This window comes from Aplidium turbinatum, chromosome 10, assembly GCF_918807975.1.
Source record: "Aplidium turbinatum chromosome 10, kaAplTurb1.1, whole genome shotgun sequence".
Classification (NCBI taxonomy): domain Eukaryota; kingdom Metazoa; phylum Chordata; class Ascidiacea; order Aplousobranchia; family Polyclinidae; genus Aplidium; species Aplidium turbinatum.
This window is the reverse complement of record NC_137481.1, coordinates 2,848,399-2,920,487: the sequence shown is the minus strand read 5'-3', so window position 1 is coordinate 2,920,487 and position 72,089 is coordinate 2,848,399. Positions and strand designations below refer to the sequence as shown.

Sequence of the window (72,089 nt, the reverse complement as noted above, 5' to 3'; positions counted from 1 at the left end):
GCACTTGGTAACTGAAGCTGCTGCAAGCGTTGAAGGTTTTCACAGACGAGATGGCATGATCAGACAAAAAATTAAGTCTCGTATGCTAATGCCGTGCTTCAATACCAAAAATCAATTTAATGTCTGATGAACAATTTGCTGAAATTTGATTTATGATAAATTTAAACTTGGTCGTATAACTTACACGTAATTGAACATTTTTACATCAGCTCACTGTAGTTAAGTGCATTTTTTACAGCAGTTTTCTTCGCTAAGAAAATTGTAAAGTAAGTATATATTTTCCCAAAGTAGATTAAAGTACAAGTTTGCCCAACGTATTTTTTTCTGCTTTAGAAAAATTTTGCCCATACTTTTACTTCAACACACGAATTTTTGAAGTAATATGCCAAAATTTCACACAAATCTATCTTCACATTTTTCAAATCAAGGAAAAAATTGCTCAAATAATTTCTCAACTTTGCACCTTAGAGCGAACGCTGCATTACAGTTACCATTTTATGATATTCATATTGTTAAATGACAATGAATCTGCTTGATTTTTCACTTCTATGACACATACTAAGCACAAAGATTAACTTAATTTACAAAATCGACCAAATTTGACGTAATTTACGACTAAAATTACATTATTGCAAAAATGACCACTTTATAGTGCTTTTAGTAAAAACACTTCTCTTAAAAGTAATATAAACTTGTACCTTCTGATGATTTTGAGCCATCAACCGACTTTCTATCGTCTGTGGTTAATGAGATATTATCTTTTTTTATAAAATTGGGGTTTTTCGAATTTAGGGGGGGTGTGCCTGCACCCCCTGGGGGGCACCGACCCAAAAATGTGTTTGAAGGTGTTTTTGGGGTCAACACCGAATTTTGGTAAACTAGACTTTTTGATTTGAAAGAAAAAAAATTTTTCACTCCACCCTACTGTCTAATTTGGTTATACATGATCAAGAAACACTTTGTATTTTGCAGCACATCCCAGGGAGCTATTCATTCGTTTTTAACATTGTTTCAACATCTAGAGACGTTGAATCGATGTAAAAAATGACTGATTTGCTGTCTGGCGAGCGGTTGAATACAGAAAAGTAAGGTAGCCTGATGGTGTCACATGGTATTTGAACAACAACCTATCCAAAGGTAGCCACTTGCTTCGATAGGAGCTCGTTCCAACTTAGGCTCGTTCCAACTTCATGCACTCCAAAACAAAAAGCGATAAACTATGTCACGATTTCCATACTTACCAACAATGATCACTTTGAATGAAAAAATTTTGCAAACAATTTTGATAAAGTGTAGTGATAATAATCGCTTAGTCAAATCGTATTGGTAGGTTATAGAAGAGGTCGTTTGACGTTTGTACATTGCCAAATGGAAATCCAGTTCTGTGTGACAAACTCAAAGTCGTGGGATAACGATACGAAAAATAAATACATTTAGCAAGATATCAAATCTTGCAAAAAAATCTTTTTTAGGCTGATTGCTATTGTCGTACAAAAAAAAAACAATCACTAAAGTTTTGACTTTTTCCTTGGGCAAAATTGAAGGTTATTGATATTTTAAAAATACACGTTTGTGTCTAAACGATTGGCATGGCTTTTTTCATGTTGTCAGCTAGATTTGCAGGATAACGTTTTCTACATTTTTTTCTAATTTGTTGGACATGCATTTTGTGGCAAGCTATTTCTACGCATTAGAAGATTTCTTTCTCTTCAAATTTTGAAATAGCACTTTAGATGCAGTTTGCGGTTGACGGCCTTACTGCAAAAGCCATCTTTTGTGATTGATACACACTCAAAAACAAAAGGCGCGTAAACTACTGCTGGCCGATAGACCACGTCACAATACATCATAATGATGTTTTTCCGAACCAAAGACCCAGAAAACCAATTTTGTTGTATATTAGTTCAGACGTCTGCAGACGTTGAACCAATGACAAAAAGTGACTTGCTGATGTGAAACAAAGTGATTGCTGTTCCCAATGTGCAAACATTTTGATAAAAAGTAATCAAGTTTTTGCCACAGCTTTCTGGTCCACTTAGGCTACTCTGGTCAATCGACTCATGTTAAAAATTACTTATCGACATTACTGGGTAGTCTCACACTGAAGTTGTTTTGTGTAAAGTCTTGCTTGTGAAAAAGTCGAAGTAAAAACACAAAAAATGAAGTAAGTTATATTTACAAAGTATTATATTCTTGAATGAACCATAGTTTTAAAAAAAAATAGTTTGAACAAGTTTCATCTGATAGAAACTATAATTGATATCATCGCGTAGGATCAAATAGCTGTGAAAATCACTTAGAGCAGCAATCCTTTGTAGTGATTTTCATTTCTCCTGCAAACCAAGGTGAACCTCAATATACAAATTTTTATGCCAAACGATAAAATTCGTTTTTCCTTTTTTTCTAATTAGTTTTATGAGACAAGGAAAACGATCCGTATAAAAAATGATTCAATTCAACATATTTCCCTTATTTTGTCAGATATGCATTTTGTGTGACAATGCTTTAGAAACATTGTTGAGAACGGTATAGCGTTTGAGATGCAGTCAAAGAATGCAGCTTCGCGGTTGATGGCGTTATTACAAAACCCAATCTTTTGGCACGGAAATGTATTCGAAAACAAAAGGGCACAAAAGCGGCTGACTGATAGATTACGTTGCAATACGTTACAAAAACGAGGCATTGATTTCAGATTCTTTCAACCCAACCAACAACTTTACTCCAAATGACATAAATGTCCAAATTTATTGAGAAAAAGATATAGGCTTACACAGTTTTGTGAAAATAAGCTTTTGAAAACCAACATTTGAATAAAAAGTTTGAATTTATTGAGTTGGTCCTTATAGTGTTTCTGCTGAGATGTATCAAACTTTTGAATCCTCGTAGAGAAAAAATAATTTTGTAATCTCTCAAGCAACTGCAAAATTACCATTTAGGTAAAGATTCAGTGCTTATACAATATGTGCAATGTTTGTCAAAGCACAATAATTTAGTTGCGCGTGTTTTTCCACAAAAGCAGAGCAATTTAGATAGCCGATGTCAAGTTCTTTTCAGTATTCTTCAATCTCTCGGTTTTATAATACATTTTAGCAACATCCATGTGAATATAAGTGTACCGGTACTGCAGAAGTTTATTGGGGGGTCAAGAACTCACTCCTTGTTATTTTCCGACAAGAAATCAACAAGAAACTTACCACATCAGTCGGTTTGTTTTATGAGATAAACTGAGTTTTGTCAAGAATTTTCGTATTGCTTCTTGTTATAAGTTAGAAACAAAATGTATTCGACATAGAAAACTATGTAAAATGACATCTTTTTCAACATGGTTTATCGTATGCTCTTTGATAATTTCAAAGAAACTCAGATGCAATTAAAAGATTAATCAAAGCAACTCAAAACTCTAGTTTGCAAACAAAAGGCGGAAGCATTACGGTTGAATGCGTTCCAACAAAACCAAGTCATGAGATAGCTGCGTCGCAGTTCCACGCACGGCGGCACTCAGTAATCCTATTAATCCGTATAATTTGAAAACAAAAGGGCTAGCTAGTAGCAGGCTAAAATATGAGAGTATGTTATGAAAATCATGTCATATCCCTGATACTATATAGACAAAAGCAACGTCATTTAAATCGAAATAAATTCTTGAATAATTTTTAGGAAAAGCCAAAAAAATTTCAAAGGTGTGGAGTGCGTAGTTCTTTAGTAATATTGCTTTGAAAAGTACCAAGTCCCACCCGACCTCCCCGTCACAGGACAAACGGTTAAGTGTTAATTTCTTTGTAAGGTTCCACGTTTCTGCACCATATGTAGGGGTTGGAAGGATGCATCGATCGTAGACTTGTTTCTTGAGAGAAAGAGGCAGTTTTGACTTAAATATCGAACTTGCTATTCCGAAGGCTTGCCATCCAAGTGATATTATTCTTTTGATTTCATCTTTATTGGAGTTGGTTGTAATTTTTTGGCCAAGATATAGTGATCAACTTTTTCGATAGTCGCTCCGTCCAATGTCTGCCAGTTTGTTAAACATAACTTTCGTTTGGTTAAAGTTCATATGAAGGCCAATCTTTTTGCTTTCTGTATTGAGTTCACTTAGCATTGTTTGTAGTTGTTTAGGTTGCTCAGATATAAGGATGATGTCATCAGCAAAACGTAAATGGTTTATGTATTCACTATCAATTTTGATTCCTTTTTCTTCCCAGTTAAGTTGCTTAAAAATCTCTTCTAAGGTTGCTGTAAAAAGTTTTGGAGATATTGTGTCACCTTGACGTACCCCGTTTTGAATCTGAAATGGTTCAGAGTCTTTGTGCAGCCGAATTATAGATGTATTTTCCGCGTAAATGTTTTTGAGAAGTTGAGTGTATGATTAGTCAATTCCTTGTTTTTCCAGTGCTGCAATGACAGCTGATGTTTCAGCAGAGTCAAACGCTTTTTTATAATCTATTAGTCCAAGGCAGAGTGGGATGTTATATTTGTTTGTTTTTTTCAATTAATTGGTTGACAGTATGCAAGTGGTCCATGGTTGAAAACCCTTCCCTAAAACCTGCTTGTTCTCTCGGTTGGTGGTTGTCCAAATCTTAATAAAGTATATTAATTATTGTAATATATAGTGTATATATGTAGCCTATAGTGCAGCGCCTGGTGATTGCTCTAGGCCACCTAACAAAAGTCATGTAATTACATTGTTATAATATTACATATAATTGAAATTGGCACGATAATGACGAAGGTCTGACAATTTTGAATTTGGCAAAAGCTTACTTAGTTTCAAAGTAATTTGTCACCGAAGTTAATATAGTAACTTCCACATTTATTTTAATAATTCAGCAATGAAGTCCATTTGGTGAGCTGGACCATTTGACATAAAATAGCCCCCCCAGTAGAGTTAACTTACGTATTATGCCTCCTTTTTAAGCTCCATTATAGCATCATACACTCTCCTTCCACATCCTCCTGTGTAACTTATGTATGTCTACCACGATATTGTAGCCTATGCTTCCTTTGTTTCGGTAGCCTATTTATCAGGATGTGGGTCGGAGTCGTGAAGTCGGAAGGATTCTGATGTGTCCGGAATCGGAGTCGGCCAGTTATAAACCGAGTAGTTGGAGTTGTATAGTTTTCTGTTTCAGTTTGTTTTCATTTCTGACCATCACAACAACAAAAAATATACGCCAAAAGTGGAAGAGGTCTAGACAAAGGTAGAAGCGACAAGACTCTGACGTTATGACCTGCATGACACCAAAGCAGGACAATCAGTTTAAAATACGGCACAGTCGCAACCCTTCGCCCGACTTCAAATCCCTACTGTTTATAACTGTGGTGAGAACTTTGGTATAACGCTTTAAATGGAGTCAGTTTGACACTTGTCCTACTCAAAAGAACGCAACTGTGTCATTGGGTAAGACACTTAATGCCATGCTCCCAGTAGACCACCAACCCAGGCATCCACACGATGTGATTAGCTTTCCATTTTATCCAATTCTTCAACCACCTGGCGTAACTTGATTATGACAATAGTATATTTGTACATTTCGTTTCAGAAACCCAGTAACCTTCGATTTGACACCACACCCAAAAAATAAGCACAAACTTCCTCGCGCAGTTACTTGGAGCACCTCACCTGAGCTGAAGCTGCCATGCATGGATCTGGATAATACAATCTTCACGGTGGCAAATTGGAAGTACAAAACCACAGAATAAACTCCCGTTTTGCTTCTCATTCACATATTTCTATTCATTGCTTCCCACAAGACATCCCATCTATTTATCAAAGGCAGCCCATATTGTTTTTTCATATTTTGTTTACAATACAAGTTCCCTGTATGCAATAGCAAGTCGGTTCTGTGTGATCAAGGGCGTTGACAGGGGGGTCTAAGTGGTACTTTAGGGCCCGGGCCCGGAATATTTAAGGGGCCCGGATTTAAAAAATTCCCCGCGAGTTCAAACATTATCAAGATATTACTATAATCAGATTTAAAAGAATTGCCATGAGAGGTTAAAACAGCCCTTTCAGCCGTCAGATGGTACACTGTTAAGTAAAAGGTATATAAATTTCCACCCCTAAAGGTGGTCTCTGTTTTCCACCCTATGCCTCTGTAGGGTGGATTTTTCCACCAAACATGGTGGATATTTCCACCCTTGAGCAATGGTAGAGATTTCCACCCCCAGCAAAATCCACCCTAAAGTGTGGAAATTTCCACCCTAGTCTCTGTTTTCCACCCTAGGCCTATACATTCATAGGGTGGATTTTTCCACCACAAAAAGGGTAAAATTCCACCCTTCGTCTGAGGTGGAAATTTCCACCTCAGTAGCATTTACTCTCAGGCTGTCTAAATTTCCACCATTTAGGATGGTCCTTATTTTTACCTTATTCCTTTTTCCTTTTGCTTGAGTTGGAAATGTCCACTCTACAATTCAGACTGTTTTTTTTTATCGCATTAATTCGTGTTCCTGTATTTTTTTGTTGCACTTTCAGCCTCCCTATCCGTCAGGTTGCGTAAAAAGTGTTCCTTGCACAAGTGTTTTTCAACCTTCTTTGAGCCACGGAACACTTTATACATTAAAATAATGTTGCGGAACATCAAATCGGATTTTATAATATGGGCTAATCCATAATGCAATAAAATAAACAATACAACAACAGTTTATTCACTTACAGTTTTTCTCAATGCGATATCTTGGCCTGTTTGGATGAGCACAATTGCACAAAGTTGATATTCGGGCAGGAATTGCAGAAAGGCAAACGCAAAGCCGTTGTGATTTTAATTTTCGACCTGTGTTCCATAGAACGCTAGTTCATTTTAATAATTTCTTGCAGAACACCTGACGATCTTTTACGGAACGATATAGTGTACCGCGGAACACAATCATGTTAAAAATCACTGCCTTACACCAGCACTACCAAATTGTTATTCAAAACTGATTTATTAAAGCTTGCACAGGTGTGCTAATATCAACGGAAACCGGGAAATGTCACACAGGGAATTTAAAAGTTGTAGCGTTTCGGCGACTTCTTGGGGAAAGTTAATATAAAATATCGAATACGTGTACAAAAGCAGAAGCAGTGCAGTTTCAGGCTCCTCGTTGTGGCATAGCAGTTGCTTGTGCACGTATAGAGAAAATCCCTCGGATGTGCTCCGGATAAGGAGTTGTGACTTGTCAAGCTGAAACTGTCATCCTGTAAAACAATATGTAACATTAGCATTGATCCAACCTTATAAGAATTATAGGCCTATGATCAGGCCCGGATTTAGGGGGGGCAGAGGGGGCAGGTGCCCCGGGCCCAACGACTTTGAAGGCCCCTCCTACGTGGAAAAAATGTAATTTTATGTTATTATTCTTTCCTTCAGCGTTTGAAGTTTCTGCAAAATGTTGTGCAGTGCAGTGCTGGATTAATGCTACTGTAGACGTAGAGGTGGTTTTTCGCGCCGTAGGCGCGAAAATTTTTTTTGCGCGGGGGCCCCCGATCTAAAAGTGCCCCGGGCCCCCCATCAGCTAAATCCGGCCCTGCCTATGATACAACTGATTATACTTGGAAAAGGTAGGCTATAGTTTTATGATGCTAACGAATTCTGTTGTTGTGGCACACTACCATCTCTATGGCACACAAACAAGCTATACAGAATTATTGGCAATGTAACAATTTCGTACCAATATAAAAATGGCAGGCCAATGAAGTATTCAGCAGCAAAATGCGACCCTCGAAAAACTGTTTATGATCTGATTAATAAAATATTTATTCAATAGAATTCAAATTTCAATTTGATTTTGATCAACTCATCTGCATTTCATTTTGAATTTTATCTTCAATTAGGCAAAACAAAACGTTTTTTTTTAAGAGCTGTAACTTCAGTTCTCATTTTGTATGTGTGCAAGATAAAGCAGTTTCTCAATTGTTTAGTTTAGACTATAGTTTTGTTGTTATCCTGTATATTTTTGCCTAATCTTTAGTATTTCTTATTCAAGGTATAAGGTGTTTTAAAGGCTTGATAACGACTACTAGATGCATATTGCGTAACCGAGAACGATTGTTATGTCGTTTTTGTTTTCACAATGTTAATTTCATTTGCTCAAATAAAATTTTTTAAAACATCTAAAGCTTTAATGTGTCAAAACGAGAGCTGTGGAGTTGAGCGAAAAATATACGACTTCGACTCCTCGATTTATAACTAGCTGACTCCGGCTTCAGTGCTGTAAGGTTTTTTAGGGCCTCCAGATTGTTTTTGGAGTATTCAAAAACAATACAGTGTTATTCATAAAAAATTCATAAAAAGTATTAATAAAAAATAATAATCAGTGGTTCTATGAAACGCTGTGCATTAAGTTGTGTTGTTGTAATAAGTAATAGAAGCTTGGTCTTGTATACACTATACAGTATATCATTGCATGCAGTTTAAAATTGCAAACAAAATTTTTATTGTTTATCGTTTTGTATGCAGCCGGAGTTGCAGTCTGCCCTTTTTAAAACTCCTATTCCAGAGCCCTGATAAAAACCATGCGCATTTTCACAAACAAAAAAATGGAAAAAAATTCTCTCTCTTTTATTTGTGACGTCAGTGGACCCAGAGCCCGTGATCTCACCTCTTTTTTAACGCTCTGTCTTGGAGAGTGCCAAGAGAGAGTGCACTATTGCGAAGAAAATAGAGTTGGCATTCCGCTGATATACGGTTTAACAATTTTGACCACTAGGTGTGAGTAATGAGTTGTGAGGCATTTTGCGACGAATTTTCTTTCATTAAGCAAGCGCTTAATGTGAATGCGGGATATAAAATGAGATATAACTTTTACTAATATTGCAAGACAGTCATACACATTCTACGATGATCATCATTTTTCCCTTTTGTTTTTATTTTGATACATTCTGATAGGTGAAGTAGTGCCTCCTACTTTACATAGTGCTTACCTGCATTATGATACAGACACTGCAAGGTAACAGCATCAAACCGTTTAAGTGAAAAATGTAATTGTAATCAATTGCAGCTAGCGGTAGACTGATGACTTACAGCGCCAATTATCACAAAATGCTGCATTCCCTCTTTGAATACAAGTGGTAAGCACAGCAGAGCTCTCCAGCGATCTGCAAATACAAAATAACTATGAGCTGTGCATAATTAATAGATAAGGTAAATGTGGTGCCAAACTCAGTTACTAAGTTTCGGGAATGAGAAGATAAGGTTGCCATCGCACTATGCCTTCGGCACTAACGAAAGGAGAGTGGCCAGTTACTTTCTCTTGGCTTTGATATGTACTTAGGACAGTAGACACAACAAAACTATCGTGCAAGACATGACAAGTTGCCAGAAAATATTAAATATTCTCACGCTAAATAATTTACAATAGAATATTATCAGACAATTAAGTTGCTTCACCTATTTAATCAAATTAAATAAAGAGTTACCGGTATGGGTTCGTGGTTTAACTGCTTCTTCTGGTCAAATGACAAAACTAGAGTCCTGTTTTTTTTCGATCATTTATCGGTCATTGACCTATTTTTTAGCAAAATGTCCGAAAAAAAATACAGTCAATTCGGTCAATTGCGGCCGGATGTTGCGAGGTTGAGTTTCGCTGATGAACGTTGAAGAAACGTTTCTATGTTCTAACTTTTCTCAGATAAAACACGACAACGTTTCTCAGCGAAACTTAATGTTGTAGCTAGTCAGGAAGTGCAAATTTTGGTTTGTATCAGCTACTTGAAAGGAAATATTTTCATCAGAAAAAATGACCGAAATAAATAAAAAATGATCGAATTTTTTTAAGTCATTTCGGACAAATTACCAAACAGTCTCAGCGTAAAAACATACCCAGAATTTTATACACATTGGGCTATCTCACCAAAAGGTCCAGGACTCCAGGTGACTGTAATATCTGGCTGCTCTATTTCAATACCTTCAAACCATATATTATTTTCTGTTTTTAACTTACCACTATAAGGCCAATTATTTTAGCCAGCCAGTTCATTTAGGAAGTTATTGCTTTTTCTATTCAAAACCCAGTAACCTTCGATTTGACACCAGACCCAAAAAATAAGCACAAACTTCCTCGCGCAGTTACCTGGAGCACCTCACCTGAGCTGAAACTGCCATGCATGGATCTGGATAATACAATCTTCACGGTGGCAAATTGGAAGTACAAAACCACAGAATAAACTCCCATTTTGCTTCTCATTTACATATTTCTATTCATTGCTTCCCACAAGACATCCCATCTATTTATCAAAGGCAGCCCATATTGTTTTTTCAGATTTTGTTTACAATACAAGTTCCCTGTATGCAATAGCAAGTCGGTTCTGTGTGATCAAGGGCGTTGACAGGGGGGTCTAAGTGGTACTTTAGGGCCCGGGCCCGGAATATTTAAGGGGCCCGGATTTAAAAAATTCCCCGCGAGTTCAAGCATTATCAAGATATTACTATAATCAGATTTAAAGGAATTGCCATGAGAGGTTAAAACAGCCCTTTCAGCCGTCAGATGGTAAAGTACCGGGCCCCTCTCTGGGTACCAGGCCTACTTTAGTTTTCTGGTGGTAGAATAGCCACTTCTGCCACCAAACAGTAAAATAAGAATTGAATTAGTCTAGTATAGTGATTTCCCTAACCACGAATATTTCCCGAAACACGAATATCAAAATAAACAGGCTAATATTTGTTCAAACTCAAAACTGAAATGGCACAGGTAAGAAGATTACTATGCCTATTTCTGCACTAAAAATTGAACCAAACCTGCTTTTCAGATTGCAGCAATCAGCAAATGTTTGACCTAGGCCCAAACACCTTTCCGAAATCAAATGGAAAACTTTCTGACTGTGCCCAATGCTGTAGATTCTCTTTTGGTGAGCCTAGAATGACCAGCAGTGGCGTAGCCAAGGGGGAGGGGGGGTTACAATGCCCCCTTTGGCACGCGTGTGACGTCACGATATTGAGAATGATGCTTTCAGTCTCTTTATGCTTGAAAATGATGCTTTCAATCTAAAAATAATTTGCCTAATTTTAAACAAAACTGCATTAAAAGAGTGAGTTTTGCCAATACCAAACATTCAAACATCTCAGCCAGGAATTATAGCAACAAGAAAACATAGAGACTTAGCTTTATTTCCGAAAAATGCCGAAGAAAACATGATCTTATCCTTTTGCTATGCCACCTGACAGCACTATTTTACAGGAATATTCATACCAGGGATATCTTAACACTGCGGGATGCGAAACTCGAAATCTGCCTGTCCAACTGAAGGGCTAACTATGCTGTCTACATTGTATTGCACAACGCCATGTTACTGCATGAGAATGTGTTTTGCACTGACATTTTTTACTTGATCGTTTCATTAAAGTGGTATTTGTTATGTTTTTACAAAAGTATTAATATTTTATAAGTTTATTGCCTATTACACAAAAGAATTACATGAACGGACAAAACAAAAATAAAACAACGACTATTGCCGTATTGTGCATTAACTTGGCGAGCATGTACACAAAACAAAAATAATGCACATCAATATCATTGGACGATTAGATATTATAACTACAAACTGTAACCACAATCAAGTGATGACAAATTCAAATATTCGCAGTCTTGCGTGAACTACCACTCGTAAGCTTGCGAACTGTTCGAGCAGTCTTCGCGGGTTCTTCGCGCCTGGGAGCGTTCAAATGTTTTGGTTAATTTTTGGCGAAACAATTAAACGAAGTTTTTACAATCAATTCAGAGTTATAGTCAGAGATGGGCGTGATCTTGATCTAAGATCACTTTTTTTTGTGTGATCTTGATCTTGAAGAACAATAAGATCAAGATCACTTTAAAATTGAATTTTACTTCCTACATAGAGGCATTTTTTTAGAACTCGTACTGTACAAAGTAGGTAGTGGCAACTACTAACATTAAGCCACTGTTAATATGATATGTGCCCAGCAAAAGACGATTTAAAGTATCCATCTAATCTGGTCAGTGTTGCCATTTCAAAATTGAAAAAGTTTTCTGTGTTGGTCATAATAAAGAAGTCAACTTCCGTGTACTTTATGTTGGCGTATAATAAAAAATGATTTAATGTGAATTTTAAAGAAATGTTTGCTTTTATTGACCCAATTTTAGATGTTTCAAAAGTCTAGAATGGCGGTGTTAAAATATCTGGATTCTAGCCGACTTTGGTCATGTAAAGTGGTTTATTGCAGCAAATCAACCAGACCAAGACTTGTTTAGGGTCTGAGTATGGAGCGGTTTGTCGGACCGCAAACCTCTGAACTTTTATAATAGCAGACAACAGTATCAAAGTTGCCAGGTGGGTAAATGGTGCAACAAACATTTACATAATGCAGTGAAAGTTAAAACTACTTAGTAACACGAATAAAAACTCCCACATGAACCAGACAAAAATTTGGTAAAAAATGATGCTGTTCAAAGTTTATTTTTATTTATTTAGTATAAATAAAAGGTATAAAACTAATTGCAAATTTTGCGACTTTTCAGAACTACTGTAATTAACCTCGGCCTTGGGGGTGACGTTGCGATTCTAAGCAAACTACGTCAACAATTGATAGGCCTATAATAGCAACAGTCACTAACTTATTACAGTTCCCCAGCGATCGAGTAGTTAAAAGTAAAAGTTAGCAATACCAACTATATACCTTTACCCAGATTGCTTATAGTTATTATTTTTTGCAACATCATTGATCAAAAACTTTATTTGTTTTCAAGTACACAAAAAGTGATCTTGAAAGTGATCTTGATCTTCAAGATCACGATCTTGATCTTGATCTTCAAGATCACATAGTTTGGTGATCTTGATCTTGATCTTCAAGATCAACTATTCTTGGTGATCTTGATCTTCAAGATCACCAATACTGGTGATCTTGCCCATACTTCGAATTATAGGAAAATTTGATGAAAAGTTTAGGAACAAAGTTTTGTTTTGGAATATGATCAATCAGTCGGCTTGTTCAAGTTTTACATAATTATGTTAGCACGAGAAAGCAAGCGTATAATCTGATGAGGTCACCGAGTCAGCTTTCACCCCATTATATTCCCTCGGCGCGATTGCCATTTCTGTTATTTCCAATTGTATTTTCAACTGTAGTCCGCTGCAATTAAACTATTCTATTAAAAATCAGATTTTTAACCCTTCGGCGACAGAAGTAAAAGTCAGCGTAAGTCATAATAATTGTAGCGTCATAAATCAAAAAAAATGGAAGCTTTTTGTTACGTACGGTAGTACGTACTGCACTCAGGCAAACCAGGAAATAATAGGAGGACATTTACCCGCAGCACGGTAACAACAGTTATAGAAGATATTACCAATAAAATTGTAATAACAATTTCAGGAAAAACTTAACGTATTAAGTATACTAGCACCTCTACAAAATATAATTCATATATATTAAGAAAACAGTGCAAAACACGATTTTCAGTTCATTGTTGACCTAATAGATCTAATTATGTGGTATGTAGGCAATATTACCGAGTCATGCTTTTTAATCGTAGGCTACGTACTTTATTCAATGCAGTACATTCAGAAAAACCGAGGAAATGCTGTAATACGATACATTACGTCATGAAAACCGACACCAATGCGTTACGTGCATAGCAAAGCATTACGAGTTATTTCTAGAAAATTAGGGCAAACTGAATAGCTAAGATTCCAGTGTAATTAGGGACGGATTGAGAATGGGGCAATCGCCTCTCCTAAAACAAGAAAGAATAACTTTATTTACTATGTGTTTGCAAGATCGGATTATTGTAGACCTATACGTCACTGTGTTCTGTTGAAATCGCCCTCCCCCATAGGCTACTTGCTTGATCTGCTCCTGCGCGTAACGAAGATGTTAACACATACCAACACAATGTATTCCAATAAAATATAGATCGCATTCTGAGCGAATTCATAATGAGTGTTTTGAGTTAGATTCAAGTCCTCAACAGATATTTTTCAAATTTAAGCTTTGTTTGATAGATCCACGTATTTTATTTCACGATTTTTCAAGTTTGTGCTTGGTTTGGAATCAGTATTTTGCGCGTTTACAGCAAGCCCACACTTTTTAACAGTAAGCTTCGGTTGTGGTGTACAGACACCCCATTACTCATATTTCTGCTGCAAACATACCGTACATATATTCGATCTGTGCATACATTCTATTTGAATAGTATTCGTCCGCCCCAATAGCTCAATTGGTTAGCGCGTCACTTCTAAAACGAAAATGCTTCAAGATCAAGCGGCGCCGGTTCGACTCTCGGGGCGTGCGCTTGAGCAACGAACGACTGCTCTCCAACGAACGACTGCTCTCCATTCAGCGGCATTCAGATGGAATAAATCCCCGGCAACAAGACTTCAACGATCGGAAACTTCACTCTGTCAATCTCGGTGACCGCCCTGCGTCAAAAGCCTCTACAAATATGCTCTGCAAGACGCTTTCCCAGTCCGAGGATAAAGATTCAATCCGAAATAACCTTGTTATTCCTGCTGTTCTTTTGGGCAACGTTGTGGACAGCCAACAGATGCGTAAATGAAGCCAACAGAAGCCAATCTATGCGCAATGCGAATGTAGCCTTTCAAGAGTTATGTTACACTTCCCGTGACAGCACCGAGTATCGAACACGGGCCGGTTGAGTGTGGCACCACTCCACCAACCGCTAAGTTAATCTATGCGCAATGCGAATGTAGCATTTTAAAAGTTATGTACGTCAAATTATGTCACATCACGTTGCATTTTAATAACGTAAGGGAAATTCATTTTGGAAACCATTTGGCCTTTGACTTTGCTTGCATTGTGCTATTTTTTTCATTTTTTTCTTGCATGTTAACAGTGTTTTGATGTCGTTGCAACGTTTTCCAACGTTGATATAACAATTTGCTCAACTTCAAACTAAACTACAAAAACTGTCTCACAAAGCCAAATTGCACAGAACAATCTGAAGGGATGCTGCAGGAACATTGGTTGTTGGCTTGCAATTAACAAATTTTGAGAACAGTGATTGTACTGAACAAGTGTTGTTGACTTGCAACAGTTAGAAGGTTGGCTTGAACAAAATGAATAATTTTAATGTTTTTCTGTAGTTCAAAAAGTTTGAAAAAAATCTTGATAATATTTAGTATAAAAAATGTTTAGCAATAAATGTTAGTTGCCTATGACGGTAGCTTGTAATATTGCAACCGTGATTTAAAAATGGCGTTTTTTTTCATGTTAGGAAGACTACTGCTTAATTTGTGATGATTTTCAAAGCATGTTAAGCTGGGCTAGCATAATGACTGGAGTGGTTTGATTTTGTTTTTAGATTCATTATTGCTAAACTTTTCCTTATCTAATAAATTCTCACTCATTTGTTTGATACAAGTTAGTTTGAAATTGCCACTCTTATAGCAAACAACCCATGTTAATCCGCAGTCTTCTGTAAGCACGATGGCGACTGATGATGTTGTTTACTCGTTTACTTGTTTTAACCCATTTACGGCCGGTGTCCTTTTAAAAGGACATCGTTTTGGATACATCAGTATTGCATCATCTTATTTTGATTAAATCATTTTGGACTTGCTAGTAGCTGTTTAGGGTCTGTTTTGGAAGGTGTTGATAAATATTTGCGAACAACGTACTTTTTCTGAATTTTGTGAAAGTTTGAAAATTGTTGAAAAATGAGAAGAGCCGGATGAAGTGAAGTGATGAGGTACATGCATGTTTTATTGCCAATTGGTAATAGATATGAATTATGTCTCTTCAGAGTTTGACACTCTATAGTATTGTGCTTCCCACTACACTCTAATTTGTGTAAGGTTTTGCTTCTTTTATTTGTTTATTTTGCTTTATGTTTATTGTTGCCTTTTAAAAGGACACCGGCCACATGGCAGCATTTTTTTTGGCTGTTTGTAACACTGTCAAAGAATATTCAACATCGTGTAAAAGCAGCACATTGTGCCTATGGAAGACTTAACCATTGTGTTTTCAACAACCATGCTATATCTATCCGCACAAAATTATGATCCTCCGGGCAGTCGTTCTATCCACCCTTCTCTATGCTTGTGAAACCTGGACATTATACCGCCGTGACATCAAACGTCTTGAAAATTTTCAGCAGAGGAAACTGGATCAAATTCTAGGCACTCGTTGGGAAGATTGTCTCACCAAAGATGCAATCCTTGATCGCGCTAGGTTGCCCAGTTCAGAAGCCACCATATTGCAACACTGCCTTCGCTGGACAGGACATGTCATGAGAAGGAACAACGAGGACAACTAGAGACAGGTAAAAGCCCCCCCAGAAGACCAAAAATGAGATACAAAGATCAGCTGAAAGTCTCCCTCAACCATGCAAACATTGATCTGGATTCATGGAAAAACCTTGCTAGTGACAGATTACTCTGGAGAAAAAGATCTAAGGAAGGCAGGGAAATTTTCGAAAAAAAGAATACAAAAAGCCCAAGAAAAACGAACACTAGATCTAGAAAAGCTAAAACTACCACGTCCCTACCTCCATACAATCCATACCCTCCATACAATGTGACTTTTGCCCACTTCTTTTCCATCATAGACTGGCCTCCAAAGCCATATATGACATCACCATCCAAAGCCAAATTCGATTTGATGACGAAACCAATGCTCGGTCACGAGCTGGAGCCAACGACCGTCAGTGGCGTATAACTATGGTTTGTGCTGCCCGCAGCGGACCATGATTTTGCACCCCTGAACGCGTGAAGTAGGAACCAGCAAAATAGAATTCGCGCTAAATCCGTTTCAAAAAAGATTTTTACTATGCTTTTTCGTTTACGTTTAAAAATATTCTGCCGCCACAAGCTTCCGACGGGGGGGGGGGGGAGACTGCCTACTGGGGGGGGGTCACCCTCCACTAGCTGCGCCAATGAATACCGTGAATATAATATGTTCATACAATAACTTTGAAGCGTCCTTCAAGAAAGATCTGACAAATTTCTATCGAAACAAACACCTTCATATGTTAAGGTATCGCGAGATTTACATTTGACTATGTGGCCGGTGTCCCTTTAAAAGGCAAACAAAAAAATGCATTAAAAAAGCAAAAATCATCAAATTTTTTTAAACCAATTAAAAAGTTATGGCAATACAACTTTGTGGCTGAAATATTTCCTTAAAAGAGCAATGGGAACTTGTGGCGGCTTTTAATGGGTTAAAGAAAGCAGTTAAAATTAATCTTACTAAAATTCCAATGACTCCCGACGACTTCATAGTTTGATTTAAGCTTTTCAAGTAACATTTCAGACAGCAAAAGGTTCATTGCTACTTCTATATATGGTGCTTGTGAGAACAAAATGAACAAGAAAATTTATAAGTTCAGTCACTGTGGTTGAGCTTTGGTTTTTATTTTAGAAGCATCATCTTAAAAAATTAGTTTTTCTTAATGAGTATTCTCAATTTATATTATTAGCTTCTGTGGCTTTGACCCACTTTATGTTGCTGAAGTTTAATTTTAAACTGCTTGGAATTTAGTTTTCGTTGACTATAGTATAGTAAATTGGACATTTGTTTGAAGCGCTCCTCTCAAACCAAGTCTACATTTGATCAGGTAAGTGGTTCAATGGGCAAGCATTGTATTGGTCTCCAGTATGTGCTACTTACTCAAGTACGATAACCAGTTGAACAACTGGTGTAAATCTTTTTTATGTATATCCACTATCCAGTCTGTATCAACACTTCATTACCAGCATGGAGAGCTGCAATGTTAGCTAACCTGATGAAAGAACAAATATTATAACATTTCACGACAGAGCAGCGTAATATAAGTTGATAATGATTTTAGAGATGGTCATGTTGTGATCATGATTAGTTCATTATGGGATGCAAAACTCTGTGTTTCCAGACACACTTTAACGGTTAACCTCAATTGTACAATGTTTTATGTCTTGTCGTTTATTTGAAAATTTGCACCATGCAAATGCAAATTCTTTAGGAAATGCATTGTAGCAAAATAGATTCTTTACTACAGCAGCCTAAATGATAGATTAGCTTGTGTAGATGCCAGCATTTGATGAATGCAAATTAGCAGTGTTATCGTCACAATTTCCTGTTAGGAACCCATCATAACAATTATTGTCGTTCTAGTCAGTCGCTCACTGCGCAACACGATAATAATGGTTTCGCTACAGCAGCCTTCCATGGCGCATTCGCCTTCGCTTTGTGCTCTTCGGGTTTGTCTGGACGTCGCTACGAAGACACCAAGGAACATTGTTCATAATGACAATTGCATTTTGACAGGAACAGTGCAGTGATAATGCGATAACATCAGAAAACAATAGTGCAACACGGACTTCTCCGCAATAGTCAAAAAGACAAAATAAAGCAAAAAATGCAAAATAAAAGCTCATTTGGCTGAGGGCTGGTGACTCCCTAACACTCCACAAAATAATAATGCGACGCAAAATACTAGGAGTCGGAAAAGTATGTACATTAACGCGAGTTACGAAATATTAATTACGCACTTAATGGGTTATCAAGTGTATTCATCAGTAAAGTAACTTCATTACTCTTGTGTTGCTCGATAACTCAATTAAATTTATTTTGTAAATCACAAAAAGTGATCTTTCTAGTCTCGCGGATAAGCCAAAAACAAATGCAGTAATTCGTATCCCTCGATCTCAAATTCTATGTTCATTGGTTGATCTAGGTAACTAAAACCAATACTTAAAGAAAACATTATTCAGTATTTGATGGTGAGTTTGCGTGTTCTGCTGTTGTTTCAACTGCTTTTATTATTTTAGGTCAATTGGAAACAAACATGCCAAGAGGTAAGTTTTTGAAAAAAATGTTATTTTGAACCAGTGATATGAGGAAGTATTAAACTGCATTAAATATAACCATGCTAACAGGTTACATTGCATCAATATCTTTTTGCAAACTTTTGTTGGTTTAAATGTGTGCTATCCTTACCACAGGGTTCACATTACACACATATTTTTCTAAATGAATTTTACCTTTTAACTCCAAAAACTGGATTCTTATCAGCATCCACATACTTGTCCTCATTTTTTTTGTGCCGTTAGTTTAAACTGACGCAAGAAGATATGGGTTAAGATACAAAATATGGTTATTTAGAAATCAAAGTCAAGAAAACGACTGTTTTTGCATTGGCTTCCTATGATGAGGACAAGATGGTGTGTTCGCAACATGACATTTTCAAAGAGATTAAGAGAAGCAATATTGTGCGACATTTGGCGAGACAAGCCGGTGCATCATTACTTGGGACACTCCAAAGACATCAGTGCCTGTCGGCGGACGATTCAAGTGAAGACGCAGAACAGCCAGGACTCAGTAAGCAACCAGGTAATACAGAGGACGATCAAGGAAGTGCTTTTATCGATGAAGAAGATGCAAGGAATAAATGCTTAGAGTTGGAGAAATTTCGGTGGGTTCCAAGAGTCGGAATGAAAATTTATGAAGAAGATATTAATAATTATAACAACCTTCGGGTTGAAGGATCCACCGACTTTGACTATCTGGATCCGATTTGGGAAGACCATTTAGAGAGGCAAGAACAAATCCAACGGGAAAGGGACGGCCATCCAATTATAGCTATGGGTTCACCAAATCCACCGAAAATTATGTCATTGGGATATGAGGTAATGATTATCGTATTATTGGTGAGTTAAAGAATACATTGCTAATATGGCTATTCGTGTTGATGCATTATGGGAATCTCGTGTGTGTTCAATCACTGACCAATGTAAGCGTTGTTTCTAAATTATCAAATCGTACTACTCACAGTTCAACCGATTGCTAGAAACGTTGGATATCACACTAAAAAGGATTACATAATGAAAAAAATGTGCAGAGATTTTTAATTTTTTCTGGCGTTTTTTTAACGCAAGTCAGCCCATTGCTCAACCTAGAATTTTTTAAGTATCGCGTGTATCCGATAAAAAAAAGCGCAAACAACAATTCTCTGACTTAACCAACGAAGACATCGAAATAACAAAGGACATGATCCTCTCCAATTAAAGCTCCGGCGGACAAAAGAAGAACTCAAAACTTTTGATCATGATGAATGTCGCCAAGCATACCAGCATCCAAACGAAAATATCTCTGGATATTGGCAGCACATACATATGGAGCACAAAACGGTCCACTATCTATGCCCTGTGGGTCATGACAAAACAAAAAACATAACACGAAAGCAGAACATTCCTTTGTCATCTGACATTTACCTTCTTTCTAAACCTCTTCCTATGGTCAGAAGAAAAATGAACCAGTCGAGACTCTCTTCAACCGCCCTCTCAGTCGTCCCTGATGGTAGGGACGACTGATTATATCGGTGGGTCTCACTAGCTCAGTACTGTTGTAGAACATCTTTGAAAAAGCTTAGACAGCCAAGGGTGTAACAACCCATCTTTAACCCGTCCCTCTAACTCATTGGAAACGGCCCGATTCCGGAAGAGTGTTTGCAGCCAGAACATTTTTAACAGCCCCTCTCCGTCGTCTCACTCTTCTGGGATGACAGGATTGCGGTGGTCCATCCAAAAACTCTGGGCTCAGCGAAAGCTACCCTTTCTCTGCCCACCTCTCTCTGACATCTCCTCCAAATGAGATGTCAGACTGCAGTAGCCCTTTGCCACACAGCGGTGCCCTTCTTCAAGCGGGCATCAAGAAGCAGCACACACACAAATACATTCAAATTAAATTAACATCAATGCTCTATCAAAACGTTCCAATTCTCAAGCTTGACCAGCCATCTCCTAGTCTGCTCCAACATCAGCAAGAGGAAAGTTGAGACAGGTAGATAAGCTTGAGGCAACCAATAATCATCATTTTATATACCCACAGATTACCATATGTACTGCGGTGGTCCCTTCGGTCAGAGTAAGTCCCTTGCCTCCTTGGTAGGTATTTTCCATATAAGTATGGTTTGCCTGCTGAGTGTTTGGGTGTGTGGACGGTTCTCGGAGCAAACGCATTAATGATGAATCAGGTAACAATTCCATTTCATATGGAAAATTTTAAATCTGCAAGGTTTAGTGGTATCCATCTTGAAATTTGGGCGTTGCGCAAAAAGAAAAAGACAAAAAAAAAACCAGGAAAGCCACAAGTTTAAAATACGTCTACAGTAGCATTAATCCAGCACTGCACAGCATTTTGCAGAGACTTTAAAGGCTGAAAGGAAAAAAGTAACACAAAATCACATTTTTTCTGCGTAGTGGGGAGACTTCAAAACTCGGGGAGCCTTGGGCACCTGCACCCTCTGCCCTCCTTTAAATCCGGGACTGCGGACAGGTAGCTCCCGCTTAAGCCTACCTCGGCACCGCATGAGTTTGGACTTATTACTAGGTAGACGATTCTCTGCCATTCCACTCATACATTCAATAATTCCGCACCGACTAAATTGGGCTGAACAAGCGGGTACCCTAGCAGCAAAGCTAGCCATTTAAAGTGTTAGGCAAGCTGACAACAAGTGCATCCAGTTTTCTGCATCAAAATTATCTATCAATAAATGAATTGATTTGAGTTCTTCTCGTGACTATAGACTACTAGATTACCTCTTGATGTTAAGGATGATTAGCTTTTATTATCGACGTTTCGTCAATCAGCACCACTGACTTTATCAAGGGAGCTGAAACAAGTAGGCCTAAACACAACCTGTTCAGCAACAAATGACACAACACAAATACTTACTGACGAAATGAATAAAGTAGCAAGAATCAGAGTTAAGATAACGCAAAAAGATTATCGCTCAGTTTAATTGATATCGCAGTGATACCTAAACACAGTAGGCTACTATCCGGCAGCGTAAATTTATTAATCTCTTGCCGGATATTTCTTGTCTATCTCTGCCGGATAGTAGCCTACTGTTTTAACATTAGGAGGTAACCAAGTAGCCTATAGTCACCAGAAGAACGCAAGTCGTTTTGTTTATCAAATGCCTTGTTAACAGTTAAACTTAGTTTTTATCATTTATCAAATTACAAAATCAAAGTTCCTTGCAACACATTAGATTTTCAATGCGTTTTAAGCCAATACGTAGCCTACATCTGCAATACTTTGTGTTACAGAAAACTTGTCGAGAAAAGATGAGTGTTGTGTACTTAAAAAACTATTTGTACGTGATTGGGGTTGTCGCGCATGGTGTAGGAACAACAGCTTGCTGGAGGATCGAAGTTTCTCGCCAAGACGACTTGGAGCCTTCTTACGAATGGCAGGAATGGAGACGTCTCCCAAGCAGGCGACCGTACCATGCTGCTGCAACCACGGAGAGTACGTCATATTTAGAAGTTTGTCCCATTGTTTTATAACACAATTGTCTATAATCGTCATAGCTACACAGCAATTATCTACAGATGCATAAGCTATCTTTAATCTAATGTGTTTCTAATCATTGCAGGAATTCCTTGAATTCGAGCAGTTCGATTACATTAACTGCCATTTTTGCTAAATAGTAAGAATGGTACATACATAAATTTTAAATCTGTTCAAAGATTTCATACAAGCGTCATGTTAATTTACTTAGAGCAGAATCAATACAATTCTAAAGCAGCTTGCAAAAGTTTCTTTTTTACATGTAGTCTATGGTCCGCCGAATTAGCTTTTTTTAAATACACGTATAGGTTTTCGAGTGATTATGGGAATCTCTACTGTCTGACTGGGGAAACCTCTTTGAGAGCTTAATCCTGGCAGTTTCGCATACTTGTGCAAGCTTTGACCTTCTTTTTTCTGAAAGTGTTGGCACTTTGTTCTATCCACTATGGCCGTCTGGTTGCTGCAATGGAAGGCTGTGTGTTAGAACTTCACAGGCGTACTGAACCTCTACTAATGTCGCAGGTCGCATCGTGTTGTCCGGCGGACGAGATTGCGGCAAGGAGATGATATATTTAACACCAAATGAGGGTCTGCCCATGCGGCTGGTCAAGTATCAGCACCTGTATCGTTGGAATAGATTTATTAATTACGGAAAAATGGAAGAACCTAGAATGAAGCATTGTATGATTCTTACTTCAGGTGACAATTAATTACATTGATTCAAAGTCTGCAGTGATTGGATCAATGTAAAAAGACGTTTGATTTGCTATCTGGATATATTCTCGTTGTGATTATTGCAAAGTAGTCATTGATTTCCGATATTGTCTACCCAAATCTTGTGGAAATAGCATCTTGCCGACAATATAATTGATTCCGAACTACTGTTAATTTGCAACAAATGTCCAGGGCTGTGAAGTCCAATGGATTTTGACGTGTCTAGAGTCGAAATCGTTAAAAAGAACTGGCGACTCCGGCTTACAAACAATGAACAGTAATTTTTTGTTTGCATTTTATAAAGTATCATTGTTCTCTACATTACGCTCTACACTTTCACCAGAAAATAAAGGTGTTAGTTGTGAAAATCGCCGTTTTAATTTCGATCACAACTCAAGTCAAACTAATTTTAAAAAAATGAAAAATGAAAAAAGACAATAATTAAAAAGTCTTGCAACACTGAAGCTGGAAGCGCAGACAAATATTTTTGCCCGACTCCACAGCACTGCAAACTCCAATAAAAATTGACAAATCTGTATGTTGAAACATTTCACGTTGCCCATGTAACCTTTCAATCTGTTTATTTTCAGACACTTGTTATTTGCTTGGTGGATCAAATTATTCCAACGTACCGTTGGATTCCTTTGAAATGAGTGTTGATGACATAACAGGATTTGAAACCAAAGCGTCAATGAATCATGCAAGATCGTCATTTATAGCTCTTCATCACAAGAATTACATCTATGCAATAGGTAACATAATCTGTGCCTATTTTAAGAAGGAATAACTCTCAATTTCTTTCTGGGTAGTGCCATTTTTTGAAACTGTAAACATTGCGTCAAACTGAAGCCTTGTATTGAATGCAGTGTGAGCTGCAAATCATCTTCTCTTGGCTGTTCTAGCAATGCAATGTATTTACTTACTCATTCCTGTTTGCATTCTTAGTGCCTGCAACATACGTTAGTAGTTGCTGTCTGAGCAAATGATTAAGTTAATGGTTTATGGCTACCTAAGGTGGGCAAGTATTAGCGTTGACGTGGGGGTCCAGGGGGTACTTTTGGATCAGAACCCAGGATGCTTTTAGGGTTCGGAAGCATTTCCAAAAGGCCCGGTAACTCACAAACTACGATGCATTCTTTGGATGTAATGTGTTTTTCTTAAGTGTCTTGATTTTGGGCCCAAAGATCTCATTGGTACCGGGCCAAAAATATCATCTCAATGGCCCCGTTGGATGCATAGTTTTCAATAGAATATTCTACATGGACAAAGTAAAAATGAACCCAGCTATAAACCTGTCATGCAACTGCGTAGAAATATTTTGTCTTCTATACGTGAGATCTGCACAACTTTTCACTCCTAGTTTTACAAGGTGTGTTCATTCTTCCATTTGAAGGAGGAACAATAAATGAAGAACGCTCTAACATTGTTTCGGCTGAGAGATACAATTTCTTTTGTAATCAGTGGGTAGAGCTGAAAGGTTTCTTAACTCATTCCACCACTCACTACTTTCTTGGGTTTGTGTATGGAAACATTATTTGCCTTCTTGGAGGGTAAGTACTAAAATCTATTCCAGTCAATGATATAGCGTCGTAACATCTTATAAGTATTGTGAAAAATTGGAATTAACATCCTGTACATTGGAATATCTTGTTACGATTTCCTGTTTCACAGCCAAGCATTACACCAACACAACACAACACACCTCCGGATCACGTCACGTGATGACACCAAGAAACTTTGTTTTTTGTTTTGAAATTTAGCAAGCTGAGAGCTCACTGGCTAATATAAAGTATATTAAATATTGTAATATATAGTGTATGTATGTATACTATAGTATATGTATAGTGCTGCGCTTGGTGATTGCACTTGGCCACGTAATAAAAGTCGTTAGGCAGCGCATGACTTAACCAATTTAGGTTTTTTGTAATTACATTATTATAATATTACATATAATTGAAATTGGACACGATATTGACAAAGTTCGGATAATTTGAATTTGGCAAAAGCTAACTTCGGTTAAATTTCAAAGTAGTTTGTCACCGAAGTTAATAGTAATTTCCACATTCATTTTAAAAATTCAGTAATGAAGTCCAGTTGGTGAGCTCTTAGTTTTTAAGAAGTTTCAATTAACAGTACCAAAGTGTAATTAAAAAATGTTGCTTTTCTGGACCATTTGACATAAAATAGCCCCCCACAGTGGAGTTACTTTACGTATTGTGTGTTAGAAACTTATTCTTTTTTGGTTTTAGAGGTTGGTTAAAGTTGTCTATGCCCCATGGCTGCAGAGTTGGATCAACTACGGTTGTACTGTAATTGTAATTGAACATATTTTCACACTCGTGTAATTATATCAGTCTTTGAGACTTCTGCTGTTACATAATTGTAATTAAAACTTTAGATCAATTTACTATTATATTAAGTTGTACGTATGATATCAGTGCTTTTGTTGAGCCGCAAGTCGGGGTTATTATATTCGGAAGTAATTGAAATTGCAATGATAATTCAACAGTTTTAGAGCAACGTGATTTTGATAGTAGTGTAAACCATGTAACGTACCTAACTCAGCACGGCTGTGCGCTTTTAGACAAATCTTCCAGTGCATTATGCCCCCTTTTTGAGCTTCTGTATACTGTGTAGAATATCTCAATTATAGCATCATACACTCTCCTTCCACATTCTCCTGTGTAACTTATGTATGTCTACCACGGTATTCTATGCTTCCTTTGTTTCGGTAGCCTATTTATCAGGATGTGGGTCGGAGTCGTGAAGTCGGAAGGATTCTGATGTGTCCGGAATCGGAGTCGGCCAGTTATAAACCGAGTAGTTGGAGTTGTATAGTTTTCTGTTTCAGTTTGTTTTTATTTCTGACCATCACAACAACAATAAAAATATATGCCAAAAGTGGAAAAGGTCTAGAAAAAGGTAGAAGCGACAAAAACGCTGACGTTATGACCTGCACGATGCCAAAGCAGGACAATCAGTTTAAAATACGGCTCAGTTGCAACCCTTCGCTCGACTTCAGAGCCCTACTATTTATAACCGTGGTGAGAACTTTGGTATAACGCTTGAAATGGAGTCAGTGTGACATTAGAATTACCCAAAAGAACCCAACTGTGTCTTTGGCCAAGACACTTAATGCCATGCACCCACTACCAACCCACGCATCCACAGGATGCGATTGGCTTTCCGTTTTATCCAACTCTTCAACCACCTGGCGAAACTTGATTATGACAATAGTATATTTGTACATTTTGTTTCAGAAACCCAGTAACCTTCGATTTGACACCAAACCCAGGAAGTAAATACAAGCTTCCTCACGAATCAGTTACTTGGAGCACCAAACCTGAGCTGAAGTTGCCACACATGTATCTGGAGAATACAATCTTCACGGTGGCACATTGGAAGTATAAAACTACCGAATAAACTCCCGTTTTGCTTCCCATTCATATATTTCTATTCATTGCTTCCCACAAGACATCTCGTCTATAGATCAAAGGCAGCCCATATTGTTTTTCATATTTTGTTTACAATACACGTTCCCTGTATACAATGGCAAGTCGGTTCTGTGGTTATTCAGATTCGAAAGTAATGAGTAAGAAGCAGCCTACTTTTCCGAAGCCTCAACCACTTAAGGGTTAATATAAACCGACATCTGACTTGTCGCGTGGGATATTAACATGGCAATGATTTAACATTAAAATCACCACACGCGTCAGTTGACATATTTCAATGATGCCACTGCAACTGCATGACTTAACCGCGCGTGCTCCAAATGTGCGGCGAAGTGTAGGCTGTAGGCTAGATTACTAAAACTCAGAACGTCAGGTTATTGCGTGCTGGTGAATTTCCTGCGTAACGGAAGAATCCCAAGAATAATTGAGACGAGTAGCTTTATTTCCCAGTATGACATAAACAAAGAGAGAAAGTTGTAGGCCTACGCGTCAACTGACGCAAACAACTGGCTTCATCACCCTGCTACGAAATGCGTGCTGAATGCTGATGATTATATAACGCAACAAACTCCACGAAAAACTCCTTGTGTCTTATCACAAAGCATAAGTTGGACATGATCACTTTGCAAAAAGATATACCTTTAGCTTGCTCGTCCATCATCAAGCTTTATATTGACGAGAGGAAGTTGACCGGAAAAGCCAAACTATATGATCAATCAGAAGAATCAGTTTATTTAAATAGAGCTTTCGCTACACAAGTGTGGCTTCATCAGTATAATCCTATTCAAATAGAAACTATTTGTTATTTGATGGAAACTTATTCTATTTGAATAAGATTATACTGATGAAACCACACTTGTGTGGCGAAAGTTCTGTATTTAAATAAACTGATTCTTCTGATTTGGTGTGATATTGTTTACTTTATTTAAGATCAATCAGGCGGCTTATTTAAGTTTTACATAATATTAGCACGAGAGAGAAAGCAGTATAATCTGATGAGGTCACTGAGTCAGCTTTCACCCCATTATATTCCCTCGGCACAATGCCCTTTCTGTTATTTCCAATTGTATTTTGATTGATTAATCTTTATCCCCGGACTGGGAAAGCGTCTTGCAGAGCTTAATCCTGGTAGTTTCGCATACTTGTAGAGGCTTTGAATCACTGACGCAGGCCCGGTCACCGAGATTGACAGAGTGAAATTTCCGACTGTTGAAGTCTTGTTGCCGGGGAATTATTCCATTCATTAGATGCCGCTGAATTGAGCAGTCTTTAACGTGGAGAGCAGTCTTTAACGTGCGTTGCTCAAGCGCACACCCAGAGAGTCGAACCAGCGCCGCTTGATCTTGAAGGTTTTTCGTTCCAGAAGTCACTCGCTAACCAACTGAGCTATCGGGCAGTCCGCAGCAGGTATTTTACTAAAAGTCAGATTTTTAACCCTTTGGCGACAGAGGTAAAAGTCAGCGTAAGTCATAATATTAATTGTAGCGTCATAAATCAAAAAATTGGAAGCTTTTTGTTACGTAGTACATATTGCACTCAGGCAAACCAGGAAATAATAGGAGGACATTTACCCGCAGCACGGCAATAATAGTTATAGAGGATATTAACAATGAAATTGTAATAAAAAATTCAAGAGAAACTTTACATGTTTTGAGTAGGCTATACTGGCACCTCTATAAAATATAATTTATAGTTATTAAGAAAACAGTACAAAACACGTTTTTCAGTTCATTGTTGACCCAATAGAGCTAATATAATTATGTGGTGTGTAGGCAATCTTACCGAGTCATGCATTCTAATCGTACGTAGCCTACGTTATTCAATAAAGTACATAGCCTACAGAAAAACAGAGGAAATGCTGTTATACAATGCATTACGTCATGAAAATCGACATCAATACGGGCATAACAACGCATTGCGAGTTATTTCTAGAAAATTAGAACAAACTAAATAGCTGAGATTCCGGTGTAATCAGGGGCGGATCGAGAAGGGGCAATCGCCTCTCCTAAAACAAAAACAAAAAAACTGTATTTACTATGTGTTCGCAAGGTCGGATTATTGTAGACCTATACATCACTGTGTTCTGTTGAAATTGAAATCCTCTCCCCATGGGCTACTTGCTTGATCTGCTCCTGCGCGTAACGAAGATGTCAACACAGATCGACACAATGTATTTCAATAAAATATAGATCGCATTCTGAGCGAATTCATAATGAGTGGTATGAGTTAGATTCAAGTCCTCAACAGATATTTTTCAGATCTAAGCTTTGTTTGATAGATCCACGTATTTTATTTTACGATTTTCAAGTTTATGGATTGTACTTGGTTTGAAATCAGTATTTTGTGCATTTACAGTAAGCTGACTCTGTTTTAACAGTAAGCTTCAGTTGTGGTGCACAGACACCCCATTTTTCTAGTGTAGATATTTCTGTTGCAAACATACCGTACATATATTCGATCTGTGCATACATTTTATTAAAATAAGGATCTTCTGATGAACCCCTTTTTAAGTAAAACAGGCTGTAGAGGTTTTAAAAAGTAATAACTATATTTGATGTATGTATATTCGATTTCAAGTAATCCTGCTGTATAAGTTAAGTTACAATAAAGTTCTACAATACGACAATTTGTTTGCTGTCTGCAGCCTTGGTCTTGACCAATTGTTACATATCACTGTGGATGTGGCGCATATATGAGTGTTGTTATTATTATTACATCAACTTAACCATTTTTTACAAAATTATTACTATTGTGACGAAAGTTAATGAAGTATTAAAAGATTTTAGCATAGGTAATTATAGACAAATCATTAAAAACTTATATTATATATAGACCATGTAGCTTTAAGACTGTAAATAAATAAATAAATGCCATAATAGGACAATCATCTCTCTCTCTAGGTATCATAGCTGATACAGCCCTCGATGTACAGTGATGTTCCAGTTTGATCGATCTCGTGCGTCTTACCAACTTTTAGTAGGGTTTTTGATATGTGGTTGAAAATTGTGCAACAATGTGAATCTTTGAGCTCCTCTTGACAGTTTTCCTAGTATTTTTCCACTTAAAGATAAATCTTCAAGTTCGCCTTTCCTTATGATGTGACCCAAGAACTTCAGCTGCCGCATTTCTAAAGATCTCATTATCTGTTGCTGCCGGCCCATCTGTTGGAGAACTGCTCTGTTGGTTCGAAAAGCTGTCCATAGAATTTTAAGGACAATTATAAACACATAAAAAAAGCAAATCTATTAAAATTTTATCTCAAGAAGGCTTTTAATTATAAAAATAATTTCCGCGTTTTGTAAATTCAACCCTTTCGGTTTTATTCCCAATCCAATTCTTGAATCCTTACCGTTTACGTTTCTTGCAGCTAATCAAAACTATTAAGGCGTAACAATTTAATCAGAGATTAAACATTGATGACGAAATGAACACTACAACTTTGTTATTCCTGCTGTTCTTTTGGGCAAAGTTGTGGACTACCAACAAAGGAGATGGTAACAATTCAGTTGTTGCATCATTTATTGTGCTTTAACTCAACAACTAACAATCTAAAGTAATTTTACATTTTAAAGTAAAATTTTCGAGATAGCCTAAAAATGCATAGTTATACACTATACAATAGCATAGTCCCAGTTATGTGAAGTGTAAATATAGCCTACCGTGTAGAATGCTACGAATCAGCATGAAAAATTCAGGCCATTATTATTTACAAATTACGATTGTTGTACTATTAACACCTGCTATTCCCATGATTGCGTTTCAGTAACCTGTGGGTTCAACGCGACTGCAAGTGATGAACCACAACTTATAACATCACCTAGATGGCCAAATCAATATCCTCCCTACCAATTCTGTGTGTGGATTTTGAAATCTCCAAATGAGTTTCAAGTGCAATTAACAGTTGAAACATTTGAAATAAACAGATATGACACTTTAAAGGTATCATAGTAATGCAAATACTACACTTTCATAAAGGCTTGGTTGTGGTTCTCTACATCAAAATGTCTCACAGTCAAACTCAAAAAATAATTAATGGTTTTAGTTATCGAATTGAACAAGCAAAATGTTGTGTTTCTCGGCAGTCGAGTGTAGCAAGAACTCAGCGATAGACACGTGTTTTGCCCATGAGGCTGGGCTCATCAGCACCACTAGTTTGTGCCACATAGTTTTCAACCGCTGCTTTTGTCTGTCAATTGAAGTCTTACCTTGTGGAAAGGAAAACAACTAAACTAACTGTCGTCAAGGATCGTCGTCAACTGTGCATAAGCAAAACTTTGATATTTTAAGTCTCATGTACAAAAAAGTGTCGGTTAACTTCAGATTTTTTATTTATTTTCAATTTGAACATAAATGTAATTTTGTTGACAAGAAAAATTATATCCTACTATGCATTAAAAATGCAATTTGGTTCTAGGTGGTTTGATTAGGCCTTTAGCCGTTCCATCGTTAAAAAGTATGAAATCTAATTTCCCTTCAAAGTATTATTGATACATTTTGTCAATAACAAGCCTCTTGCCACCATTAAGCACCAAACCTGCATTCATTGAAAGTTATGCCAAGTAGCATATTTAATTCAAGATTTCTTGTTTCATTTTTGTTTGGCTTTTTGTTTAATCTAAACAGCATCCCAACCTGATCTTTTCAATTACATAAGGCTTAGTTCATACGGTATAATAAAAACATACAACCAGCTGAATAGCCAAGTGGTGAGAGCCCTGGAACGGCACCTGAAAGGGTGCCGGTTCGACACCACTCACGAGTATGCGGCTGTGTCTTTGGCATGACACTTAAAGGCATGCCTGAAGGTGGAAACGAATATTTGCTTCCTTGCCTTCCCGTCCATTTAATATAAATCTTCAACCACCCGGTGAAAGCCTGAATACAACAACAAAATACAGTACAGTATAACAGTAACATTAATGGCGTTGTGTTTGTATCTTAGTGGATATGTTAATGCTCCCGACACTTCAGTCAAAGTACACTCCAAAACTAACCTAACATTTTTTAAAGATATTTTTCTATACTCGTTATTCTGAAATATTAATCAACATTTTAATTTGTAGAGATTCTAAAAACATAAAGTACTATTGTGCATATATTCAATTATGATTTATAGATTTTAATAAAAAAGTTTTGACTGGATTTTGCATTTTTTTTTCTGATAATGATAATGACATAAGCAATACAATCAAACTCAAATGGCATCTTCCCAGTTGCACATATTGATTTGTTTTTAATTTTTAATGAACGTGTTATGTTGTACCCATTGTGATATCATACAAGGTTTAGCTACTGCGTGTCACATACGCAACAAAACAGACAACTGGAATCAGCAAAGGTCGCCTTCGATTCATTTGCAGCTAATTATTTTGATATGTGCCATTATGCGTCTTGCCAAGGCACAGCCGCGTTCTGTCAAACATACGTTTTTTTGAGCGTCAGACCATCGCTTTCACTGACAGACAAAGCAGCCGATAAAAAGATCATTTTCCTCTTAGAAAAAGTTAACTTAGTGGTCCACTGAGCGAGATAGACGTTCTATACCGCAATCGTAGATCTTTTCATGCACGTCTTAAACTATTATGGTTTTGCCACCTTTTCCTTTTCTTGGTTTTATTACTGTATTTCTTTTTCACAATATCATTTCTTTTGCATTTTGACAAAGAAAAATAAATTGAATTGAATTGAAAATTGAACACGTATAATTATTTCCCAGTACCTACATTGTAGAGGTAGGCTATTCTGTTTATTCAATACTTTAAAAAATATAATATGGAACAAATTTATTTTTCTACACTAAGTTATTTCATTTACTTCACAGATATTTGAAAACACTGATTTTCCAGTCAGTTTCACGGGAAACCAACTCACACAAACAATGTTTCATTCATTGAATGGATTTCTTAAAGTGACGTTTACTTCTTCAAGATTTGGTGGCTTCCGGAAGCGTGGATTCAAAGCATTTTTTTCAAGTAAGTTACACGAAATTGTGTTGCATTGTTACCAAACTTTAGTTTATGAGATCTCATATTTGTGTTATTCATTTTGTATCTGTATATATTATATATATATGTATATCTCATAAACGCCATAAAACTTGATTTCGTATTGTGAGCCCACGGCACGTTCTGTCAAAACAAACCGTAGTCTTAGATTAACAGTTTTTTTAGTTTGTTTTCTATTTGTCTAATGTCTATGTCAACATCTTAGATGCATAGTATGAGATACTGTGCACTGCACCCAACTACTATTTTACTTTACATGCACTACAAAAGAAACCACATTTGATTTTTCATGTTTTTGTTGTTGTAGTAGCCTATTTGTACTTTTATCATTTATTCTTTATCATTGTACTTTTATCATACAAGCTTCCCGTCCGCTACAAATCGAAAATCCTTGATAACCAAAAAAAAGTTTGGAAAATTATTTTTGCTTTTGGAAATTCTTTTTGGTTATCAAGGATTTTCGATTTGTAGCGGATGGGAAGCTAGTATGTAATCTTAGGGACAGTACATTACGGGACGCGCAACTCCGTTGTTCCGCCAACATTAGAAGGGTCAATTGCCAATTTGACATTTTTTAGGCTTTGCTGCTGGCTTGTTTTCAACTGAAAACCTTAAATTACTTTAAAACCAACTTCACTTTTCTTATATAACCTAAGCTTATAAAAAGTACATTATTTTGCAAATCAGAAAAAAACGGAACCCTTCTAGTGTTGCGGATAAGCGAAAAGCGGATGTAGTTACGCATCCCTATGATCTACAATCTGTAATGTAATCTATAGGTCGCTGCAGTGGATGGGGTGTTTTGACCGAAAAACACTTTAAGATTGGACAAGTTTTGCTATAAACCAACTGATTGCAGTCATTGTGACCCTTCTGGTATTCAGCCAGAAAGTTGATTCTTGGGTTAAACTTTGTTTAGTAATTACAGAAAAAAAAGATTAATTGCGAGGGTGAAAATCGAACCACGTCATCGAGATGACTACTTTCCTTACCCCAAACTGCTAGACCACGCTGACGACGGAAAAACCTTCACTTAATTTACTTAATAAGAATGTGTCAATCTGTGGTGCATCAATCAAATTTAAAAGACTTGATAGAAGAAGAGGCGCAATCAGCTTTTGTTTAGTTTTGTTTCCTAGTCCTTACTTCATTTTGCGATCTTAACTATTCCAGAAAAGTCCATGCTGGGGCATTGTTTTCTGATGTAGCCAAATGGCATTACTGCCCAATTTCTGTCAGAGGGCAATTGTCATTGTAAACAATGCTCGTCGGTTTCTTCACAGCGCCGTCCAAACAAACGCAAAGAGCATGAAGCGAAATTAAATGCTTCTTGAAAGACTGCAATAGTGCAATCGACTTTAATTATGTTGCGCATGGTGGACTGAGCGACTGGCTCAAACGGCTACAGTTGTGATACGCATATGACAAGTTAAATATTAAATCTCTACGCAGGCTACAAATCATTTAGATAGCAGAGAGTTTCTGGGTTAGGGCAAATGGGTATTAATGCACACGTCAGTAAGCCTGGTAGCGTGTTGCCGAAGACAAAACACTCAGAAGAGGGCATTGGGGGCTCCTTCAGAAAATTTTGAAGACAGAAATATTTTAAAATTGCGCATTCTGAGAGTATTTCTAGCCTAAATCAATAGTAAGACTATAACATTATGCTTTCGGCGGTTCGGCGTTTGCATATATAAATAGTTTTGGAGTACAATAATTGTATTTGTCCCTCTCCCTTGACTACGCTTGTGTCTATAAGCCTACACAAGACAAGAGTATATCTACTGCTTCATGTGATTAAGCTCTCCACTTTTCTAAGTTAACACGTTTTTTTTTGCTTTTCAGAAACTGCTGGTGAGTGCAGATAAAACAATAGTGGACGACATAGTATTAAAACTACGTTGAATTACATCGTTTATGTTTTAATTTCTCGTCTCGCCTTGAGTGGTTGACAAAAAGGAACTAAGGTAAAAGTGTAATAAGCAAAGGTTCGTGTTATGCTGGACTCTATCTTTCTACCATCAGTTTTTCAACAACCTTGCCCACCCAGTTTGCAATACTTGTAAAAGCTTTACATGTACATTACAAGGAAGGCTATATGTGGAACCTATTCATTTACACAAATACACTGCAATGCCATCTAGCCGCCAACACAGTTAAGTACAACATCTCGGAATGAAAAGTTGTAGTCTTAGCGGCATGTTGAACACCAATTGGGGTTATATGGATAAATATCTAAGTTAATTTTACGTTAGACATACGTTGTTGTCATGTTTTATATGTTGTGACTGAGCTAATGGTGCCGAGGAACAGACCGCAGACCACATCATCAATGACTGCTCCATCTTTAAGCCACCTAACAAAGTGGAAGGTCTGCGTGTCATGGATGATGAAACCAAAGACTGGCTGCTCTCTAGTAGCCTTCCAGTGTAGTCTGGGAACATAGTGAATCTGGGGTGGTAAAAGGATAGACCCTCGGCCCCAGACGCTCACACGACGACGACGACGACGACGACTGAGCTAATGTATTGTGGTTATACGGTTCTGATTTACAAACGCAACTTCGTTTTTCGTTGTTGAAGTTGTCACTTTACTGTGCACTGCTATTTTGCATTCATCAAATGCTGGCATTTGCACAGCAATCTAACCTCTTAGTGTAATTTAATAAGAATCGATTTCGCTATAGTAATAGCATCATCAACTAACACATGTAAAAAAGAAATTTTGAAAAATACGTAAAACGAACAAATAAAGCAAACTCCGATATTATCAGCATGCATAAAATTCTATTGTAAATGGAAAGTTACATAAAACTAAAATCAAAAGCTGCAAACCTAAATCTTGAACTGGTGTTCTGCCACGATTTCCAACAATATACTGGCACAAAAATTCAAGAAATACATGAACATACATCATCTTTCAAGTAAATTAAAACACTTAAACAACACGAATATAACGAACTTTACTGTGTTGCATGATCAATTTTCATGTATTGGCAAATATGCAGCAGAAGCAACAGTCAGCTGTGAGCCCCTACACTATTTTCGAAATGACGCCAGTTCGACACCCCTTCAGAATATGCTGCTGAGTTTGTTTTTTTTCTGCTTGGGCATTTAATGACATGACTGAATGACGAAAATTGACTTCCTTGCGTTCTAGTTTATTCCAAATCTTTAAACTAACATCGTAAGCATTCTAACGCATTTATTCTCTGGCCCATGCAGAGATGAAACACACACGCTCACACACACACACGCACACACACATACACACGCATACACACATAAACACGCACAAACACATACACACGCATACACACATAGCCTACACACGCACACAAACATACACACGCACTCACACATACACACGCATACACACATACACACGCACACACACACATACACACGCACACTTACATACACACCCCATAGCGCACATTAAACTGAGTTTTGTGAAGTCTTGTACATCTTACATTGCTGTGTTCGAAGTCATTTGCATATTTTGTAGTAACTTGCGGCTTCAATGCCACTGTCAGTGATGATCCGCAAGTTATGACGTCACTCGGTTGGCCAGAATCAAATGAGGACGAGTTTCTCTGCTTATGGACCTTAACAGCTCATGAAGGATTTCAAATCAAATTACTGATGGAATTTCTCGATATTGACGATGATACTGACTTATTCACGGTAAATAAACGTAGCATGTCATTGCAGTAGTAGTAGTTTCATATGCCCGCTGGGGATGGGTCAATCTTGATCTGGCAGCTCATCTGGAGTCAAATCAAGTATGAGAGCTCCATGATCTTGCTTACCTGACAGATTTCTCAGTGCTCGCAAGCCTCTACACAACCAAAACATGTTGACCCAGGTCATGGAGGATCATGTCATAAAAGTCTTATGTCATTCCTGTTATGTCATAAGAATATCAAAAGTTACCACGACTCGATAACACTAGGAAAAAGTGAGGCAAAGGGAAAAAAATTTTCAAAATCTTATGTAACTTCCGCTATATGAACAATACGAATATTGTTTAAATTTTTTTCATATTTCTTTTTTCTATATAATTAACTTTACAGCACAATTTTAAAACGCAACGTTTGTTCTGACTTGCCCCCCAAGAACATACGAAGTTAATCAACTGAGCTATCATGGCGGATAGTAAAAAGTCCAATGCGTGACTTGGCAGTTGTGACCAAACGAACTTCAACTAACTTTGATTCAAACAGCCCGAGTTAAACATTTTGAAATTGTGATAGAGTATCACGTTACCATTCTCATAAGCGCAATGTGGCAAAACTTAATGCAAAAGAACGATCAAACAAGAACAGTAAAACTAGGTTTCCTAATTTAGCACAATTTACTGACTGTTAACTACTTGCAAAATGAAAACGATTTTTTTAATATTTATTCATAAATATATCAATACTTTAATGCAGGTGTATGATGGATCTATTGCAACTCGTCCACCATCATTTTCAAGCACGCGGACATATGTTTCAAATAATAAGTCTCTTAAAATAAAGTTTTACGTTTCAAGTTTAACTCCTAAAGACCACAAAGGATTCAATACATCGTTTACAAGTAAGAAACAGTCGACTTAAGCCAATTATCGCGTTTCTATTCATTTTTTTGAGTCAAAGTTATCTACAGTAGGCTACCATGTTGGAGCAACTTTGTAGCAAAAATTTTTATAGATGCAATTTTAAATTTGTGTGAACAAATTTGCGTTTATTTTTATTGATTTTATATTATTAATATTTTTTCAGGGCTGCCGGGTAAGCGTGGATGAGGCTATAGGACAAACAGAAATTTGGTTTGTAGTTTCCGCTTCAGATAGATTTATTTATCCTTTAACGTTTCTAGCAAAATTCCAATAACAATGCTTGTTTAAGTCTGGTCAACTTTACACGATTATCGTCAAAAAAAAACAGAAAAAATCAACCCTGGTAAACCTAAATATTCCCTCTAAAAATCAACCTTGATAAAATCTTTCCACCTAAATATTTTCCTTTTTTAATGGGAGAAAATATTTACCAGAAGAGTTTCATCCACAGCAATGTTTATCAAGGTGTTTTTTTCGGTAAATATTTTCCCACATTTACTCTTCAGCCTTCACGGTGTATTGCAGTTGGAAAAGCGCACCATTCCGTCAAAACGTATTCGTTTTTGCCAGGCCACATATTGTTATAGCCCTACAATCAATTGCAATTTGTTTAGCTTTGTTTCGGCCTGCATACAAGTAGCTAAACAACCAGGAAATAGGCAAGACATGAAATGCCTGGTAAAATAATAATTCTTATTGGTTGTGCAACAAATTCATCATAAACTGGCGGGAGGCTGCTGTTCGACTTTACTTGTACAGTTTATATTTTTAGAAAATTGCGGATTTAATGCTACAGCAAAAAGTGAACTACAAGTTCTAACATCTCCTGGATGGCCGCTTCAGTATTTGCCCAATCAAAATTGTGTTTGGGTTGTAAAAGCTGCCGCTGGATTTTGGATTAGACTGACAATTGAACAGGGTTATTTTCGAGAGGCATCATTAACTGTAAGTGCTGGTAGCAGTCTCAATCAAGTGAAGCAGCACCTTCAAGCTTCAATTCAACTTATTTCTAATCTTTGAACCTCACTCTTTCGCTGAACGCTAATGGAACATCTTTTTCAGCAATTACTTTTTAAAATACTGTTGTCAAATGGTTGGTTGATTTTTGAATCTTTATCCTCGGACTGACAAAGCCTTGATAGGTTATTCCTAGTAGTTTTGCATACTTGTAGAGGTTCTTGAGGCAGGGCCGGTTACCGAGATTGGCAGAGTGAACTTTCCCAATTGTTGAACTGTTGTTGCGGGGGAATTATTCCATTCACTAGGTGCCGTTGAATGGAGAGCAGTACTGAAATGTGTTGCTCAAGCGCACACCCCGAGAGTCGAACTAGCGCCGCGTGATCTTGAGCCCGGACTTGAATCAAGCCCTTTGCGTTGTTATCAAATAATAACAGATGCTTGCCAATTGTTTTGACACAGGAAATCAATCCTGAAATATTCTTCTACCCATACCAACCATTGCGTTCGTTTTGACTGGTTGTTTTTAAGCGGATTTTGTTTGTTTTTTAGCCTATATAATTGAAAAAAACAAAACACATGTAAACCAGTTACTTGCTTGGTTTACCTTGTTGTGGCTTAGACGCAGCTATCAGTCAAGTTTATATCAGTTTTGTTTTAATTAGCTCATCCTCAACCAGTCTGAAACATATTTCCATATTCAATTTAGTGTACAATAGCAACACATGTAACACGTTCATGTCAAAACTGGCATCGAACAAACCTTATGATAATAAAAAAGCACAATTTTTTCTAATAAAAAATAAAGAGCCCAAAATGTAGCAAGTTTGCTGAACATGAGTTTAGTATCTTCATTTTGGGCTCTTTATTTTTCATTAGAGTAATCAGGCATTCCGACCATTTTATTTCTAACAATTATCTCATATTACCATTTGTGAGCTTTAGTAAGACGTGCTGGTCATATTTAAAATATATCAAAATTGACCAATAAGTGCTTTTAATGATACTGTAAATAGAAAAAAAATCGATTTTATTTATTGAGCAGATATACGAAGACGAAGAAGTTTTGATGCGATTCAGAGAAAGGCCTTTGTTGCCAAAAACTTTCTATTCTTTGAATAGAATTCTTATACTGAAGTACTCTTCTCAATTCTCATCGTTCAATTATATTCCAAAGCATGTGCGACCCAGATTTCAAGCAACTTACACAAGTAAATAACAATAAACTCGAACTGATAGCCAACCTGGGCAGGATCGGACAATGAGAAGTAATTCTAGGAAAATATTGTGTTAGATTTAATGCTGGAAGTTTAGTGTTGTGAAAACAAGAGTTTTCTGTTTATTTTGGCAACCGCGTGTTTTGGTTTTCTGTGACAAATTCATGATAGGTAGTTGAAGAACTCTCAGTCTGACTGTGGACGTAACTTAAATTTCTAGCCAATATAACTATGGTATTAACATTAAAGTTAGAAATTGTATGGGAACCCAATAAAAGCAAATAAAATATTGTAACTTTATGCATTATGTTGTTAAATCAAGACTTTTATTGACTTAATGATTTACAAACTATACAAATGTATTGTATAAACGCTTTTGTTAATTGCATTTCTGTTGACTAAACTATCGCTCATCGGCAGATAATTTATTGCGTTCCAAGTGAGTAGTTGATAAAAACAAACTTGTGTTGAAAAGCAGCGGTGTAAATGCCGTAAACTTTTACATTTTTAGGTGTGGATTGTAAGTATTCAATTCCACAATAACGGAAAAAGTAAACTTTTGAAAAATTAAAAATAAAATTTTCCACATTGATAGTAAACCACTTGCAGATGAGATATTTACCACCCCTGTAGGCTACTGATTTTTCTGGGGATGGTAGAATTGGTTACACTGTCCCTAGCTTTCACTTACAAAAAAATTTTCACTTACACTTTTCCACCTGTGAAAGGTTTTGTATTTACTGGTTGCCTTTAAAAGTTTAACAACAGTTTCAAAACACTTTAAACTTTCGTCATGGAATCAACGTATCAACAAAAAAGGTGTTCTGGCTCCTTTGTGACAATCTTTACTCACTGAATTTTGTTTTGCTGTAGTAAGATGTGTTGCCAATATTTCTGTCACCAACGAGGATCAAGTCCTAGCTACTCCTACCTGGCCAGATCCATCTCCGAACAACTTAAATTGCCGATGGCTGTTAAAGGCACCAGAAGGATTTCAAGTTAAACTTACCATCCATCAATTCAACATAAACACTAACAAAGAAATTCTAACGGTAAATAAATTTTATTTCGTTGGAGTGATTTGAAGGATTTTAAGGCCCCGTAAATATTTCCAATGACTTTAAAAAGCACTCCGCATTCTTTGGATATAGTGCGTTTTTTATAGACTTGTTTTGATTTTGACCCAGAGGATCTCATTGGTACCGGGCCCAAATTATCTTCTCAATGGCGCAGGTCCAAGGCCAAAGGTCAAAGGTTTCTCAGACAATATTTGTTGAATTGCTGCGTCTTGTGGTTTTTTATTTGGCATCAAGCACTCTATTCGTAGAGTTGATGATATTCATCTCATACATCGACGGTCGAAAACAAGAAAGTTGTAAGTGACATTGAGAAATTCCCTTTTTTGCATTTTCAAATCCTATGCACTTTGGGCTATCTACTACTATTTTACTACTATAGTTACAGATATTAATGCTCCAAATAAAAGCATTAATGAAATTCAAAAAAAACATGTTTTTTTTTGCCTTTTACTCCAAAGTGTAAAAATGCACTTACGACTTTTTTGTTTTCGACCGTCGACATATCCATTTAGGTGTTTGACGTTATTCGGCATCAAACACTCTTTTTGTAATGTTGATGATATTCATCTCATACATATCCATTTAGGTGTTTGATGGATGCAGAACAATTCCACTTGGCGTTGACTCCGCAAATAACTTGGTGATTTTTTCAACAAGTGGAACTTTAACCATAGAATATTATTCTGGTGATCCGGCATACAGTGATCGACGCCTTCCCATTGCAAAAGATGGATTCAATGCTACGGTTGTGGGTATGTGAAATATAATTATAAAAAATATTGTATCGTAGATACAATTGAACAATTACTGCACAACTGTATTTTTACATTGCTTTATTAGGTATCCCTTGCTTCTATGAAGCAAATATTTGGCATGACGCCTGTGACCAAACCGTAACTTGCGAACCATCAGCTGACAATGATGTCATCACAAGTACTTCAATTTGCAAGATTAAAAATCAAACTGAATTGAGGTACTTTTATATATTTCTCATACAGTAGGTGCAATTTTGTGATTATCCTTTTTGTGATATAATCTTTCATAACAGCTTGTTAGCCTACATTAGGTTAGTTAAATCATTGGTACCACAGGACTATATAATAAGAACCCCAGTGAGCAAAAGTCTACAAGAGTAAGCTTCGTTTAGTGCTGGCATCAGTTTAATAAAAATAATGCTAATTGTTTTAAAAAATGGTAATTAGAAATGTGTCCGTTACTGTTTTAAATGATTAATTTCAATTTTCCAGGCAAAGAGTGTTCGGTACATTCAGCATTGTCACCTGCTCGGCAAGCAGAAGGTTTTTGTGCAACAACCCGATATCTTATCTGAACTTATCTCACTGCGACTTTGACTGTCCTGCATATTTTCGCTGTCAAAATAATCAATGTGTTGAGAGATCTTCGGTGTGCGATGGAGATCCTTGTAATGGTTGTCAGGAAGATGATGAATGGGAGGATGGAATAGGATTCCGCTGTCTGAGAAACAGGGAGTTTTGCAGAATTCCACAATCGATGTTATGGGACGCAATACGAGATTGCGATCAAGGCGAAGATTTGTGTTTTTCTTCAAGTCCAGGATTCAGAAATGCCAGGTATGAAACTATTTAAGTATTTACAACTTAATTTGCTTGATACTATTTTATAAGTTTATTGTATCACACTTTGTTATTACAACATCTTTTTCAGGACTGTTATGTATGTACTGTAGTTGTTTAAGCCATGGGCCTAGCGGTCTTGATTTGGTTTCATGATTTTTCATACATCTTCCCAAAAAGATTTTAAAAAAATCCTGAGCATGCTAGACTATTTTTTTTTATCAAAAACATTTCTCTATCATGAGATTTGAGTACCCAAACCTGTTCAGCATAGCGCCATTTCTAACTCACTTATGGAATCTTGGGCCGCGCACAGCCTATTCAACTTCATTGAAGACTTGAACAGAATGACAAAGGCAACAATATTCTAAAGTTTTGGAAGAGTGTGAATTCTTTGACGACTACACAGTATTTTTTAAACTTTTATATTAGCCTATATTAGGCTGTGATCAAATTATATTACTACTTGTTGCAAGAAAGAACACAATCGGTGCCTTTTACAAAGTCTTCATTATGACCTGACCCGGTGTCGAACCCAACTTACCACAGATGATAACAAAAACCACTCCGTCATTGAACTGGTGAAGATTTTTGAAATCACTAATATTTTTATAATATTTTAGCGATTTGCGTTTTCTGTCCTCGACCACTTTCAAGGAATCCCTTTGTTTTCATTGCTTGGATCAATCCATGATTATTCCTCGACGTAAAGTGTGTGATGGGATCATTGATTGCTCTGATTTGTCAGATGAGTGTTTGTGCGAAGGAGATCTTCCATCAATATGTGATGATGTGACAGTGCGAAGTATACCAAACACGTAAGTGACAAAATGTCTATCATTGGCTTCTTTGACATAACATATCACCGTGAACAAATTAAAAAATCGTTTTATAGTACAGTATGTCATTACACTTTGCCAGTTACATCTCCACTCTCTGTAGCTCATTCTGTTCGTTGCATTGCCGAAAGGAATGTTCTTCCAAAACTCACATAACCCTCAATACGGAAATTATTTATTTTTTCCTCGAAGGTTAAGCACCCGACTGAAGATCGAATGGCGTTGGTTCGGCTCTTGGGATGTAAACTTGAGCAACGCACTTCAAGGTTGCTTTCCATTTAGCGACACCTGGTGGAAGAAATAGTTTCTCAGTAATAGCACTTCAATAGCAATCGGAAACTTCACTCTGTTAATCCCGTCAGTGCGGTTCAAAGCATCTACGAGTATGCGAAACTGTCAGAAATAATATCCCAAAAACTTTGTCATTTCGAGAATAAAAATCAAAACCAAATCAAACTGAATTTTTGTGGGTATTAAAAATTGGCTGCTATAACTTCCACTAACAGCGCTTTTGTGGTCCCACTATCCCATCCATTGTAATTGAAGAGTGAAGTTTTAAAAGTGCCTAAGTCACATTTTTCTATTTGAAGTTGGTGTTAAAAAAGTGCTTTTGACAGTCACCTAAACAGTCTGTTGTTGCAAAATATCAGCACGAAAAAAGTGTCGAAGTCCACTTTGGAATGTCAGAGGTTTCACGACACGCAAAACTTTTTGTTTTAAAAGTATCTAAACTCTGTCTTGAATTTGGAAACTTAAGTTAAAAATTTTGGACTTGTTTCTTTTAAAATTACCCTCTTCAATTGCAATAACAACACTGTCTGCCAAACATGGGTTAGAACAACCTCTTGATATTTATTTCTAAATTCCAATATATAGGCCTAAGCATAGGGACAGCAAGAACTGTATTGTTCATCAATTTTCTGGCCGCACTATTTCAGTCATTACAGGGTTTTCTGTCACATGTCATACTCTAATTAGTTGATTGTTCTTCTTTAGATTGATGAATGAAAATCCTTGTGCTATTGGTGAAGTGTCGTGTGGAAATGGGAAGTGTATAAACCGAACTTCTGTGTGTGATTCCATCGCTGACTGCGAAGATAACATAGACGAAAAGTAATTAATAATCACCTTGTTTTATGCTGATAGGCTATGCAAGGAATGAAAAAGTTTCAATAACTCCGCACTGTTTTTTATTTTATACAACCACAAGTTATGTAATGAAAGGAACTGAAAGTCTATTTAAAGTTTTCTTTTAGACAAACAGCAACCAATGTAACTTTATTTAATGGTTTAATGTAACGTTTTAAAAAAATACACTTGTGATTTCTTTCTGCAGGAGTGAATACTGCGGAGTAACTCTGAACTGTGCGGATGCAAAAGAAATTAATAAAGGCCAAAAATGCAGGTTTGAAAAAAATGTGCAATTTCAAGATGTTGAGAACTGAAATTGTAACAAGACTTTATGAACGCCCTGTATAACAATATGAGCAAATTAAGCGTATCTAACATATTATGTTGTAGGTTTGAAGAACATTGTGTGGGAACAAGGGCTTTTAGGCCAAAAGTAAATTCCATGTTCGATCTGTTTCAAAACACTGTAAATAACTAAATTTTTATTTTTAGTGGCATCACTTTCTCCTGAATTATTTGCACAAAAAGCTTTTCCTAAAACGAAAACTCAAGATTAGGCACATTACCCGCTATTATTATTCTATTTTCAGTTCAATTTCAAGCAATTCCATCACACTTTTTTGGCTCGTAATGATTTTAACAAAGCAATTTTAGTAATTTAAATGCAAAGCAAATTTTAAATTTTTACTTGCATGAACGATACCACACTCCTAGACCCTATCTAAGGAAATTTAAAATGAGCATCATATCGGATCATTTAAGTTCCGTGGTAAACCACAAAGTAGCTGTGGTTTTCTAAAAGAGAATTATTAGAAAGTTCTCTTAAACTTCAAAGATGCCAAACTGCTTGTTCACAAGATATGGCAGTGTTTTGCGATGGGAGAAGAGAATGTAACCATGGAAATGTGGATGATGAGTGCTCCATAGGATGCAGGAATGATTCAGAACTCCAGTGCCGGCCCATAGGAGTTCAAATCACTGGGGAAACGTTTCGTTGTCTCGTTTCAGTGAGTTGTCTTTTTATCAGTTTTTAACAATCATACTGTATATTAACCGAGAGGGGTGCGAGAGCTGTTTCTAGGGAATGTCGGAATGCTGAATCATTTGTGATAGTTATAAAGGAATAATTAGAGAATCAGGATTTTCCTGCTAACTTTACATCCAAACAAAAATCAAAAATAATTTGATTCCTTTACATGCGAGTGGCACTCTGCACCAACACACCAAAATTTAATGACGTCATCAACAGGAAACAGCAGCAAAACGTCATCGAACTTGTTGCTTAACCACTACTACGGCAAAACCATTTGCCATGTTTCATATAACTAACAGAATAAAGGTATTTTCGGATCCTACTGTTGACAATTGGTGGTGCAGAAATCGGCGTCGTGCTGGTCCATTGCTATCTTGGTGACATGATTGGACAATTGGGAGGTTGCTTGGATGCCATCGCGTGAGGGTACAATTGGCCTGAAAGAGTTTCGGTGAGTTCATTCCTATCAATATGGACAAGAATATTCCCTTCTGTAGTCAAGATTACACATGCTGATATGTGTGTAAGGAGTGTTCTACTGAATGAAAGTGAGAGCTGGCCAATCACTGTCAAAGAGCGAAAGAGGCCATGTTGTAATGATAGTGCCATGATTATGATGCGATGGATCTCTTTTGAATGTGCCTTTCTGACCAAATGACGATGGAAGAACCGAGATCCAAGCTTGGCATTCATCAGCTTGGAGATGTCATAAGATGAAGAAGGCTACGTTGCTGTAAAAGCAACACATGGAATGAGTTGCGTGGCCACAAAAATCAATTCAGTCATTTAACAGTTAGTCAGTCATAAAACATCCTAAAAAACGTTGACTAGATTACGATAGAGCAATTTTATTGTTGACAGATTTTGCAATACGAAGAAGAGGAGACGTTAGTTCGTAGAGATAGAGAACACAGAACATCAAAAACAAAAAAGTAATTTTCAAATTCCCCGTATGAGGAAAACACCATATGCAATATTGTGTCATTTTATTATCGGAATGATGATTAATGAAACCATTACCTTATTTCCTTACTTCCATTTTCGAAAAGTGTTCGCACTGTGTCACCCCCCCCCCCCCCCCTCTCCGCCTTGTCTGTACCATAGACGAAAGTAAATCATCTTTTTTCTAAAAAATGTAAATAATTCAAAGCTATGGATGTACATAATCATCATGTGCCCCCTCCGAGCCGAAGGTTGGCTGTCATTTGCTTCCACACGTCACGTTCTTCCGCTTTTCTTTTTGCTTCTCCGATGCTTGACTGTTGACAAGTCAGCCCACTGTTTTACATCATCTCCCCACGTTCGTCTCCTTCTTCCCCTGCACTTCTTTCCTTCTACCATTACCTTCAATAATCAATTGGTGTAGCTGTCCTGCCGATCCTCTCAAGATATTCCCACGAATTTCATCTTTTGTTTTGCTAAATCGTATAAACATATAAACAATACTGGTTTACTGTAATAAGAGTAGCCTAAATGTTATTTTTAAGTTTCAGAAACAGGAAAATAGTTAGGATAGAAAAAGTATTACAGCATCTATAATGACCCTTAAAGTTGCTAAAGATGTTTGACAATTTTCAGGTTGATGCTGCAATTGATATTCAAACCTTCTCTGTCAAGAAAATGTGCGATGGCGTAGTCGATTGTACTTTTAGGAAAGAAGATGAAGACTCTTGTGAGAACAGATTTCCCTGTCAGGCCCAAGATTTAATCAGCATTTCCGTAAGTAAAGTTTGTGATGGAATTTATGACTGTGACGACAAATCCGACGAAGAAATAACAAGATGCAGTCAGAGATTCTATTGTCCAGTTCTTCAAAACACTAAAGTGAGACATTAGTGTAGTTTATACCTAATAAATAAAGTAACAATAATAATATGATAAACGGCAAATATAGTTTTGATAATTTGAAGTCTAAAATTTGCATGATCTAAAGCTTACACTGATTGAGGAAATCTTAATCCTCGGAATGAGAAAATTTTTTTTAGAGCTAATTCTGGCAGTTTTGCGTATGATACTTGCAGAGGCTTTGAGACACTGACACAGACCCGGTCACCAAGATTGGCAGAGTGGAGTTTCTGCTTGTTTTTGTAATGTTGATGTCTATTCCATCTACTAAATACCGTTGAATGGAGAGCTTTCTTTGACATGCGTTGCTCAAGCGCATACCCCGAGAGTCGAACCTGCGCCCCTTAATCTTGAAGTTTTTTCGTTCGTCAAGTTAGGCGCTTATCTAACATAATTATTGGGGTAGATTGTTTTATTGACTGTTTCAATCTTCTGCTTCAAGTCCAATTGCCTGATCTATAGGCATAGGGGACAATGCATAATATCTTTTCCATTGATTTCTGTCAGCAAGACGCTGAGAAAGACTTGGTGTGTATAAATTTGTGTTGCTTTTAGATGCTCTATGTATGTTTTTTTCACGTTTTCCTTTGCCTAAAATCTTGCCACAAATTACTGACCGTTCAAACTGTTTTTCCACTAAAACATATTTTGAAAAGTAAAAACGTAGATAAAGATTATTACATTGCAATGAAGCAAAGCTTTTAAGCAAAAGACACTCTTAATATTTCAGGAAATATTCATACAAATTTTAAATTTTCTATATTCTTTATGCATGCAGCGAGCTTACTTTGTAAACATATGTTTTAGGTATCCATTGATAATGATTCTGTTTGTGATTTGCACATCAATTGCGATGACAGTTCCGATGAAATTCGTTGCCTGAGTGATGGAAGATTTTACTGCGAAAGCAAAAGTCCTTTGTTTGTATCTAAAGCAGAAGTAAGTTTGGTCAACATAAGTTTTGAATGTATAAAGTAATGCGCTGAAACCGCTTGAGGCTGTAGTGAAGTTCCATTGAAATCTTTTCTTTAGGACTTTTTTTTCAGCATGAATTCTTTTTGTGAGTAAAGAAATAACAGTAGCCTCTCAAGTACATGTAGCTGCACACAAAGTGAAATTTACATGACATTTGACTCTTTTTTTTATTTGTTTAAGAATAGCCTAATGTCTAAAAATAATGTTTTTAGACATTATTTTTAAACAAACAAAAAAGAGTCAAAATGTTTTTTTAGCTCTCCTTCAATTCAGTGGCACCAAGTAGATGGAATATTTTACAGACAACAAGACTTCAATAATCGGAAACTTCACTCTGTCAATCTCGGTTACCTGTCCTTCGTAAGTGGTTCAAATTCTCTACAAGTATGCGAAACTGCCAGGATTAAGCTCTGCAAGAAGCTTTCCCAGTCCGAGCATAAAGATTCCCTCAATCAATTTTGTAAAACTGTGAACTCCAAATAGGCTACTTATAAAAATTTGTTTAAAACTTGTTAAACTTAAATAAATAGCCTACTTGTTCCGCTTAGAAAAATGAATGATGCTGAAATGAATTAAACCCTTAAAACCTGAAATAATGTGTTCACACAAACAATAAGAAACGTAGTTAGGATTCGAACCTGCGTTTCATGTGTTGTGGTTTTGCTAGGTATTTGATGGCCACGAAGATTGCAGCGATGCCAGCGACGAATGCCCGACCACGGAAGAAGGTCGAAATGAGGATTTATTTTCATCAAGATACCAACTCATAGCCAATCCGATTTTGCGGGCTCTTGTGTGGATAATGGGGCTAATGGCCTTTTCAGGAAATATGGTATGTGGAATACTTTAACTTAGAATGAATTGAATTCGTGAATTAAAGAAGGGCCTAATTCCCACAAAGATGCTTTTGAGATAAACGCGTTTTAAATACTTTAGTCATTTGCTTTTATGGTGGAGTTTCGATAACGATTATATGCTTACTGTAGATATACCGGTAAAAAGTAGCCTATCATACCTAAAAAAATTTCTCACTAAAGATTTTGCAGAAAAATTATATAAAAGTTGAAGCCCAGTTGCTGGAATTGGGCCCTTTTAAAATCAATGAAAACATGAAACATTGGGGTAGTTTTTTTTTTTTCAAGTTTCATTTAGAAGACACTGAAGGAAATCGGCAAAACACAAAAAGCGAAATTTGAAACAAAATGAAGTTGGGCCGTTTTTGAATTCACGTCTTCGATGATCTTATGATTATCTATTCAAAGCAAACCAACAAAAACATCAGACCTTGATATTACTAGAAAGAAATATTAGTATATAGTAGACTAATAATTTTCCATCTTGTTTTTTCCTTGTTTTAGTAGAAGCTCGATGAGGTCCCACTATCCTCATCTCACAGCCATTGTAGAATAACCTATTGAAATAAATATGAGCATATAATAATAATTCATGCAAGATCTCAAGTTATATTCAAAGTCAAAATACTGGTCACAACAACAAAAAATTGGAGAACCCCTTCAATAATTCCAAAACTTACTGTTAGCTTATCAAAAATATTTATGCTAGCATTATTGTAGGCTATATTTTATGATTTTCCTTCTTTAATGTGTCAGTTTGCTATACAAATAAGTCGCCCTGTTTCAGATTGTTATCTGTGGAGAAGCAAGAACTATTTTTCAAATCTCTCTTCAATCAAGTTCTGCTCCATTGCGTACGAGCCACATACTGATATTCAACTTGGCGATAGCGGATCTTCTTATGGGGATATACCTGATCATGCTCGGCGTAGCAGGAGTTATATACGATGGGGTATTCTGCCTTCACAAGCTCGAATGGTTATCCAGCACTGCTTGTACGACGATGGGCGTGCTGGTCGTGCTGTCTAGTGAAGCATCCGTGATCACAATGGTTCTTCTTACCTCGTGTCGTCTGTATGCTGTTGTAAAGGTAGGATAGGTTGACTGTAAGAATGTTTATCCTCAAACTGACAAAGCTTCTTTGAGGCTAAAACCTGGCAATTTCGCATACTTGCAGATACCTTGAACCCGGTCACCGTGTTTGACAGAGTAAAGTTTCCAATTGTTGAAGTGTTGTCTGTGAAGTATTCCATCTTCTGGGAATCTCGGTGCCCCTGAACAGAGAGCTTTTCTTAAAATTCGTGTACTCAAGTAAACACCACGAGAGCTGAACCAGCGACGGTTGATCTTGCAGTTTCTTGGTTCGTTTAATTTACAAGAGCTGAACCAGCACTGCGTGTTCTGATGATTTTGTTGTTTGAGGCAATTAAGGCGATTTTATTATTTCAACTGGTACATAGTGTTTGAGTACAGTAGCCTACCAATATTAGGAAACGCTAGACGCATAAACAAAGAAGAAGAATTGGAAACGTTATAATAAAAACAAAATAAAACGCAAATTTTTTTAGCAATATCGAGCAATACCCGCTTCGTTTTAAACCTGTCTCCACTATTCCCATGGCCAAGGGGCTCTGCCTCTTATCATCTTTGAGACAGTGAGAGGGTGATCTGAACTACGCAATAACTAGGCAAATGTCAGGGCAAGTGTTAAGCATGCTTCGTGTTGGTTGGCCATCCAATTCATGTTGTGCATGCAATTCATGCATCCAATTCATGCAATTCATGCCACTCATGCAAGGTATACTCTCGGCTTGATGCGGGAGGGTTGGTGCAGTTGATGATGTTGAGAAGTAGCGATCTGTCTGGCGTCAGCACAACTGACTGTTCACTTAATTGATGATGTTGTCTACATGTGTTGTTTTTTGTTTGTTTTGTTTTTTTCATAGATGTGGCTATTATTAGCGTTACTTTATTATGCACATATTAACGTACAGTGATGTTTAACATTTCAAGCTGAACATATTGTCATCTGTAACCATTCAATAATATTGTTGTTTCACTATAATTTTCAACAATCTTTTATTGCAATTTTCATATTGGATTGTTTATTTCTAGCCGTTCGAAGCTTCTAGCAAGCCAAAAGCCTCCACAATTTACATCTTGGTTGCGATTGGATGGTTTATCGCGTTTGTGATGGCTCTTGCTCCCCTTACTGAAAACCTTCAATACATCTTCGCCAATGAGGGATTGATTTCACAGAAATCATTTTTCAAGAACACACTTATAAACTTTGATTCTGCTAAGTCTTGGGCAATGAGGTCAGTGACGTACGGTCCAGGTTATAACTCAAATCCCGATGAAGTTCTAGTTCAAATTCAAAATGTTGTTTCATGGAACGGATTTCAAAACGCTGTACATCAATTGAATTTGTCAAGTTCGTTCAGATTTTCCACATATTTCGGGTAAGTTATATCACATAGTAGGCTAATCATTTAGTAGGCCTAGTTGTGGCTTGTCAAAGAAAACATGAATACACAATAATAATTTTTCTATTCTATCCATACTTACTCCCGGTGGTTGAAGATTGAGATTAAGAAGACGGAAAGGCAAGGACGCCAATCTTCGTGTTCACCTTCAGGCTTTCATTAAGTATCTTTCCAAAACACAACCGCATGCTCTTGGGCAGTGTCAAACGGTGCCCTTTCGAGGGTAACACCAGTATGTTGGCTGCATAGCCGAGTGGTGAGAGACTGGAACGGCAATCGAAAGGGCGCCGGTTCGACACCGCTCATGAGCATGCGGCTGTGTCTTTGGCAGGACTCTTAAAGCCATGCCTGAAAGTAGACATGAAGATTGGCTTCCTTGCCTTCCCATCCACTTAATCTAAATCTTCAACCACCAGGTGTAAGCCTGGATACGACATGAAAACCCTGCTGCACAGTCGACAATTAATCATGCTCATAATATCTCTCGAAGCGATCTTTCGAACTTCAAGTCATGTTTTACTGGCTAGAATTAAATTTGCAAAGCCCTGTGTTGCAGATACTACAGCGCCAGTAGCGTCTGCATCCCTCGACTATTCCAGTCAGTACAAGATGACGCGTTTGCTTTCTCCTTTGCAATTACAGTCTTCAACTTCCTTGGATTTACATACATCTTGACTGCGTATGTTTTTATTGTCGTTCATACAAAACGCAAATCCATGCAAACAAATGGACTGGGGCAAGATAGTAGATTGAAAATAGACAAAAGAAATGCAGGTAAGTTATTATAGGTGGACGCGTGAATCATTAACTGAACAAGTTTTTGAGACTTTTGGTTGACTGAGAGAATATTTATAATCAAATTAAAACATCACCTTCTAAAGCTTTTGACAGTTTTGCATTCTTGTAAGTTAGAGACTCTTATTGTTTATTGCGATTACACCTAACTATTATCATTATAAAGATGCATATATGTTACTAAATCGTTTCTTGATCAAAATCCGACATCTCCTCATCTTCAATGAGCTTGATAGATGAAATTTGCCCACTTTGAAAATCTTTAAAGTTTTTAAACAAATAGACCGAAGAGCAGTCAATGATTTTGATGGCTTTCAAGTTTCTTTAGATGGATTATTGTTTTCACCAAGTAAGATGATACATGGTGAAAGCTGTTTCTGCAGCTGGACATACTCTGATTATCAAAATTCAGTTTTCACTTCACTAGCGGGTATATGCCCGATAATTTCAAATTAAATGAAAATCAAATCAACTCTCAGTTCATATCAAATTCTATAAAATTGTATTTTTTCCGATTCCAAAGCCTAATTTACAAAATCTAGCCATACGTGCAAAAAAAATTTCGTTTATGTGACGAAAAAAGTCTTCGTTGCATACAAATAAATTATTAGCCTAAACATTTAGTTTTTTTTCACTATCTAAAAATCATATTTCTTCATAAACGTTTAAAAAAACACAAATAATACTAAAATGAACTGTGAACATCTTTCTTCCGTTCTATATTACTTCTTATCCTAAAATGTTCTGCTCAATTGCATGCACCGGAGTTTGAACCAGCGTTGATTGATCATTAGCTGTCTACATTAAATCAGTCCGGTTATTGAACAATCTCGTTTAACAGCTTATTTAAAAACGTGATGCGCGATCTTATGAATTAATTCCTTTGCTAAGTTATTTTTAAGTGGTCTACCAACAGTTGGTAATGCAGTGTTTTACGTATACTTTTCAGCTATGCAGAGAAAGATCTTACGACTTTTGATAACGGATTTTTGCTGTTGGGTTCCTCTTTCAGTTATAGCCTTTTTGGCCGCCAGTGAAATTGAAATTGATGATGTAGCTTACGTTGTGTCCGCAATTGTTCTCTTACCAATCAATAGTGCGCTCAACCCTGTACTCTACTCCGGTGTTGTCGGCAAGGTCATACAAAGGCTGAGAAAGATTTGCCGACAAAGTGCGACATCAAAAGACACAAATGTTAAAACAACTCTGCCTCAAGGTGGCACAACTGTGCAAAAAATCAAGAAAGCGACGAAAAACACAAAACAACCAAATGCAATGGCAGGAAGTGATGTCGCAGAGGAGCAAAATACTTATTTATGAACGAAAAAGGCAATAAACATTTCAGCAAAGCATGTTGTTGATAGAGAAATAAAGCAACAGCACTTTAAATGACGTCACAATGATAGCGACTCACAACGGCAGCCGTGGCCGAGTGGTTAGCGCGTTGGGCTCGCAGTCGAGAGCCTGCATGTTCGACTCCAGCCACTCGCACTTGCTGTTGTTTCTCTGGGCAAGAAACTTTACGATAATTGCCTCTACCTAGTGATCGATTTTCGAGTAATGGGTAGTACCAAATTTAAGTCATAAGTAAAGTAGACAACCGGAAACAGACATTGCTGTCGGCTGCAGCGTAGGTCAGGTGTATGTCGGAAGGCGTACACCGATGCATAGCGCTAAAGTACGCTTTCCCGCAATGCAGGATAAAGATAAACAAACAAACAAAAACAAAAACAAAACGCTCTGGTCTCGTATATTGTAAATATATTGCAACAAACAAACAAACCAAGAAACGTTTTTGATGGTTGAAACGGATAAGTCAAGAAGAAGACACCAAAGCTCTTACGAAAGGAAGTGTTCCATAATGCACTTGGCAGCACTAAAACTGTGTTATGAAGCACCAAGGGCATCATATGGATATACTGGCGCTACATATACAAATACTAATCATGAGATAAGATCAAATACCTTCATCGAGATCAATAACTTATTTTTTATGTATTATTGATTATTATGGCTCTTTGTATGTAGATTATTTTATAGTGTTCTTTATTACCACAACGTATTTGTGCTTTTAGTTCATGTGGAAGTTATAGAAGATGCATCTTGAAGATGTAACAAAAGAAAGTCTGAGATGACAAGAAAAAGGAGACTTTTCTAACTATAGGCTACAACTGATATCGAAATTGTTTGCCTGCTGTATCCTAAGCTACTCATTTGTTGTTTGAAGTGAAATTGAACTGCTGTCCACGTTCAACCCCTCCTTCCACTTAAGCTACTTTTTAAGATAAGCTGACTTTTATAATGTTTTTGTCCCTTTCTTGTTTCTGCACTTTTTAGCCGCACTGGTAAAGATTTGTGCAAAGGAATCGCCCTCCAGAAGTTTGAAAAGTTTATTTAGGTGCCGTTTAACTAAAAGGTTGTAAGTTCAGTTTATTTCAACCACATCTAGTTTGGTATAGGCCACTAGGTTACCATAGGTTTACCTGTATTCCAGTTTTCAAACTGATTCTGTCAACGTAAGCTTCTGAAGTAGCACATGCTGTATATGAGCTACCATTATTTCAGCACTTATTATATACCACATTGTTCACTTTTGTGTCTAATAATTTTGGTTTGCATTTTGTTCCATTTCGGTTTTTTTCTAGTATGTTGCAGTTATATTAAATATAGTATACCGTAGACTGTTTGTAGAGAAGCCAAACAGCATTTTTACTGTAGTCTTATTGTACAGTCACGCCACTTATACCTCGCAGTAAATGCTTTCATACTAATGCCCACTCCTGAAATAAGCTCAGATGAAGTTGAAGCCAAATAGCCTAAGTCCAATTTGGCTAAACATTTTAAATTCGTCGCTTAAAGACAAGACATCTGAGCATTTGGTTGGAATCTGGAAGTTAAATGATACTGTCGGTTTGAAAATGGATCATGTAAGCAGAGTAGTCCCTACAGAGATGGTCCACGTTGCTCAAACCCTGCATCTTCCACATGCCCTGACAGCAAATTCCGTTATTTCTACATTGATTCAACGTCTGCGGACGTTGAATCAATGACATGGTGATGATCACAATAACGATGGAAATTGTATAAATTACATAGCACGATATTTTGTAATTTGCTGTTGTACTTGTAAGGGGTTGAAAAGTTGCTTTTACAAGTTGCCCAGCGGTATTTTTCATGGCCTGCAACTTAATTCTTGTTTTCAACGTTTTCAGATAAAAGTAATTGCTCCACTGCAGTGAGCTGTCAGTGATCGCTTTGGTGCTGAACTATACTTTGGTTGAGTGTGGAGAAGTGCAGGGGACACGGGATATCATCAAAGCCAGTCAACTAAACAAAAAATCTGATGGTAAAGGGCCTACTCTTCATTGATGAAGATACTAAAGTACTAAACGCAATAAAGGGCAGACTATTCTTATTCCAGATAGTGTTGACTTTAATCTGTTCAACGTGTAGCACTTTTTATTACAAATGACATAAAAGCATCAACAACAAAAACATCACATGTTTTCTGTTACGGAACAATGTACATTGTAGCATTTGAGGTTGGAACAAAGAAAAAAACGATTTGTAACTGCACAGTATTAAGGCTTATCGTAAAAAAATTATTCGCATATTATTTATTCAAATGAAGTTTTTACTGCAACAAAGTTAATTTACATCGCTAAGCACGTTTCGCCGAAGCTTTTACTTACATTTAATATAAAATCAAGAAGAACAAAGTGTTGGTAAGTTATTGACACTCCTTGGGATGTAGCAGTGAAAACAAGAGACTGTTTCAAGTCTATTGTCAACTACGCAGTTGTTTTTCTTCTGCACATAGGTTTGATGGTATTGATCCACTCTTCTTTTTCTCTTTCAGAAGAAGCTATCATCAAATATAGTGTCCCGGATGCTAATTTGACGCAGAAGAGATGGTCAGGAGGATTTTTCATTCTTAAAGCTAAAAATTTAAAAAATGTTATGTTAAAAATTTCAGTAAAGTAAAAACGAATGAAAACGAATTTTCGTTTTAATACAGAGATTGCTTGTTTGGCTATTTTATTTTTAGTTACAGCATGGCCTTCTCAACAGTTACAGTTAGTCAGAAAACTAAATATAAAACAGGCTTTCAAGATTTTTAGTGAACTAGCAATTAATGTTGATGTTCATCGTATTTATATAGTTAATCATGGCCACCTAAAGATACGGCCTGATTTGTCACATTTTGCAGAAATTTCCAGGTTTTGCCAACTTTGGGCGAACGTTTAAATAATTCTTTCTAAAAATTAGATTTTTACGCTTTGTTTATTCTTTTCCTCAGATGACACAATAGGTTTTAAAATCCTCACATGTTGAAAAACAAAGAAAATTTGATTTCGAAGATTTTAGTCAGACTGTTAATTTTTCAATAACAGTCTGATTTTGCGTTTTTTAACTTACTTTTTCTCATTTGCTACTGCTTCCCCAAGGCAACAAAAAAGTTTTATGTCATTAGGAAACCGCAAAAAGTAAAAACATCTCAAAAAATGTCAGTCAAGCACTAGCAGTAGCTGTAATCAAAATCTGCAAAATGTGACAAATCAGGCGCAACTCCAGGTGGCCATGAGTTAATCTTCACTTTATTGATTTATTGTGTTAAACGTCACGTGGTGGCTGGACTGTTTTTGATTATTATCCAACTTTGTACACCATTTACTTTAACCATGACTTCAACGCTACCAAGTGAATAATTTTTCAAGACTCTTAACTCCGTAGAAAACTCTGGTTATATTAACGGCCAACCTGCGGGCTGTGTCAGTTTATATCCATTATGAGGTTATGGCTGTATTAGTGCAAAAAGCTACTTTGAAGTAGTTTCAATGCTTTTAATATGGATCAACCCAACGTAGCCTAATTGTGCAACTTACCAACTTCCGCTGCAATTGTGCCAACAGAAAACACAGTAGCGCCGTGCAGTGACAGACTGTTAATTGTTTTAGGATTTTTCTTCGAAGGGTCGAAGTAGGAGAAACTGACAGGAAACTTTTGTAGGACGAAACATCTCGGCTTCCAAGATGGCACAATGTGTCCCTGTGATTAGAAAAATTTCAATCACAAAGATAAAAACACTTTTATTATTAAAATGTATACAAGCTGGATTGCTAATTGCTCAATAAAAACCGAGTTAAGCTTGACATAGCTCAACTATAAACAAAACTTTTGTTTTTTTCAGAAAGAAATTTATACCAAACGCATTGTTTGCCACGTTTAAAAAAAGTAGATTTCGCACTTGTGGGAATATACTTAGACAATGCGAAATATTCGTTAACAAGCACTTCATTGTGCAGAAGTCTTGTTCCAGAAGTATGTGGTGTCAATAACCTTCTCCTTTGTAAAGTTACTTACAAAAAAATAAAATTGATTTCGACTAATAAAAATGTGGTGCGATACTGACGAGCCCAGCCTCATGGGCGAAACACGGTGTCTATCGCTGTCAATTCTTGCTACAAATGTGTTAACTCACTCTTTTGAATAGTATTCCTTTCTTTATGACATCACCAGGGGGGAGATCTGCTGGCAGTCCTTCTCGAATAGAGCTTATTTTTGACCTAAAAGTTGGAACAATCATGCGACTGAGAAATTTTGGCACGTTTTACATTACCTTTATATTTTGATTATTATCATTAATTCCATTGGAAATCATGATCCTCGGACTGAGAATTCTCGGAGAGATAAATCCTGGTACGTTCGCATACTTACAGAATGTAAAGGGGTTTTAACCACTGACACAAGCCGGTTACCGAAATGATGATGATGAAACCAAAGACTGGCTGCTCTCTAGTAGCCTTCCAGTGTAGTCCGGGAACATCGTGAATCTGGGGTGATAAAATGATAGACCCTCGGGCCTCGGCCCCAGAGGCTCACACGACGACGACCGAAATGGAAGCGACTAAAGTTTCCACTTATTGTTGTTTTCATGTCATCAGCAAAGCGGCATCGAGCGGCAGCCTAACTACAATGGTAACCTCAATACATTGGCAATGGTCACGCGTGCTTACTTTGATTTTTGTTGCGACTTTGATGACGTTGCATCTTGTCCGCTCGTCGCGTCGATTGTGACGTTGGATGACGTTATAGCTTGTAGTGGCGTTTCGTTACTCAACTGAAGTGATACAATATATTTATTATTATTATTATATGTTGTATCTTATTTTACATTATAGATATATATTATCACTGATCGGAATGCAGGGTATAGTTATAGTTTAAAACCATTTATCAAAACAAAAGTTTGATAATGTTGAAAGTCATCAAAAGATCCAATTAATCGAGAAAATTGTTGTTTACTAAACTGGCAATCAGACAGTGGTAAATTAAAAAGTTTCTTACCAACGTGTAATGTTGAGATTTTGAAAACACATCTTCTTTTAAATCGGGAGTAAGGCAGCTGATCAACCCAGACCGCAACAGCCCTTTCACTGTCTTTTCTGCAGCCTCCGTGGTTGAACCGAGGTGTCTCCACAACCACCGCTGAAGTTCCGCGCCTAACACCAATAAAATTTTTTTTTTAAAAGATTGCCTACATACAACACTTAGTATCATAATTTTCAATCAATTAACTTTAGCGTTAACTAATTAAATTTAGCTCCCTACCACCAAATTTGTAATAGCGTAGACTTCCATGCCTTGTGTTACATAACGCGTGTGATAGAAAGCAAAAAAAGAATATTTCTGGCTACCATTCCACTTAACCGAAACCAAGAATTTGAGCAAACACTTAATTCTTAGCTGTGCTGTAGTCTGCAGTTAAACGTTGAACAGGCGGGTAATTTACCAGAAAATCCCTGTGTATAGTGGATTCCTTCGATCGTTCGTTCTTCAAATTTCACGCCCTCTTGCGGCTTTCCCATTTTCATGAACAATTGAGCGTTCTGACACAAGTCAAGAGAATGTTTGTTGTTGTTGTTAGAATATCCCTCAGAAAAGGGGAGTGGGATTTCCTAAAAAGTTAAAAATACCTTTTTGAGTTTCGGTAAATGTATTTAAATGACAAAATAGTGCATCTGGATGTAATTTTAACGCAATAAAAGTTATATATAGGTTACAATAAAGTGCGAACACGGAATCTGCTCAATTTGTTTAATTTTCAATTTTTTTACGTTATTATTAAGACCACATACAGATCACAAACAATGCATCAACAGTACAAGCAAGATATTGTACAAATATGATAATTCTTTCTGATGTAGCGCAGCAGGAAATAAACTATGATTCATGATTGTTATTACACAAACAAGAAGCTCTTTTTGTCGTTCTGACGTCACAATTAAGGTGGATGTATGATTAGGAATCTCCTATCAATTTGTCACTCGTTTGGTGAATTATATCCAATTACGTCTGTGGTCGGAAGTATAGCCTACCACGAAGTAACAAAAGAGCCTTGTGATTTGTCATATGTGGTTTCACTCCCAATCCCAGACAAACTCGTGGATTTACAAGGCCCCATTCAATATGGATTTCTGTTTCAGTGATGGATTTCAGAACAGCTTCAAACAACTTTAAAATGAAATATTTTCACATCTCATGTAACGATTGTGCTGTATTGTTGAACTACCGTTTGACGCTGAAATTCTCTTTTAAAACTGGAAACTTCAAGTCGAGAAAAGTGAATTAAATACTTACAGATGTGCCGTGGTTCATTTTGTTTATGACGTTCTGTACGGCAACAGTCCATATTCGAAACTCCGATTCGGTGAAGGCTTGAACTAGATACTCAATCCCATTTTCCGTTACAACTTTGAACACGTACTGCATGAACAATACCACAAAGGTTGGTCAAATGCAAAAAAAACTTACTTCTTAAACCCTGTACAGCAGTGGTTTTCAACCTTTTGGGTGGAACGGAACCCAATGAAACATTTCAAAAGCTCGAGGAACCCTGTTCAATAATTTAATTGCCTTATGCAAAAAACATCGTTTGATTAATAAAATTAAATTAAAATACTCATGTTCAGATTTATTTATGTACAATAAAAATACAAACTGTAAAAAATTACATTTATTCTCATAAAAAAATTAATGAGAAACTTGATTTGACCCACCGGTGTACAAACGATTTAACTGTCTGAAAGAACTCCTTGAAGCGAAGAAAACATGTCGACAAAACTTGGCGGGAAAGCAGAAAGTTAAAGGTAATCGCACCACAAGAAAACAGCGAAAATTCGGGATCGCAGCGAACGTGTTAAAGTGTAGCAAATTTATTATTGGGGGCAAACCTAATCAATATTTGATTATATTTAAACAATATGCATATAATAATAAAAATAGAATCTCGAATTTGAATTTAAACTTGCGGAACCCCTAGACTTACTGGTGAAACCTTAGGGCTCCGCGGAACCCTGGTTGAAAACCACTGCTGTACAGTGTACACTGTACAGTGGTATGATAGAGGGTTGCTATTTAGATGGAAGTCACTTTTTGCGTGACAATGAAAGCACGACATAAATATACTTTCATGTTTCTGAGTCATAATTAATACAGCGCTAGCGTGTAACGAGAAAAGTGTAAAAAAGTTAAATCGGTTTTAGGGGGATTTCTAACACCCTGAAAATTCCGTTTTTCTTTAAAATTGTCATAATTCCTAAATAATTTAAATCATGGCAACAAACACGTCGACAAATGTAAAACGTAAAGCGTTGAAAACGTCTGTAACGTATATGCACCAACAGTGGATTTTTCAAGTGGTCATCTTAGGTAATCAAAAATCAATTTGTGACAATTTCATTTGGATCAGTAATCGGCGATTCTAATCAGCGGATTACGGTTGGTAAATAAAAGAAAAATAATTACAGATTAAGTTACTTAATCAGCCGATTTTGTTAATTGGCAAATGATCCGTTGCTGGTGCATCTAACCCCAGTGTGATACCAACATCTCTCGTATGAACAACTTATTCCAATGCTGCCATTTTTCCTCCTCACCTCTCTAGTGTTGTCGCTTTTTGGTGATCCTGTGTTTTGTATTTTGGTCAGAACCGCGTTCAACAAAGATATCCTTCCGCTGGGAACGTTATGTTTTTGATCCTTGTAATATCTCAATGATGATTCGGATAATTTAAACCATCTTACCGTCCAATTGTGACGTACGTGACCCTGAGCATGAAAAACAAAGTCTTGTTTTACACAAACTTATTCAATGATTCAAGAACGTGAACTGTAAACACTGGTTTTGAGATTCCAAAATCAAACTTTTTCACAAAAAGTTCCGTTAAACTGTTTTCATCAATTTAGTCTGAGTGTAACATTCTTTGCTTTTTTCCTTCTTTTTGAAAGCAGAAAATAGGATCTTGATAATTTATTCATCAAAGAAATGGTGCGTCACAATTAAATTTATTGTTAATGTACTTTAGTAGCTGATTCACAACAACATGTCCTTGTTGGACAGCAAACCGTAGACTAGCATTGTTTTAGGAGAAAAATGGATTATGTTCAGGTGCTGAGGGTACAACAACACAGTACCAGGACGCCATATTTGCTTTTAGGCAATTGAGATGGTTTTGGCTTATCGATCATGCAGTGGTTGTGTCAAGACAATCGTTGATATATTTTTACTTCACAGAAGCACTAACTCTTCCATCTATTTCGTCATAATAGTTTGTCATAAATTATGCAATCATATTGACGACTTCAAACAAAATTGCATCTCACCTTTTTCAATAGAAATCCTTCTAAGAACGTTTGCCCACTCATAACGAAGTATTTGCTTTCAGAGTGCTTATGTTGTATCTTATCTTTCACAAATTATCTTACAAACTTCATAAAAAGAAAAAAAGTGGTCAAATTCTGTGAGTTATGCGATGAATTTTGAAAGAAACTCAGGCGCCGATGTTTTCTAAAAACTTCTTGGTCACACTTTGATATTTTGAGGATAATTCAACCAACTATAAAGACCATTATGCTACGTTTTTGCTAATTTTTGTCAATAAAAAACGCTTTGAGAAATTTTTTTGAAGTTGTCAGGTCATTCGAAAAACGTTAAAAATAGTGCCGAATGTTATTTTTGCTAGGCACTCAACAAAGGAGCAGATTTAGGATAACAATGTACTCAGGTACTCCTCAACAGGGCTGCACTGACACTGTCTGCTTTGAGAAGCGCTGAGAGCAACACATAATATGTATTGGATACAGCGCTATGCAAAATATATAACTATTATTTTTAAAACAGGGCTTCATGGTTGCTACACTTTTATACTTGAAATTAAAACACTGAGAAGCACCTTTTAAAATTGAGACATTGCTAATTCTGACATGAAAACGCCAGACCTCATGATGTCAAAGGGCTTATAAGCTTACTGTAGGCTACAAGGCTATTTATTTGAAACGTACCCGATAATTTATGCAAAGTGAAATAAAATTTCCAGTTTTGACTTCTCATGAATAAATGATTCGTACAACCTGGACCTGCTAATGCAAAAATAAAAAACAATGCTCTTGAAAAATATTTTTTGTCAGAAGAGGACATTTACGCTTTTACCAAAGTCAACATACTTTAGTATTATCATTTGCTTTGGTTTAATCACTGTGTCTGGATATAGATTTCTAATGCAAAGTTGAAATACATATTGCTCTCTTGATAACGATTTTCTATAGCTGGGGTTGGATTTTGTTACCTCCACACTTGCTGGCTCACACCCACATTATTCCATACTTCCGCACAAACAAAGTTTCTTTGCAGTTTAGAACTCAAACAATAAAGACAATTTTATGAGTATTACCTCACAGCAATTTATGCAAGCTGTGCAAAAACTGTCCATTATTTTGCTGATCCTGTTTTTCTGCGTCTAAGAGCTCATTGTAATCAACATAATAAGTAACGCTTTCGGTGATGGCACAATGCGTCACTTCTTTTCATTATTTAGGAGCGTTGAAATGAATAAACAGCCTCATGATTGTACCAACGTCACAGCTTCTTATACCAAAATACGAAAACCACCTTAGCTTGCAAGTATTACATCAACCCTTTATCTATGCGGTAATAATGCGAGTGTGGTATGAGGCATTATGTATGTCTACTAATATATATATGTTTAGGCAAAGGCTTCAAGTCTATTTAAAACTTCACTTTAGTAGCTCATGTCACGGAAATAGTGCTGTTGTAAAACGTTGGTTGCGTAAGAAATGTTAGTTGCAAGAAGCAACATTGAAAGTTGGTATGACCTCATCTGAACCACAAAATAAAGTAATACGATCGTAATACTGAATCTTGCTGATAAACATTTTTGTAATCACACGATTCTGATGGAATGACAAATAACGTACAAGTGATGAATCTCATTCAAGAATACGGAATGATAAACATTCAAAGAACTGCTATTTCAACAGAACTAATTTTTTCGACTTTTTGATGTTTGTGTTAAAGGAATCCCTCCTCGTTGTAATGACAACATCAATGCCACAAGAGACGTGTGTTGCGTGTTTATTTGTTATCAGTTGCATAGTCGAATATTGAATGCACTGGATAGTCGTACAAATGGGCGCTGGTTCGACACCGCTCAAGAGCATGTGGCTGTGTCTAAATCTAAGGCATAGCTCAGTGTCCGCCCCGATAGCTCAGTTGGTTAGCGCGTTACTTCGTGAACGAAGAAGCTTCAAGATCAAGCGGCCCTGGTTCGACTCTCGGGGTGTGCGCTTGAGCAACGCATTGTAAGGACTTCTCTCCATTCAGCGACAGCTAGTGAATGGAATAATTCCCCGGCAACAAAACTTCAGCAATCGGAAAACTTCACTCTGTCAATCTCGGTAACCGGCTCTGTGTCAAGAGTCAATACAAGTGTTCGAAACTACCATGTATAACCTATCAAGGCTTTGACAGTCCGAGGATAAAGATTTAAAACCAAAACTAAACCTAAGGCACTTAATAACATGCCTGAAGGTGAACACGAAATTGCCTTCCTTGCTTTCCCGTCTACTTGATCTAAATCTTCCGCTACCTGGCGCAAGCTTGGACACGGCGACAAGTAGATTTGCTGCGACCAATGAACTGACGAAACAAACTAAGCAAGAACATCAAAAGTTTGGTACAGATAAAAATGACAGGTGGTTTTTATCTAGTTTTTGCCATGCAATATTTTTGAAAGTGTACAAACAAAGATGAAGGTAGGTGACAATGCAAAACGATGAATGTTAAATTCTTCGGTGCCTTTTGCATTGAGATTTACGTATACTTAAAGAATTTACGTACGTGACGCAGCATTATGTAATAATACACCTTTTGGGTGTGTGTGTTTCAGGCAATATGTCACCCAACCAAACAAGCCGAGCATATAGCCGAGTGGTTAGAGCCCAGGTATAGCGGTCGAAAGGGCGCAGGTTCAACACCGCTCAAGAGCATGTAGCTGTGCTTTTGGCAACACACTTGCTTGAAAATGGTCAAGAAGATTGCTTTTCCGTCAACTTAATCTAAATCTTCAACTACCAGCCCTGGACAGGGCAAAAAAGAGTCGACAATATTTCGCCAGGGCTACATCATCTACTGTTTTGACGTAATACTTTTTTTTTGTCGTTTCTGTTAAATATATAAAAATAATTACGCACTCATCTTCCAATGCCAACAACCATTTTAGTTGGTTGTATGTCTTTTTCATTTCATTAGCGTTACATCATTCTCATGTGGCGTTTAAGAATTGCTTTCCGGTTTTCTCGTGTAGAGAACAGACATAGTTATTTTTATGTCTGATTACTATAATCAGCCCGTTACAAACATCAATATACGTTAAATAAAAGCTTACAAACTTTAAATATCCCTTCCATCAGAGCAAGTTGTTTTGTCAGGTTTTTTTTTTCTGAAAGTCTATTAGGGTACATTTGTTTGCAGTTAGAGTTGGATAAATTGCATAAGCTTCAGTTCACTGCAGTACAATTATACCATCAAATTTTTTAATTACACTTTTCTGAAATTTTCAAATTACAATTACATCTAAATGTACTGCAATTAACTACACGTTTCAATTACAAAAAACAAATGTTTCAATGTTTGTGTTACATGATTTTGTCAAGAACAGTAGAATCACATTTGATAAGGATTAGGTTGCGAAAATTGTCTGTACCCAGAAAGTTCCTTATTGCGGTATAAAAGTTACCAGCTATTGAAAACTGTTTTTCTGTTGGGGCTGGTGTTGCAGTTAGCTCTAAATCTAATTGTTAAAGTAATTGTAATTTGACGCATTTTTGTTTTATTGACAATTACATTACATAACAACAAAAGTCTCAATTACATGAAAATATGCAATTAATTACAATTAATTACAATTGTAATTGAGCCAACCCTCTTAGCAGTTATGACCAAATCCAAAGGTTTTATTTTACAAATATAAAGTAAGCTTAGTCGTATTTAATTTAAAGATTGTCACAATTTTGTATTTTTTGTAATGGAAAAAAACTATAATTCTTTTTCACAAATAAAAATACTTTTAAAAGTAAAACTTCTGACGTCACTGCCCTTAATACTACATTTGCAATTTTCAAATTAAGTTGAGCCAGCATTGATGGAAGCAGTCACTGGTTTGGATTATGAAATTCAAAGCCTACGTCACTAAGACTAAACAAGGAAACCAAGAATAATGATGTTTTGCACTACTGACATTGATGATGCAATAACAAACAAAATTAAAAAATTCTAAATTCCCGCATGCTGTAATAACCATGAAATATCCAGAAGATTTTAATTAAACTTGACACAATTGTTTGGCCTACTATAGAAAGCTGCAAACGAAACTGATGTGGAAAGAAAATAACTTGTTGTATTTATAGCAACTGTTTCACGACCCACTAGTTGCTTCGTAATGTCAGTGCTTCAATTAATTACCTTCGAAACAACCCTAACTAAATTCTGATGATTATGTTTGGTAATAATTCTACATGGCTAAATAAGGTTTTCGTATTTAAATTAAAGTGAATAGTGTTTAGCTTGTGCATTTAAGCTATTGTTATGGACAGTTGAAATATAATGACGCAATTGTCTACTATGAGCAGTGCGTGCACTTTGTCGTTTCATTTTTTTTCTTGAATTGAACCAGTTGTGGGATTCGACCAGTTTGCGCGAATCGCTTCCTAAACATAAACAAGTTTGCAGAACTGTTTCTGGTCAAATTTCTTGAGTGAACCCAGTAGCGGATCTAGGGGAAGGGCTTGGTTACTTGAGCCCCTCTCCCAAAATTCTAGAAGAAAAAAACATGTAAATTTCTACGTTTTTGCAAAAGTATTGAGCTTGCTTTGCTTACTCAGTTCTTCTGTTATTAACGTAACGGGTGGCAACGAGATCAAATCGTTTCAGCAGTAGCACCCCTTCAAAAAAATGTTTGAAATCCTTCTGTCGTGATAGAAAATATATTTAAAGTATAATTTCAATTTTGAACCAAAACTCGTCACTAAAACTTCTACAAAAATCCAGTTTTCAATTTGAGGAATTTAGTCAAATATAAGGTAGGCTACGCGTTTTGATAAAAAAATACTATGATTATGTAACTTGAAAATGTACAAAAAGTAGTCAAAACAAGGTTAAATTTGTTAAATTTTTGTGGACCAAACATTTAATGTTCTTGCGTCATCTTGCAAATGTAGATTATTCAAAATATTTTTTTCTAAATCGGTTACTCAGTGAGCTGCATATATCAGTACGCATGAGGCTGTCTACATTGCCAAAGGGGTTCCTACATTTTTAGTGTGGCTAAAAATATTTTTTGAAAAATTGTGCATAGGCCTACGTGACTTTGAACTGTTTCCCGTATGAAATATTTATTACAGCAAATAAAATTGTTAGGTGACCTAAGTACTGTACTTGTAGGCCTACTTTTGAATATTCATCCAAAGAACAAGTTGACCGTCAATAATGGGTAAGTGGGCGAACCAGTTGTCAACTTGATTGCATCCCACCTATGAAGTACAGTGAGCACAGTAGTCATTTATATTTCATGACCAACAATACCGTTTATGATATCACACGAAAGCCAAGTTAAACGAATGTGGTAACCTCGTTATTTTTATGCTGTTTTCACGTGGGCACGCATCTCAAAAAAACCTGTAGATCTCGTGAGAAACCAGCTTGAAAAGCGCACCAGTATTGGTTGTGTTGCCTGTGTGCCCTGAACGCTTCTAAACGCGCAATAGATTGAGTTTCGCTTTTAGCAACATGATCGTTACTTACTTCACCTGTTTTAGCCTGCTGATGCTGCGAGTTTGCTGTTGTAATAGCGAATTGCAGTAGCTTTCGGAACACAGTCCCCCCTAGACATGTGCTATGACAAACATAAATATGTTTCTAAACATATTTATGCAACTTTTCACTCATTGTTTTACCTAATATTCGGCCTAGTCACCTAATGGTTTTATCCTTGTACAAATAATGGAGTTGACTTTCAAGCTAGAAAAAATAATCCATTTTTCATTTTCAATGTCTGCAGACGTTGAATTAATGTAAAAAAATACAAACTTTCTATCTTGGTTCTTATCTCCTCAGGTCATCACTGATAAGACAAATTTTTATCACATGCTATAAAAACAAAACAGCAACAGACCTGCAAGTATTGCTGTGGTGACGTATCTGTTACGTCATAAACCTTACCTTGGCAAGTCACAATCAACCTTATTCATTCACATTGTTTGAACTTCGTGTTTGTTTTCTTCAAGTATAACTACAGCGAACTAGCTCGATCAAAAAGATACGAATAATACTTCTACAAAAGCACTTGCTACAATACAAAGTCAAACACTGATTTATTGTTACAGAAATTTGTGCTCCGGAAAACTACTGATAGAGCTGGAATAAAATTTCATACGTTTTATTTTTATGTTTTTTTAATTATAAGGAATATGATTCAGATGCGCTATTCACTTTAAAGTTTAAAAGCTGTAGGGTGAAAAAAATCGGTTATGGCCGTTGCGAGAATAATTTAGGCCCGGTACCAATAAGATCTTCGTGCTCCAAATCAAGGCACTTTTAAGAAAAGTGCACTATGTCCAAAAATACGAGGTAGCTTTTTCCAATTCCCGATCCCCTTAGAAATGTTTCGGGCCCCAAAACTTTATCGGGTCCTGGTCCAAAAGTACCCCCTGGAAAGTACCACCTGTCAACGCTACTGGTTGTAACCATACGGTAGGCTACTATAGAGATTACGAAGTACCGGTAGCTGCATTAATTTGAGGTTAAAAATAACTTAAATCTTAGAATCTCGTCAAAATTTGCAGGTTTGCAATAATTCTATTCAAAGACAACTATTAAAAAGAAAATTGAATGGAAAACGAAATAGGGGCTAACCACCACGGATTTCGACTAAGTATATTAAAGACTGGTCCGGATTTGATTACAGCATTGCAATAGAAACATCTCACAACAAAGAAAATCTCCGTTTCCTTGTCTCTAACCCTTGACGAGAAGAAGGAACTTAATGATGATAATAATAACGATTTGTAGACAGCCTACTAATAACGTAGCGTGGCTGCGTGGCATATGGTTAACAGTAGGCAATTGGCTACATTCGTGGCTTCTACATATACTTTATTGAGCAAGGTCTTCGTAATCGTTTCATTACTCATAAAGACTAATCCATTTATATCGGGCTATTTCGAATTAATGGGAGGAATATATAGAAAAGAAATCAGAATATCCGGGAGTCATGTCTCACTACAACACGGGTAAATAATTATGAGACGTGCACATAGGCCATTTAATAGCATATTGACACCATTGTATTGTAAGTAGCCATTGAAAGCTGTAAAATGTTGAATAAACTTCACATTTTAACTTAAAATTCACAACTTCAAACAAATGAGAATATCAACCGATGCTTGGCGGCGTCGATCCAAAATGGAAAGGCTCAGCAACGTTTTTTTTTGTTTTTTTGAGTGCTTAGATAGGGACGGTAGTCGGTACATTACGGGACGCGCAACTTCGTTGTTCCTTCAACATTACAAGGGTCAATTGCCAATTTGACAATTTTTTTAAGCTTTACTGCAGGCTTGCTTTCAACCAAAAATCTTAAATTACTTTAAAACCAACTTAACTCTTCTTATATAACCCATAAGGAAAATATTTTGTAAAATAGAAAAAAACTTAACCCTTCTAGTGTTGCGGATAAGCCAAAAGCGGATGAAGTTTCGCACCCCTTTGATCTTGTTGTATTTCCAGACGTTTAATATAAAATAAACAATAATAATTGTAGCGATAGCCAACCAAGCGAGAAAACCATTTACCTCTTGTTACTTACTGATTCAGTGTATGAAATCAACGCAATATATAGTAAGAAAGATACGTAAAGCAATCAACTGAGGAACGTGGTACAGAACGCTCAATTGATTACACGCGCAGTGCGGTGGTAATCAATTCCAACGTCTGTACCAGAAAACGCTGAACTGTGATTATGTAGTGACGCTGGTCACGAGTTACATATATTCAACGTAAATAAAATGACGACTATAACACCTCCCCCGATAATTTTTATACACAAAGAAAAATATGAACAAGACACCGAATTAATCAATAACTCTCAAAGTCCGAAACGGGCCGGAGGTCTGCGGCGACGGCTCGACCTTCGTGGGTTGTGTGGCCCGAATTCCGGTACAGTCGGTGTGTCGTCCGAATCCGTTCGAGCTGAGGTGGAGACAGCGGAGGAGTCGACTGTTGGTGCAGGAGTTTCTCCTGGTCCTCCGATGATGCATAGCGAGGTTGCAGTTGGTCCATATGGCGCCTCCACGTCGGACCATGTGGCAGCAGACGTACCAGGAAGATTCGGCTACCCTGTCGCTTAATCACCTCGGCTGGAACCCAACGAGGATCCTGGCTCCGTCGTGGAGTGAATGATAGCGCGTAACAGGGATCTCCCGGTTTGAAATGTCGTTTTGTAACTTCAGAGGCGTCCGTGTTGTGAGGGTTTTGTCGGGGTACCACTTGAGACGGTGTGGGGAGAAGCGTGTCGATCTTGGTTCAAATCTGACGATTGTTGAGTAATTGGCTTGGAGAGTAGCCACTCGGAGTGGGCGTGCGTCGATACTGCTGTAGGAATTCCAAGACGGCTTGTTTCGGAGGCAGGGAAGATTTGCGAAGTGCTTGCTTGAACGTACGTACGAGGCGCTCCGCTGCTCCATTGGTTTCCGGATGGTAAGGGGCACCCGTGATGTGCACCATACCCCTCTCCTTACAGAAAGTTTGAAATTCTGTGGATTTAAAAGTAGTAGCATTATCGGTAAAAATGAGCAAAATCTTCTTCTAGCAGGTTGATAGTAGCTGTTGACGATAAGGAAGTAGTAGCATGAAAACATGGGTATTTAGAAAAAGCATCAATGCTGAGTAACCAATGGTAACCCATGAATTCTACCGCATGATCTATGTGTAAGCGACTCCACGGTGCTTCTGGAACCGTCCATGATTGGACCTGGGTTTTAGATTGCGGTTGATATTCGCCACAGGTACTGCACTTGTGACAAAGTTCCGCGATGTCTCGATCGATGTTTGGCCAGTAGACGGACGTCCTTGCCAACTGCTTCATTCTCTCAATGCCGAAATGTCCTTCATGAAGCAACTGAAGGACGGAAGGGATGACCACTCTGGAACCGTAAAGTAGACATCCGTAACAAGTAGAAAGAGAGTCTGCGTACTTACGGAACGGTTCGACCGGGTCTTGTGGAGAAGACTTGGCCGGCCATCCTTCATGAATGAAACGCATTACCGTGGAAATGATAGGATCTTTAGAAGAATCTTTACGCAGTGAGGCGGCATTTGGGGTCTGGGCCTGCAAATCCAAAGCATCGATAGCACAGACGATATCAATGTCATCCGCACTTTCCTCTTCATCGAAGACTTTATCCCGTCCTGCTGGTAAGCGACTCAAAGCATCAGCGTTTTGATGATCCTTTGTCTTCCTGTACTCAATAGTGTATGTAAATTGCGACAAAAAGAGTGCCCAACGAGCCAAACGATTTGCTGCCAAAGAAGGTGTCGATTTGGTCGGGCCAAAAAGACTAAGCAATGGTTTATGATCTGTGACCAAAATGAATGATCTACCAAAAAGATATTGATAGAATTTCTTTAGCGCAAAAATTATCGACAAAGCCTCTTTCTGAATTTGACTATAGTTTCTCTGAGAGGCTGTTAATACTTTTGAAACGTTTGCTATAGGCCGTTCTGTGTCATCTGGGTAACGGTGAAACAAAGTAGCACCGATGCCCACACTAGAAGCATCACATGCGATACCTACCGGAAGTGACGCATTGAAATATGTAAGAACTTTATCAGTAGAAAGATAATGCTTCAGCTGAACAAAAGAGTTTTTCTCTTGTTTTCCCCATCTCCAAGGAATGTCCTTTTTCGTGAGATGGTATAGTGGTTCTGCTACAGTAGAAGCGTTCAACGGTAGAAACTTCGAGTAAAATTGTAAGGAACCTAAAAACGAACGAAGAGAAGATACGTCAGTGGGGGCAGACATCTCCAGTACGGCGTTTACCTTGGGACCTTTGGAGATGCCCTGCCTGGACAAAATGTGTCCGAGATACTCTACCTGAGGTTGTGCAAACTTACACTTGTCTTTCCTACACCTCAGGCCTTTTGAGTGAAGTCGATCGAGGAGCCGTCTAAGATTCTGGAGATGCTCCTCAGCAGTAGTGCCACTGACAAGAATGTCGTCTAGGTAGACTGCGACCCCTGGAAGGTCGGCTGTAAGGTCGTCCATGATCTTCTGAAAATAACCTGGAACAGAAGATATGCCAAAAGGTAAAACATTTTGTAAAAGTACGCCACGGTGAGTGCTTAATGCGAGTCGTTTTCGACTGTCAGGACCAAGTCGAATCTGATTGTAGGCATCAGCCAAGTCTATCTTGCTGAAACCGTACCCACCACCCAACTTTTGCATTAAGTCTTCTGGTAAGGGTAACGGGTGACGATGGATCTCCAGGGAAGGGTTCACCGTGACTGAATAATCGCCACATATGCGTAACTTGGCCTTCGCTTCTGAAGAGTTTGAAGGCTTACGGACTGGAACAACCGGTGTGCCCCAATCGCAAAACTGAACTGGTGTCCATACACCACGTGCAATGCCCGAATCATAGGCTTGTGCTAAGTCCTCCTTTAGCGCGAAAGGTACAGGCCTAGGTTTGAGAAAAACAGGTTTAGCATCAGACTTAAAATCTATGTCTAGTACATAATCTCGTAAGCACCCGAGTTCAGGCTTAAAAACATCTTTGAACTCGTCACATAAGAGGGAGCATGCTTTCTCCAGACTCTTATCAGGCTTGTCGTATGACTGGATACTCTGTAAAGTAGAATAGTTAGACAGAAGGAATTTATC

At 37.1% G+C, this 72,089-nt stretch overlaps 4 protein-coding genes across 4 annotated transcripts in view; 3 read left to right on the top strand and 1 right to left on the bottom strand.

The window, feature by feature from the left end:
• Positions 1 to 5,802, top strand: part of LOC145777981 (uncharacterized) — a 10,238-nt gene extending 4,436 nt beyond the window's left edge. The window contains exon 3 of the mRNA XM_082589358.1: positions 5,538 to 5,802. Within this exon, the coding sequence (XP_082445484.1) occupies positions 5,538 to 5,697 (160 nt within the window). The 3' untranslated portion in view covers positions 5,698 to 5,802. The remainder of the gene's footprint in view (positions 1 to 5,537) is intronic.
• Positions 5,803 to 22,797: 16,995 nt separating this feature from the next.
• Positions 22,798 to 26,469, top strand: LOC145779118 (uncharacterized). The gene is made up of 4 exons (XM_082590689.1): positions 22,798 to 22,919; positions 23,525 to 23,686; positions 24,328 to 24,484; positions 26,195 to 26,469. The coding sequence occupies exons 1-4, from the start codon at positions 22,817 to 22,819 to the stop codon at positions 26,355 to 26,357; spliced, it is 585 nt and encodes a 194-aa protein (XP_082446815.1). The 5' UTR covers positions 22,798 to 22,816; the 3' UTR covers positions 26,358 to 26,469.
• A 9,473-nt stretch (positions 26,470 to 35,942) lies between these two features.
• On the top strand, positions 35,943 to 53,119 carry LOC145778369 (uncharacterized). The gene is made up of 17 exons (XM_082589843.1): positions 35,943 to 36,077; positions 36,827 to 36,971; positions 40,041 to 40,219; positions 40,833 to 40,998; positions 41,087 to 41,219; positions 41,494 to 41,838; positions 42,465 to 42,659; positions 43,677 to 43,793; positions 44,017 to 44,085; positions 44,647 to 44,818; positions 46,423 to 46,668; positions 47,497 to 47,628; positions 48,332 to 48,496; positions 49,306 to 49,608; positions 50,634 to 50,980; positions 51,561 to 51,778; positions 52,749 to 53,119. Exons 1-17 carry the CDS (start codon positions 35,943 to 35,945, stop codon positions 53,117 to 53,119), a joined length of 3,438 nt encoding a protein of 1,145 aa, XP_082445969.1.
• A 2,112-nt stretch (positions 53,120 to 55,231) lies between these two features.
• LOC145778766 (pleckstrin-2-like) lies at positions 55,232 to 61,588 on the bottom strand. Its single transcript, XM_082590342.1, has 9 exons — positions 61,465 to 61,588; positions 60,739 to 60,909; positions 59,441 to 59,566; positions 58,593 to 58,758; positions 58,148 to 58,302; positions 57,817 to 57,920; positions 57,282 to 57,366; positions 56,686 to 56,848; positions 55,232 to 55,739 (listed from the first exon to the last, which is right to left on the bottom strand). The coding sequence occupies exons 1-9, from the start codon at positions 61,504 to 61,506 to the stop codon at positions 55,591 to 55,593; spliced, it is 1,161 nt and encodes a 386-aa protein (XP_082446468.1). The 5' UTR covers positions 61,507 to 61,588; the 3' UTR covers positions 55,232 to 55,590.
• Between the last annotated feature and the right edge of the window lie 10,501 nt (positions 61,589 to 72,089).

What these genes read in the sequence shown, in the direction of transcription:
- LOC145779118 (XM_082590689.1), top strand. Translation starts at nt 22,817, where the DNA reads ATGCGGCTGGTCAAGTATCAGCACCTGTATCGTTGGAATAGATTTATT. An exon ending in TTGTATGATTCTTACTTCAG is followed by an intron (nt 22,920 to 23,524) that starts GTGACAATTAAT and finishes GTTTATTTTCAG; the next exon opens with ACACTTGTTATTTGCTTGGT. An exon ending in ATTATTTGCCTTCTTGGAGG is followed by an intron (nt 24,485 to 26,194) that starts GTAAGTACTAAA and finishes ATTTTGTTTCAG; the next exon opens with AAACCCAGTAACCTTCGATT.
- LOC145778369 (XM_082589843.1), top strand. Translation starts at nt 35,943, where the DNA reads ATGACGTCACTCGGTTGGCCAGAATCAAATGAGGACGAGTTTCTCTGC. An exon ending in ATGATACTGACTTATTCACG is followed by an intron (nt 36,078 to 36,826) that starts GTAAATAAACGT and finishes ACTTTAATGCAG; the next exon opens with GTGTATGATGGATCTATTGC. An exon ending in ATTCAATACATCGTTTACAA is followed by an intron (nt 36,972 to 40,040) that starts GTAAGAAACAGT and finishes GTTTTGCTGTAG; the next exon opens with TAAGATGTGTTGCCAATATT.
- LOC145778766 (XM_082590342.1), bottom strand. Translation starts at nt 61,506, where the DNA reads ATGAGTGGGCAAACGTTCTTAGAAGGATTTCTATTGAAAAAG. An exon ending in AAGGATTTCTATTGAAAAAG is followed by an intron (nt 60,910 to 61,464) that starts GTGAGATGCAAT and finishes TTTCATGCTCAG; the next exon opens with GGTCACGTACGTCACAATTG. An exon ending in AAGGAATACTATTCAAAAGA is followed by an intron (nt 56,849 to 57,281) that starts GTGAGTTAACAC and finishes TTCTAATCACAG; the next exon opens with GGACACATTGTGCCATCTTG.